The following is a 60948-nucleotide window of genomic DNA, read 5'->3' on the forward strand; positions in this document are numbered from 1 at the left end:
AGATGACAACTATCAAAATGAGTCAAAAAGACATAAACTACTATATCACAAACTCAAAAGAAATCACCATTTTCAGGGTGTGCAGTTTCAAAATCACAGAATGACAGAATGGTTGAAGCTGGCAGGGACCTCTGGATGCCATCTGTGGTCCAACCTCCCTGCTCCAGCATGGCCATCTAAAGTCCATTGCCCAGGACTGTGTCCAGATGCCTTTTGAGTATCTTCAGGTATCTGCTGCCTCCCTGGGGCCCAGGTTAAACATGTGATGAGAAAACTTCCTACCGTGGTGTGGCCCTCAGATTATTATCCATTATTCATTTTTCATGAAGTCAGCACTGAAGTTGCTAGGCAATATGAGTCCAAGGGCAATCAAGAGAGACTTCAGGGCCTTGGGACTACTGGTTAAGGGATCAGGAGCAAAAGAAGTGTTCTCTTCTATCCTTCCAGTTGCAGGGAATGATGAGAGAAGAAACAAGAAGACCCAGCAGACCAATACGTTGCTCCATGACTGGTATCGCCAGTAGAATTTTAGGTTTTTTAATCATGGGCCAGACTACACACCACCAGGCCTGCCAGCAACAGACAGGGCACCTGTCTCAAAGAGGGAAAAGGATTTTTGCAGTTAGCAGGGCTCATTGCAAGAGCTTTAAACTAGATTTGAAGGTGGAAAGGGATAAAACAAGGCTTCCTAGACATAAGTCCCCATGTGCTGAAAGATGAGCTGGTGTGGAAGAAGACCAGCCTGGCTGAACAGAAAGCTTTGGCTGAAACTCAGGGGAAAAAAAAGAGATTTTTGAGCTTTGGAAGAAGGGGCAGGCAATTCAGGAGGACAACAAGGATGTTGTGAGGTTATGCAGGGAGAAAATTAGAAGGCACAAAGCCCAACTAAACTTAATTTGGCTACTGTGTTGAAAGACAATAAATAATGTTTCTGTAAATACATTACCAACAAAAGAAAGGCTAAGGAGAATCTCCATCTTTTATTGGATGCAGGGCTAGACATAGTGACAAAGGATGAGGAATTGGCTGAGGTACTTAGTGCCTTCTTTTTCTTAGTCTTTAATAGTAAGAACAATTATTCTCGGGGTACCCAGCCCACTGCGCTGCAAGACAGGGACAGGGAGCAGAATGAAGCTCCCATAATCCAAGGGGAAATGGTTAGTGACCTGCTACACCACTTAGGCACACACAAGTCTATGGGGCCAGGTGGGATCCACCCCAGCGTACTGCGGGAGCTGGCATAAGTGCTCACCAAGCCAATTTCAAATATTTATCAGCAGTCCTGGGTAGCCACGGAGGTCCCAGTTGATTGGAGGTTAGCAAATGTGACACCCACCTACAAGAAGGGCCAGAAGGAGGATCTGGGGAACTACAGGGCTGTCAGCCTGACCTCAGTGCCAGGGAAAGTTATGGAGCAGATCATCTTCAGTGCCATCACATGGTATGCACAGGTGATCAGCCCCAGTCAGCATGCGTTTATGAAAGGCAGGTCCTGCTTGACTAGCCTGATCTTCTACGACAAGTTGACCCACCTAGTGAATGAGGGAAAGGCTGTAGGTATTGTTTACCTGGATTTTAGTAAAGCCTTTGACAGCACTTCCCACAGCATTCTCCTGGAGAAACTGTCTGTTCATGGCTTGGACGGGCATACTCTTCACTGGGTAAAAAACTGGCTGGATGGCCAAGCCCAAAGAGTGGTGGTGAATGGACTTAAATCCAGTTGGCGGCCAGTCACAAGTGGCATTCCCCAGGGCTCAGTATTGGGGCCAGTTCTGTTTAATACCTTTATCAATGACCTGGATGAGGCGATTGAGTGCACCCTCAGTAAGTTTGCAGATGACACCAAGGTTGGCAGGAGTGGTGATCTGCTTGTGGGTAGGAAGGCTCTACAGAGAGATCTGGACAGGCTGGATTGATGAGCTGAGGCCAATTTTATGAGGTTCAAAGAGGCTAAGTTCTGTGTCCTGCACTTCAGTCACAACAACCCCATGCAACGCTACAGGCTTGGGGAAGAGTGGCTGGAAAGCTGACCAGCAGACAAAGACCTGGGTGTGCTGGTCAACAGCCGGCTGAATATGAGCCAGCAGTGTGCCCAGGTGGCCAAGAAGGCCAACAGCATCCTGGCTTGTATCAGAAATAGTGTGGCCAGCAGGAGCAGGGAAATGGTTGTTCCCCTGTACTCGGTACTGGTGAGGCCGCACCTTGAACACTGTCTTCTGTTGTGGGCCCCTCACTACAGGAAAGACCTTGAAATGCTGAAGCATGTCCAAAGAAGAGCAACGAAGCTGGTGAAGAATCTAGAGAACAAGTCTTATGAGGAGCAGCTGAGGAAACTGGGGTTGTTTAGCCTGGAGAAAAGGAGGCTGAAGGGGAGACCTTATTGCTCTCTACAACTACCTGAAAGGAGGTTGTAGCGAGATTGGTGTCAGTCTCTTTTACCAAGTAACAAGCAAAAGGACAAGAGGAAAGAGCCTCAAGTTGCACCATGGGAAGTTTAGGTTTGATATTAGGAAAAATTTCTTCACCAAAAGTGTTATCAAGCACTGGAACAGGCTGTTCAGGGAAGTGGTTGAGTCACCATCCCTGGAGATTGTGTAGACGTGATGCTTAGCGACATCATTTAGTGGTGGACTTGGCAGTGCTAGGTTAACGGTTGGACTTGATGATCTTAAGGGTCTTTTCCAACCTAAATTATTCTATGATTCTAAGTATAGAGACTCCACAACCTGTCTGGGCAACCTGTGCCAGTGTTCAATCACCCTCATAGTGAAAATGTTTCCAGATGTCCAGACGGAACCTCCTGTGTTTCAGTCTGTGCCTGTTGCCTCTGATCCTTTCACTGGGCACCAATGGAAAGAACCTGGCTTCATCCTCTTTGTATGCTTCCTTCAGGTATTTATATACATAGATGAGTTCCCCCTGGGCCTTCCCTTCTCCAGGCTGAACAGTCCCAGCTCACTCAGCCTCTCTTCCTAGGACAGATGCTCCAGTCCCTTCATCACCTTTGTGGCACTTCACTGAACTCTCTACAGTATGTCCATGTCTGTCTTGTACTGGGGAGGCCAGTACTGGACACAGCACTCCAGGTGTGGCCTCACCAGTGCTGAGAAGAGGGGAAGGATTACCTCCCCATGACCCGCTGGCAACACTCATTCTAAGGCAGCCCAGGATACCATTGTCCACCTTTGCCACAAAGGCACATTTGTGGTAAAGGGTGTTTGATGTACCTCACTAACACGCTAATGTCTTTATTTAGTTTGTGTCCTACAAGCAGACCAGGCAGGTATTCCATACTTCCTTAAGAACTTTAAGAAAGCCCACATGAAGGGGTTATTAAAACACTGGAGATGTCCAGACAATAAATCTACATGCTGATGAACGGGCACAATTTTAACAAGACTAACCCTGATATTTGCTTTAAGAACATGAGAAAGGTCTTGGGACATTTGAGAAGCCATCTGACTTCTCCAAGCTCTATTTGGAGGAAGGAAGACGATAAATCTAATTACATATCACTGCTGAGGGTATGAGGTTAACCTGTGTTTCTGTTTTTTCCAGATTTCAGCAAGTATTTCAACAAAAATTGTTACTTGCAAAGTATGATGCTGGGATCCTGAGAAAGATCAGTGACAAAATCCTTTTGCAGGGCTATGCAACCCGTCATGGAACATAAAGCTTTTCCTCCTGTCAGCCAGGAAGAGAAAGAAGTACTTTGCAGTGGATGTGATGGAAGATAACTACTCTCAAACCTGAAAATCCAGGTTTGTGTTGAAAACATGGCTAGAAGGGGTTGTTTTGTTCTGTCCATGGCCTTGTTGGAGCTTTAGAAACATTAAACGTGGTTTGGAAGCCTGAGAACCATGCAGACATAGGAAGGGTAGTTTAGAGAAATGCAATGCTGGCCAGAAAAGGTCACAAGAAAAGATGAACAAACTTGAGAAGACAGAACAAAGCACTCTAAACCAGGAACAGCAAACCAAATCATCAAAGTTTGAGGGTAAAACAGTTGGCCCTCTTTATTTGCCTCAGGGTTTATTAGTTAAATATATGCCAATTACTGAAAGAGTAGTTAGATTTGTAAATTTCACAAGAATTTGTAAAATTCACAAGACTATCAGGTACACAGAATTAGGCCAGATATGCCAAAATAGTTTGGAAAAGATTTGAAATGGTTTCAGAATCAGGTTTTTGTAACTGACCTCCCAATAGCTCTTATGCAGACATTCCCCATGAGTGGGCATTGTGTCTGTTCATTATGGCAGAGTTGTGTGCAAAACTTGGCCCTCTGGAATTTGTACAAAATGTCAGAGCTTATGCTACTTGAGCTAATAACTGTCTGGACTTAAATACATTTAATAGATATTGTATTAAATATCAGGAAAGGTGTTTTATAAATGAAGTCTATAGCTATTTTCTCCACAACCATAAGTGAATGAAATAGTTTAGAAGCAGCTGATTCACACTGGGAAAATTGCTCTAACACTGAAGACAAAGTATGACATCATCAGCACTCAGGAAGGGAGAGGGGTGAAGTATTTAAAACCCATTTTACAACTTCTGTTCTAGGGAGCTTTAGCTATCAATATTCTTGTGTGCCTGAACCAGACTGTAATTAATTCCCTGAGTGTTTCTGACAATTGGAAAATATTGAGTAGAAAAAAAGATCATAAAATATTCTATAAGGGAGAGAAGGACTAAAGAGATTTCAAAGTCTACAGGATTGGCTCCAAAATAAAATCTGCTATGCAAATACCCAGGAGAGAATGTGTGTCTATTAATAAAAAGAAGGTTGAAGCTGTGCATGACTTGCCAGCTTTCCAGGCACTCCTGAAATAGGGTTTTTATAGGGGCCCATTCATAATGCCTGCTCCTGCAGCAAAACCTTTGCAGAGGGTCTCAAAGCAGAGCTTTAATGGCTCAAACTATTATTGATTTTACTATTTCAAAAACTGAAAATAGTCTTGGCAATTACTCTTAGCTTAACACTTGCATTTCTAAAGGAAATTGAGCAGGATGAGATGATTTTCAGTTTCAAATTGGTAGAAATAGCCTACCAGGACATGAAATCTAAATCTGCATATAGTTATGTTTCAAAAAAAATTCAGATCTGCAAACCACTAGGAATGTCAACTTTACAGTTTAACAGAAAAAGATGGATAGAGTTGGGATAAGTTATGATACTACAATGACCATATAGTAATTTTTGCCAAAGAGCTGCTGCTTAGTGCAAAACCAGAGGGCAACCTGCTTCAGCATCTTTCTCTGAGGTTCAAGAAAAAAAAAGGAAGTTCTGAGACAGTTGGAAAACTAACGGGTTCAGACTTCTGTTCTGACCCTCATCATGAGATAAAGCAGAGGCACAGGCATGTCTGTCTGTCTTTCTTTCCACACCTTCTTTCCACAGCCTCCAGGAAAATGAGGTTGCGCATACATTCCTTGGAACTAAATAAAACTGCAACTAAATAAAACTGCACAAAAGGAGTAATTCATTCATGCCATCTATGTTTCTTCTCCTAAGAGAAAAAAATCTTACCATTCAGGCAGTGTTTATTATATAAATGAGAAATACTGCATTTCAATATGCAAAGTATGTGTTTAAGCATTTCTTGGCAATTAACATCTAAATGTTTTCCTCTAAATAGGACTTACATACTGCTCATCTCCAGCACAATGATAGTAACTTGAAAACTGAGAAACTAGAAAATATTTAGAGGTAATGATGACTCATCCTTCAGATAACATAACTTTTTAAAAAGTGTGTTTATCTGAAAAGGTTACCACACCTAAATTCCCTAATGTCTCCTAGATTTTTATTCATGAAGTTATATATATCACCGTATTTTACTGGAAACAATGTACTTAAATTTATACTCTGCAGTCTGTTTTTCCCAGTAAAACATGTTACTTTCTGGACATTTGTTAGCATTTCTACTATCTCTTGCTTTGATGTTACGTTATTAAACCTGTATGCTGTACTTGTATTTATTAAAGTTTCTTTTGCACTATTTCACCCTGTACAACACGTTAAACTTTGCATTAATCTTTCTAAAGACTATTGTCATGAGTATTTCTGCCTGTTTTTCAGTAGCCCTCTATTTTAAGACCATGTGTGCATAGAGAATATAACAGGATCAGGATGAATTTCAGTTTCTATTATCTTTGTTTTCTTTTGTCTTTTTATTCACTTTTTTTTTTTTTAATAGGAAAAGAGTATTTTGAACTGACAAAGCAAAAGACCTGTTGTCAGTCAATCTCTGACCAAGCTATTCTTGTGTGAATGCTTGTATGGCACACACTGAAGGCTGGCACACAGCATGTGAAGTACCTGCTTGATGTGGAGTCTCAGGCAGCAGGGTCCCTTTCAGTTCCGTGAACCACGGCTTTGCTTCTTCTCCATCTTCTTCCCACAATTGGAAAATCAGAGTGCGGCTCTCTTAAAGCAACGCTGGAGCTGAAAGCAGCAGCTTTGATTTATTTCATGCTGCATAACACACAGTGACTCAAGATACACAAGACCAGGGAAAAGTTTGGCTCAATCTTTTAACTCATGAGCCACCAAAATGGTTGGTTTTACATAAATGTCAAAGCCAGAGGGCTTTACATTCTTTTTGGAAGAGCCCTTAAAAATGTGACTAAGACATTGGTTGCCAACTTACAAATAGTTATAACTTTAAAATGCCAAAGTGAGTTGGCTCCAGTTGCTCATAATTTTTGTCAAGAGACATTAAAGAGTGAACAGGCATTTCCCAGTAGCAACCTTTTTGAACCTGCTCACCTAGGCTGTAAGAACAGTGTTCCCCAGTTTATTTTGACATACCAGACCCCACTTCCATCTGCAGCAGGGACTGGCTCCCAGTTTCCTCCTAGTTCCCGCTGGCTATAAACTGGCACAGAGCAGCTGCAGTCAAACAAATATTTGGCTTTTAATTTCCTGTGGGTCAGGGCCCTACCATCCTTACCCAGTAAGGCTTCACACATCTCCTGTGGGGAAGGAGACAGAAAAAATTCCCATCATTTCCCTTTCCTCTACCTCTAACCTCCCTGTTTCCCAATTCATTTTGAGTGAAACAGCCCCCTCGATCTGACAGCAGATGATGCAAGTTTACTCAGCGGTACGTCACATGGGTGTTTCTGTTACGTGGCCACCCATCAGGCTGCGTGCAGGCAGTCGGCACCACGCTGCCGCATGGGTCCCGCCACACTTCCCACGGGTCCGCAGGGATGAGGTTTCTGTCTCTCTGCAGGGAAGAACCTTCTCCCTAGCACTGTTTAAACACAGACCTAAAGTCAAAGTCTCATTTTCCTGTCCATCCCACTTACTTCACAGCCTGCTTCGAATGCTGGGCACCTCCACCCTGCAGCTGTCAAGACTATGCACAGACCTGAGCTCTTCTTTGCCTGAGCTACCCCCTCCGCTAAATTAAACTTGTCTTGGGTTCAAGCTCTGTTTCGATGCTTCTACCACACGCTGTTTCCGAATCACACAGAACTCAGGTGGGAAATGTTTTGCTCCAGTCAAGCCAGGTCTGCAACCGACCCACACCAGCAGCAGGTCTGAACTGGTGCTTCCCACTTGAGAAGGGGTGTGAAAGCCACAGTGTCCCCTACCCTCTGCCCTTCACCCAGCCTGGCTTGTGTTAACAGATGGCATTGAGCAGAAAAGTGAGAAGAAGGTTAAAGACAGAGAGATGGGAGATGCTTGGGTTATCTGAAAGCAGACTTGCGGGCAGAGCAAGCAGAGGCGGCAGCAGGGCTGAGAGAGCGCATGGCTGCCTGCAGCTGGGCTGGGACACAGGGAGCAGCTCGGGGCCGGCAGGCAGGGACTGCACGGAGACGTGGTGCATGCCCAGGGATTGGCAGGGACATCCAACTTCAAACAGGAGGTAATATGTGGATAAGGTGAAATGGGTACGCACATTTTACCGGACTCCAGCTTTGTTAGCTTCACACAAGGTACAGGTTACCTTATTCAATGTAATACTCTGGTGGCTTTTGAGATAGATGTACCTTGGAGCAAACTACCAGGCCAGCCAGCAAAGAAAGTACCAGCAGGAGGGGGTTGGTTCTGGCGGGAGGCAAAAGCTCCATTTCCAGGCTCCCGGCCCCCCAAGAGCGATGCCGAAGAAGCCACCACTTCTGGAGGGGAGGTACCAGCTCCTCACATCGCTGCTCTGGGCTCCAGGGTGGGCGGGAAGCATTGCTGCCCTCCCCAGGCGAAGGACAGGCAGCCTGCCTCCCTCTGCTGTTCGGCTGGCAAGGGAGGGAAGGAGCCATTAACACAGGAACAAATAAATGAACTGTTGTGCTTTCAGCGCAGATATTCCTCCAAGTCTCTTAAGCTGACAAGTAGGGCAGTCCCAGACTGTGTCCTGTAAGGTGCTGCTATGTGCTGTAGCTTCCCTGGGCTGTCTTGAGACATGGGTCATCTGCAGCACCAGATGCAAATCCAAGGCCATGAGATGCAAGGAGTCCCCGACATTATTTGGGATGTTATTAAGGAAGACTTCTGGGTAGAGAGCTTACTACAGGGACTGAGTATTCCTGGGATATGCAACAGCTGAGCAGCAGCATTGAGGATTGTAGTCCTGAGTGAAGGTACTTCAAAGCCAGGAGGAAAGTGAGAGTTAGACATCCTCTTGGTTCTAGTTAGCAGGAATTTCCATTTGCTTTCCCTGAGGCTGTACTACATCTATCTGTTACTCTAGTCAGAGATCTTTCCTGGCAAAATACAATTCAGCATTATTTACATAGAGCAGATTTCTGGCACATCGCTCTTTTTGAGTGCAGAGGAGGGAAAATTCAGCTAAATGCCAGGTTCCTTTAGTAAAAAGTAAAGCATATTGTAGTTGGGTACGAAACTGATAAGGTGATTATGAAGAAGCTTAATTCTGATCATTTCTGCAGCCCTAGAAATACAACAGCTTAATCCCATTTTGATCTGAACCTTCCCGTACTGGCTAGACCTACTCCAGATTTTTATCGAATCAGCACAAAGGCACAAGCTTGTCAACACTGCACTTCAGTCAGGAATGGCAAGATAAGAAACTGGTCTGTACCAAACTGTTTGTAATATTAAGCTTATGTTGCTGCCCATAGTGAATGTGATATCTGCTTAATTTACAGCTCATCTTCTCATTCAGTCACATGTGATTTAAATAATTTATTTTACTAATACCTGTGAGAAAAAAATCTTACAAGTTTATCTTTTTCTTTACAGAACCCTTTAAGTACACTGATAATGTCAAATTCATAGCAGTGTTTGTCTGATTATATTCCTGTTAAACAGTGTGCAACTGAAATGTTCAGAAATGTTTTATAAAATCATCATTGCATAAAGCTAAAGTAAGAAACAAAGTGCACAGAAGAGCAAATATAAGAGAAGGAACAGGTTACTCTTGTCTTTTTAAAGATTATCAGTTGTGTATCAGAAAAATGAAATGTTATTTAGCATCAATTTCTAGTTGGATATATATATATCATTCTTCAGCTTCTCCAGGAGTTGTGGATCCAGTGACTGATCAAGGACAAGGATGTCCTTTCAGTTTCACTGCTTTCAACAGCAGTGAGACTGACTTTCTCAAGAATTCAGGGATTTTGATTCACCTTGCTGCATAAGGGCCCCAGGGTTTCTCCTTTGACAAACCATGTCAGTAATCCAACTGGGTTTCTGCTGAAGGAATTCTTGGATGAGACAAACCCCAGATATTTGGTGAAATATTCCAAACATAGGGAACTGATGTTTCCTGATCTTTGCTAGCTGGAAAATCTTTGACTAAATGTGGTGGCTTCAAAGCTAAAGTTTGAAGGTGTCGTGGTTTAAGCCCAGCCGGCAACAAAGCACCACACAGCTGCTCACTTGCTCCTCTCCCCCTGGCCCTGGTGGGATGAGGAGAAAATATAAAGAAAAGCTCATGGGTCAAGACACAGACAGGGAGGGATTGCTCACCAATTGTGGTCATGGGGAAAAAACACTCTACTTGGGGAAAAAAAACAAAATCAATTTGTTACTAATCAAATCAAAACAGGATAATGAGAAGTAAAAACAAATCTTAAAAGACTTTCCCCCACCCCTCCCTCCTTCCTGTTTCAACTCCACTCTGAATTTTCTCCACCTCCTCCCTTCAGCAGCGCAGGGGGACGGGAATGGGGGTTGGGGTCAGTTGATCACACATTGTCTCTGCCACTCCTTCCTCCTCAGGGGCAGGACTCCTCACTCGTCCCCTGCTCCAGCGTGGGGTCCCTCCCACGGGAGACAGTCTTTCATGAACTTCTGCGGCATGGGTCCTTTCCACAGGCTGCAGTTCTTCACAAACTGCTCCAAAGTGGGTCCTTGCCACAGGCTGCAGTCCTTCAGGCACCGACTGCTCCAGCGCAGGCTTCCCACAGAGTTGTGGCCTTCTTCAGGCACAGCCACCTGCTCCGGCGTGGGGCCCTCCCCAGGCTGCAGGTGGGCATCTGCTCCCCCACTCCCCTCCACAGGCTGGGGGGGACAGCCTGCCGTCACCACGGGCTGCAGGGGCATCACCTCCACCCCCCCTCCTTCTTCACTGACCTCGCTGTCTGCACAGGGGTTTCTCACACATTCCAATATCCTCCCCCACTGCAGGTTTTTTCACCCTTTTTCCACTGTCACTGATGGGCTCGGCCTGGGCCAGAGGTGGGTCCAACTTGGAGGCAGGGAAGATTCTAGCAGCTTCTCACAGGAGCCATCCCTGTAGCCCTCTCCACCACTACCAAAACCCTGCCACACAAACCCAAAACAGAAGGAGAAGTCATTGAGGAGTAAAAGGTCAGCTGAGTTTTCTAACCCTGCTCTGGTGATTTAAAAAGTGTTTCTCATATGGTCAGCCATATACAGTTGTAATGACAACCAGTTGGTATCCAATTCTGATACAAGGCAGGTTCATTATACTCTAGCAGCATGCTGAGAGTTGTTTTGTTACTGGTTTGAAGTGATGTCTTCCATTTGTTCAGATTTTGCATGTACACTGGACTTGATCAAAGTACTTCCGTATGTTTCTTTTCAAATTCTCCTTAAACACTACATTTCAAAGGATAGGGACAGTAAGTTACAGTGTGAGTATATTAAATTTGAGAGATAAGAATAGAGGAGTTAAACTGGAGTACTACTGAAAGAAAGATGGCAGCACTGTTGTAGTGACCATTCATTAACTCAGGAAACGCAGGCTACACCTCAGAGAATGTTAAACACATTAATAAGATATGAACATGCAAAGCTAAAGTACCTGAACAGCCTTAACCCAGGTGAGCTGGGAATCCCTAAAACCATGACATGATTACAATTCTGGTATTTTAGCATTTGTGAAACAGTAGATGCAACTGATGTCTTAAGACATTTATTTATAACTTTTCATGGGATCACAAAAGATGAGGAGTAGGAGAAAGCAAGGGAGGAGTTTGACAGCAGGTAGACTCTTTCTACCTAGCAAAGGTAAAAGCTTAAAAATAAGTATTTAAGGGTAGACTTGGAAAATGGTCAGGACTGGATAAGAATTGAAGGGTAAAAGACTTAGAGGCTGACAATGGAGATGCGGAGGCAGAAGTTGCTTGGACAGATGAAACAGAGATGACAAGAGAACAGGGGATGGCCATGGGTAGGACAGCAGGGGCAAATGTGTTTACCCCACAGATGGCAATCCCTTAAGGACCTTAATATTAACCACAAGCGTGCTGAGTCTTTGCAGTCTTCTTCTGGCAACGAATCTGTGCGACTTCTACTGGGAATGTGTATTTTCTTCCTTCTAGCAACTGACCTGCACAGAGAATAACAGATCCCTGCTGCTATGATTAGTCAGCCTGGGGTGAAAGGACCTCAGTTGGGAGTCTGGATCCTGTTAAAGCAAGGTGGCCATCAGTCTGGGTCCTGGTGGTGAAGCTTCTCTTCCTGATGGGTGTTTGCTTTCCTAAAGAGCCAGGAAGTTAATTTTGGAAACAAATCATCCTGAGAATAATGTTAACATCTGTATGAACTTCTTAAAAGAAAGGATGTGCCAGCTGTCGATGTTGTGGGACATAGATGCCTTAGTGTACAAATCTGGGGGTTTCTATGTACCATGTAGAAGCCACCAGCATTGAGAGGTTTGGGAGAAAGGTATTCTGTATTCATCTCGGGACCCACGTGCCTGAGTCTTGCTGATGTGCTGATGCTCTAGTCAGCAGCTTCCCAAATAAATACCATCAACATGGCCTATTAGATCAAAAGGGTTAGATTTTTTTCCAATAACAGAGACATACTCCGGTGTTTTGCTGACATGTCTTTTGATGTCTGGGAGAAGCTGAGGAGTACCAAAGGCAACAGGTGCTACACTGTCTCAGAGCTGTTTTGTTCATTGCTAGCCACCAGTCTGCCTCAGGTGCTCCTGACAGGGATACACACACCTCTTCCAAGTGGCATGTGGAGGTCATCACCAGCATTCAGCTGCTGCTTGTGTTCAAGAAGGTAAGCTCCTAAACCTGTGTAGGGACGACCAGCCAGGCTTGTGTGTCTGGGACCGGGAAGAGCAGGGTCCAGGCATCAGACTGGAATGCGGAAGAAACCATGGCCAACACTTCGAATTTCTATTATGTTGGAAATTACAATACTTCAAAAAAAAATATTGACATCATTTTCTGAAATAAAACTGTTTTAACAAAAACATATGAAAAAATGTAAGGCTGTTGAGCTTTCACCCCCACACCCTGTGCATGAAGGTTATCTCTAACATCGTCTTCAGCTTTGCTCAAGTATAGGTTTCTTGTCGGTGACATTCACACACCCAATCTGCTACAAGTAGGGCACTTTTGGTTAGCTGGCTGGATGCTGTCACCAGCGATTAGACAGTGCTGGGCACCACAGAACTGTGCAGTGCCTTCTGCACCTGCAGAGGGGCCAGCAGGGAACTCTTCAGCCACATCCTGATCCATGAAAATAGAAAGCTGAGTGGTGTGTACGCAGGCAGATGGAGGATCTCCTGCGTGTGTGGCTGCGGGGAAGGGTGGGCAGGTCACAGACAGGCTGTGTGCATTTGTCTTGCCCTGGGGCAGCCTGTACTGGGCACTGGGGCTGTGACATACACTGCGCATGTCCTCAACCACCGACTCACTTCCTTCCCATCTCCCCAGCTTCCCCCAGGTAATCACCATCTGCACCCAACTCTCCTTTCCAAGTACATAATTTCATAATTTAAGAAATTCCCAAATCCTACATATCTAAAATATGATTATGTTAAACATCCTGGATGTGACAGCATTTCCATATCAGTGAGGTATTTTAGGAAGGAATATATTGCTCATGTGTTAAAAAAAGCCTTAAGGTTTGACTTTCAGCTACATGTACCAAGATGTAACAATCAAAAATTGTCTCAGCAAATACAAGTTGAACTGATAAATTATAAAGTCAGTAATATAATAATATTGACCAGAAATGTCTACCAAAGTTAGTGACTTCTTGTTGGCTCCAGACTCTTCCTCTTTTGGTGAGGGCTGGCAGCAGTCCCACCCACACAGATACCATCTCGACCTGCAGCGAAATAGCAACAGCTATTTCTCAATCCCATCTTTCTGCTGCTCAAGCGCTGTCACAGATGTGAGGTCTTCAAGGCAACCAGGCAGCAGGGATTAGGGAAGAAAGTAGATGTGCTACAAGTATAAAGCTCCATCAGAAAAATGCCTCTTGTCACGAGTTATTTCTCATAAAGGAAACCACTTCCAAACCCCTCAAATTCAGCCAGCTGCTGTCAGAAGTGAGGCCTCAGCATTCTTACAGCTGGAGCAAGTAAAAGTTAAAAGTTTTGAATTGCTGCAGTTATAAAAATGGAGAGATTTTTCTAAATTTCTCTTCCCCCCCGACCCTACCCCAGTACATACATTAGTAATTGAACCTGTATCTCTGAAGAAGTTAAAATAGAAAACAAACTTTAAAAAATATTCATCATAATTTGCCATTTCTGAGGTTACTGCTGGGTGGAAAGGAGAGACTAGCAAGTTGTTGACAGGTATTGTTTATTCAGAGAACTTCCCCCATACAAAAAAGTGATTAAAGAAAAAGTCAGTTAATTCCTTTTTTCTTAATAATCTTTTATTTAACCTTACTTACAAGCCTGGTTTGAATGTCAATTTGTCTTTTATAGCCATATACATTTCTGCTTCCTTTAAAAAACACGTTTTGTTTGCTGACCTGATTATATCGCCAGTGTCTGCTGCAACTTTGTTCTACTGCTGTCTTCAGAGACACAACTTCAGAAATAAAAACGTGCATATTAACAGTGATGGAAAATAATTTCAACCCAGTGTTATTTGCATTAAAACAATCCTGTGTACCCTTTACCTATACACAGGATTATTATGTCGTGTTTAGTAATAAACATCTTTGTTTAACTATTCACAGGGTTGTTGTGTCCTGTTCAGTAAAGACAAATGAATAGTGGAAGGTAAAAAATAACATGTTCATGGTCCTGAATTCCTTCCGTAGGTCAGTATTACACTGAATTCATGGCAGGGACAGGCTTTTTGTCAGTTATGCTGCTGGTTTTCAGGAGTACAATAAAACTCACCTAAAGTGACTTCCTTTATGCTAGGGTGCACCTTTGTTTATGCAGCTGTAAAACGAGAAACACAAAACTATTTAGAAGAATTGTATTTTTATTAACTTACTAACTTTTATGAAGCCCTTCAACAACTTCAGACAAAAAGCCCCAGAGAAAGATGAAGGCACACAGCTTTGGAAGGTAAGACAACTCCAACAGCTTCTGGAATACGAGAACAAGACATCCTTTAGGAAACAGGGATTTTCTTGGTTGGTTTGGCAACGCTGGTAGAGTGATGAAGGGAAGCACCCTGACCAGGCTCCCTCAAGGGCTAAGGGCTACCCGAGCTCGGCTAAAGTGCAGCGCACCTGCTCTGCAGCTGCACCTCAAGTAGTGCAATTAAGGCATCGATTTTAAAACGTCGGGTTTGACTAGAATTAGGTTTACGTGTATCCACACACGCGAGTCACAGGACCGATGCCGCTCTTCGAGCCAGCGACCGGCAGCTCTCGGCAGCGAAGCCAGCGAACGGCCGCGCCGTGCCCCGCTCTGCGCCCCCGCGGACGGGGCCGGGCGCCCCCCCGCTCCCAGCCCCCGAGGGCTAGCCTGCGGGGTGGAGGGCGGGAAGTGAGAAAGACGGAGAGAAGGGAGAGATCCGGGGCGAGGGCGGGGGGGAACCCGCTCAAGCGGGCAGGCACGCCGCGTTGACTAATCTGCCTTGGCTCGTCCCCGCGCAGCTGGCCGAAAAAGCCCTTTCTGCTGCGGCGGTGGCAGTCCTCCTGGGGTTTCCCTAATGATGCATGCCGGAGAAGCATTCCCCGAAACCGAACGCGAACTTTCTCTGACAATGAGCTGAGGCTGGTCTTAAAGCCTCCGCAGCCGTGCCTGCGCGGGGCGGCTGGGCTGGGCTGGACTGGGCTCGGCGAACCACTTTCGCGGGACCAGGGAGTACCTGGTGGGCACCGTGGCAGAGGCGTCGGTGCCGGCCGCAGCCCCCGGAGAGGGGGCTCCGGAGGCCCCTCGGGGCGAGGGAGGCAGCGGGGCCACACCTCCTCTCGCCAGCCTTCCCCGCCACCCCGGGCATCCCCGGTTGCCAGCGCCCGGGCAACCAGGCCAGCCTGGCCCCCGACGTCCCGGGTATCTCGGTGCCCGGCGCAGTCGGCTGCCGTGTCAGCTAGGGTGTCCCCACGGCAGAGCAAGTGTCCCTCGTCTGCACTCCCCGCAGCCTGCGCAAGCGAAGGGGCTCCCTAGGGAAAGCCGTTTGTAAGGTAAAAAGTTCACCTTCGAGAGGAAGAGAGAAAGAAAAGAAAAGAAAAGAAAAGAAAAGAAAAGAAAAGAAAAGAAAAGAAAAGAAAAGAAAAGAAAAGAAAAGAAAAGAAAAGAAAAGAAAAGAAAAGCTGTAGGCAGCACAGGGAAATGACCACCACCTGCAACCCACTCCCGTGCTAGCGTGTTAAAACGATGCACGAGTGATGCCCCTGCTACCTCAGCACGGCGGGTAGGAGCGTCCACGCCGGGCAATCCATCTGCAAGCGCCCTGAGGGATTTTGCCTCGCCTTTGAGAGAAAATCGCGTGTTACTGCAATAGTCCACCCTGAAGGTGGACCCCACGCAGTTGCGGGGAGGGCTACTCACACTTGTTTCATGCAAGATCGGCTGTTGTGGAGGTTTTTGTTTTGTTTTGGGTTTGAATGCTGCGTGTGATAATTATTTATTATCCCCGTTTTCTTTTCGAATTAGTGACACAGCTTCAAGTCTGAATAAGTGTTATTTACAGTTCTGGAAAGAGGTGCATGAAACGTCCAAATGAGTCCCGGTTATGGAATTGGAAACCTTCATTTCCGTAGGCGTACAGGTACATATATGAAGCCAGCGACGATCTGAAGCCCAGCAGGAGAAAAACAACGTGTAAAGACACCATGGATAATCACAAGGGTAACCAACCAGTTTTTCTAGTGCTCCCAAAGCACCGGCATCCTTGTCTTCAGACCTGTCCTCCGTGCCTTGTCGGGTCACGTAGCGGTGCAGGAGAATTAACCTTTGGCTTTTTCTTACACAGTCTTTTGTGGCTTGGTCATCTTTCTTCAGATCGCCGATTTACCGCGGGGATACACCTACAATTTCAGCCTCTGTAACCACGACGAGATACAAGAGGATCTCCTAAACGTTTTGGATCCAGACATGACCTTTAAAAAAGAGGTTGGTGGTTTCTCTGGTGGCATCGGAGGGAAACTGTCGGGACGGCACTGCCTCCACGATTTTACCCTTGACCGCCGGCAGCTACTTTCTGAAAATCTCGATTAGCAAGCCGGGAGTTGGCTAGTGTAGTAAACCGGCGCCTGTGAAACGGGACGGGGAAATTATCTCCCACTCTCCTCCGGCGACCTTCCTAAAATGTGCTTCGCTGAAGCTGGAACTGGCAGGGACGGAGAGCAGGAGCCCGGGCGGCTGCTGCCAGAGCGCTACCCGACTCTTCCCGGCTCCTTGCAGACCCGTAGGACTGAAAGTCGCTTGTGTAATGCTTCACCGACGCTGAAGATGGTGTCACGGTTGCAAAGGTGATAAGTGGTTTAGAAGCTACGCGGATGGTTCACACGCGCAGCCGGCGCTTAGCGGAAAGATCAGGCGGCGGCTTGCCGGGACGGCACGCCGTGCCAGCGGACCTGCCGCCGGACCGGGGCGGAGCAGCCCAGCGCAGCCCAGCGCAGCCCAGCCTCGCACCGCCGCCGCCCGACTCCCGCCGCCGCCCGCAGCCTGCGCCGCCCCGGCGGGGGACGGGGGACGGGGGGCGCAGACCGGCGGCGCGCCGGGGCGGTGGAGACGGCCGTGACGGGGTGTCCGAGGCGGGCTGGCAGCCGGCGACGGCAGCGCCGGGGTCCGTGGCTTTAACGAGCACCCCCTGTTGTTGTTTCCCTCCAGGAGCTACAGCTCGATTTTCACACCTGCGAGGACGCGCCTTCCCCGCCGGCGGGCCCGCAGCAGTCCGAGGTTCGCCCGGGTGCACGCATCCTCCGGCGGCTAGGTGTCATTCCCTCTCCATGGAGGAAAAAAAAAAAAAAGGGTGTAGGAAGGAGGAGGAGGAGGGAAGGGGAAAAGGATGGAAAAAGGGGGAGAAGAGGAGGAAAGGGGGGAGAAGGGAAAAAAACGGGGGGAAAGGGAGAAAAAGGGGGAAAAGCGGGGAGAAAGGGGCGGGGATGGGGAGCGAGAGAGGAGAAGGGGTGGGCGGACGGGCAGCCTTCTTTTAAGGATGCTCGGGGAGGCGCCGAAGGGGGAGGGGGGCTGCGGGCTGACGGCTCCGCCGGGGCCGCCACCGTGACCGTGACCATCCATCTGCCTGCAGGGCTCCCGGCGGGCGGAGCGGGCGGGCCGCCTGCTGGAGTGCGTCCTGGAGAGGGCGCGGGGCTGCGGCGAGCGGCCGCCGCTGTGGCGGAGCACACTCTTCGTCCTGCAGCGGCACTGCCCCGGCTACCGGCCGCCACAGGTGGGTGCGGGTGCGGGTGCGGGGCGGCGGGGCAGCCCTGCCGCGGGGAGGCCCGGGGGCGGCGGCCGGACGCTAACGCGTGTGCGGTGGCAGGGCGCCGCGGCCGGGGAGGCGAGCCGAGGCCCGTGCGACGAGAGCAAGGCCCGGGAGCTGATGGCCGTGTGGAGAAGCTACTTCAATTTGGGATAGGTGGCTTTTGGGGGGTGGCATCTTATTCCCCCCCCCCCTCCACCGGACTTAGCTGCTGAGTATTTATTGTCCGCCGTGCAGTCATCGCAACGAAATCATCCCGCGGGTTGGTTGTTTGTGGTTTTTTTTTTTCTCCTCAATGTAATTTATTAAAAAAACCAAACAAACAAAAAAAGAGAAAAGTACGTCAAGTACAGAGGTTGTTCGCGCGGGTGGCCGGAGCGTGCCGCGGCCCCGCCGGGATGCGCCGCTGGAGGCCGGCTGACCGAGCGCTGGGCTGCGCTGCCTGGCTGCGTGCCTCCGCGGCGGGGCTGCCCCGCCGCCAGGGCCTGAGCCGGGTCTGGGGCTTTGTGAGGGGAAGGGGGGGGGGGGGGGGCGGAAAGAAGAATAAAAGGAAAAAACCGAGCAGCGGTGGCTGCGGGGAGTGTTTGTGGAGGCCCCTGGGGGCCGCCGCGGGGTCCGGGGGAGGGAGGAGGGGGTCGCCTGGCGCCGCGCCCGCCGGGTTGGCGGCGCTGACACTCCCCTCCGCCCCTCGCCGGGCAAACCCGCGTCCGGATCGGGGCGGCATCCTCGCCGGCTGGACGCCGACCCCGGCCCCGGAAGCGGGGCGCCCGGGGGGACCGCTTTCGGCGGCGCACGCCGGGGCGGTGAGGGGGAGGAGCGCCGGGCGGGCCGGCCGGAAGCGGGGGGGAGGGGGACGCTTCCTGCGAGCGGACAGCGGGCGCGTGCCGGAGCGATGGCGGGGGAGGGCGGCGGGCTGTTCGCCGGCTTCCGCGTGCTCGGCCGCTTCAGCGGCCACGTCCCGCACGTCCTGCGCTACCACGGCCGCCACCGCGAGTTCTACCTGGCCACCGCCGTCGGCCGCAGCGTCCACACCTACAACGTGAGTACGCGCCCCCCCCCCCCCCCCGCCTGGCCGCCGGGCCGCTGGTCGGCCTTGGGGAGGCCGGGGCCGCGCGGAGTGAGCCGTCCGGGCGCGGGGCAGGGCCCGGCCGCCGCGCCTCTTTCCTCGCCTCCAACCCGCCCCACCGCCCGGCCCCCCAGTCGTGAGGCGGCAGCACGCGAGGAGGGCCCCGGGAGCGGGCCTCGGCGGCAGGCGGGGCGGCTCGCCGGCGGGTGGTTGGGAGGAGGGGAGGCTGCTGGCTAAACAGGCCAGAACGGGCTCGCTGAGCCGCGTGGGCGGCCCTGGAGGGTGTCTGTGCGTGCGTGTGTGTGTGTCCTGGCGGTGCGGCACAGCCCCTCCGTCGGATGGAGGGAGGCGCGCCCAGGGGCTGAAGCTTTTCCTTCTTCGCTAGATAAACCAAAGCTCAGCCGCGGTGTGGGTAGCTGCGGCTTAGGGTTTGAGGGCTACAACTTTGGGCAACAGTCCATTAGATTGTATTAAAACGTCCTTTGCACGCAAACAGGTGAGCATAATTCAGTTCTGCAAGGTGAAAGCCCGCGTGATACTGACTCTCTTCTCGCTGTACGAAAAAAGCGGTTTCAGTGTAGAGAAACAGTAACAAAACAGAACTGAATCGAGCAAGTACAGTGAACAGCAGAGTGCAGACGGCGTAGACCTTCCTGTGCCTTTTTGGTAGTCTTTTAGCGTTCAGTCCTCTCGATCTTCTCCACCGACTTTGAACTAAAATAGTAACGATCATCACTGGGCAAAGATGACTGTAACTGAAGCAAACTGTCTGTGAACGGAGATAAGATAATAACATAGTGTGTTTGTAGTGGAAATAAAGTAGAAGCAGAGACAATGTGAAAACAAATTTGCCCAGGCTCTGCAAGGTGTCTAAACGTGTGCTTAGTTTCCCATGCTGCCTTAGGGTAAAGTACATAAAGAAGCACAACTTACTGTTGCTGAATGGTTGTCTTTCGGCAAATATATCATCCCATTCCTTTCGACTCTCCATCTGCAGACTTTCCTGTCGATACTGTTGTAAACTAAGATGAATAATTTTTCTGTCTTGTGAGGCATGCAAATTCCTTATCCAGGTTGGTTCCTAGAATTTTGAATTTCTGTTTATAGCAAATTCATTGCAATCAATCACTAAAAATGCCTTTTTAATGTTTTCATTGCAGGTGAAGAAACTTGGTATTGTTGCTGTGAGTAAGTATGCGCAGATTGTTCATGTCTGGGTGTTTGGGGTTTTTTTCGGTAACACATCTGACATCTGCACTTGATTCTCAACTCAAAAATGGAAAATTAATTGTGTGTACTGATATCTACACTGAAATATGTTGAAAGAAGTCTCAGAAATATCAGATATCAATTTGGAAATAAGACTGCTGTTGGAACTGTAACTTAGTTCTCTTAGGGATATACCTTGTGAACCTCCTGTCCTTGTCATCTTGTTCTTCCAAGAACACCCCTAGGCCTTAAGAAGTGAGCAGTGAATAAAGCTGTTAATTCCAGATCCCTTTTTTTGTTGTTTTTGTTGTTACTAGAAGGCTGTGTTACAGGAGGAAAACAATTACAGGAACAGAACAGGTGTGGATGGGACTAGAAGTCTTCAGGGAGTGTTAAAAACTGGCTGGACCACTGGATACGAAGGATGTGATTTGATGGCTTGCCATCCAGTTGGCAGTTGATAACAAAGTGTAGCACCCTAGATGTCAACAGCAGGGCCCGTGTTGTTCAGCACCTTCACCAACAGCCTGGGTGATGAGGTGGCATGCCCTCTCAATAAAAATTTGTAGACAATACTATGTAAGGAGGAGTAGATGACATCCCAGAATGGCAGAGCTTCAGTCTGGAGAGGTGTTGCAAAACACTAGGCCTGGGCCAACAGAAACCCCGCCAGGTTCAGCAAGGGCAAGTGCAGAATCCTGCACCTGGGACAGAACAAGCCGGGAACTGACTGGCTGCGTGGCATCCTGCTGAAAGGGAGCTGGGGCTGTGCTGGTGCCAAGTTGAACATGGATCAACAATGCAGTAACTGTGGATAAGGCAAGCCGCGTACTGAGCTGTGTTAGGAATATGGCCAGCAGATCAGGGAAAGCTGTTATTCTCCTGTACTTTGTGCTGGTGAGGCCATACCTGGACTGCGATACCCAGTTAGTGTAGTTCTCCACCTCCCACCACTCACTCCCCTCTCTGTTTCAGGAGGGATGCTGAGGAACGGGGGAGTGTCAGGGGGCCTACAGCACACAGTATGAGAGGAGTCATTGATGTAACGGGATTTGTTCATTCTTGCACAGGGAAAAGCATGGGGCAACCTAGAGGCAGCCTGTCGTCTGAAGGGCAGCTACAAAGATGATGGAGCTGAATTTGTGGTGGTAATGGTAGACAGAGTAACAAGGGGCAACAGCCACAGATTGCAGCTGGAGCGGGTTGCAGTGGAGATGAGGAAAAATGGCCCTAAGAGGGAACTGTAGTACGGTATAGAGCTTGAGCAATCTCCTTCCCCAGAAGTTTTCAAGACTCAAGTGGGCATAGCTGCAGTTAACCTGATCCAGTAGTGGTGATAATCCAGCTATGGGAGGAGCTGGGTGGCAGGTTGAACTAGATGATTTCCAAAGGTCCTTTCCAGCCAGCATTTAGATGATTCAGTGAGATGCACGCTGTCTTGAAAAGCAGCTTTTCTACTTCAGTAAACCACAAAGTTTTTACACAGACCTCATAAAGCAAAATATTCTTCATTAACAGAGCACATATAAACTTGAGAATAAATAACTGTCACACAACTGGGACTACATTTAGAAGATCAGTGAATAGTGACAGCTGTAAACACATTAATGTGACTTCTGTTTTCAGCTTACAAAATCGTAAAAACATTGCATGTTCTGTGAAATCCTTTTCGGTGGACTACATCTTCTTACAGACCTAGTCATTTAAGCTTTCTGAGAAATTGAGATGTTTACATACAAAATTGTGATTGAAAAAATAAATGATGTGCCCGTCAGTGCGGTGTTGTTGGTTTATTGATGTTATGTGGTTAGGGCTCTGAACTTTTTGATTGGAGTGTGCCTAAAACTGTCTTGGCCTAAGCAGACTCACATACAACTCATGTGGAGTACCAGGTATCTGTAACCTGATTATAGACCTAAACCACTTCAGAGGCTCTATGGGAAGATGTCTAACGTGTTCAAACAAATGAAACCTCTCATAAAGTGCAACCTTTTTTATCTTCTTAGTTTAGTTCTTCCCACTGAAGCTGTGCTGCAGAACAGCAAAGGGTACAGCATTCTTTCTGACAATAATTCATAATACAAAGGAACATTGTGGAGAGGGCTGTTGAGTGATCTAATTTGTACCATAGGTAGGCTTCTGCAGTCACTGATTTTTGATCTGGTGTTTCTCTGTACAATTGCTAAGCTCTGTGATTTGCATTTTTATATTTCCCTAGATGGAGAGTATTTTTCCCTAGAGTGCGTTTCTCAGTTTTCTACCTTTTGGGACCACACCAGCAGCTTCTCAGTGTGGTCTGGAGCTTTGACTCTTTTACCATTTGAGCTAGTAAAGTTGTAGATCACAATAATAGATACTGTTTCTGAACCAGTCACAAGGTGGGGAGTGAGATGTGTTCCTAGAGCAGTAAATTCCCCATGTCTTTAGCTGTAATTGGGGAACAGTTGCAGGAGTGGGTCACTAGCTTCCAGGTCTGCAGAATGGCTTAACCTAATAGGCATTGCCAATTCTGAGAGTTGTTATCTGTGTTTCCAGTCCAGTGGGCTGGGGGGATCTGACAGTCTCCAGAAGTGTTATGTTGGGATAACTTCTTCATAAGCCCTCACAAAGCTAACGCGAACCTTTACTTACAGTGATAATTCAGTAATTTATTATTCACTGTTTTTCAAAAGAACCACCTTGTGATCTGTCAATCTGATGTTACTCATGTTTTTGTTACTGATGTGATGTTATTTATGGTAATGCTTGCATTCATCTGAAATGTGTGCATGTCTCTCAGAAATTCAACAGAACATTCAACAGGAGAGTTTTCTTGGTGGGTCACCATGATAAATAAATGCACTGTCAGGCTTTCTCTCTTGTTACGAACCTGGAACTTGTTGAACTTTTCTTCTGTTTGATTAACAGGTAATGCTTTGCCACAAGACATTACGTGTTTGGCAGCAGACCGCATGTTGATATTTGCTTCGTACAACAATATTCTCCATGCTTTTGCCAGGAACAAAGAGGTTTTTTATTACTTATTACTACAAAACAGTTGTGTAGTGTTTGTGTTTTCAAGGCACTTAAATTTTCTACAAATTTCTATTTTTGTAGATGTTTATTTGTGTACTTCAAATGTAGGGAAGCAAAAACTGTAGAAGGAGCAATAAAAAGCTTAAAATATGACACTGTAAGAGCAAATTCTGCAATGGCTGATCTGTGTTTTATGTATTATAATAATTAAGTAGTTAAAGATAAAAAATAAATCATTAATTCACATAAATTAAATTACTTAAAATTAAACTAAATAATTAAAAATACTTAGTTACAATATTATTGCCAACAGTTTTAAATATCAGAGAAAATTACCTATCTTCCACTTAAAGTTGTGTGACTTTTCCATGTATTTTATTTAAACTTCTTGCTGACTTGTGTTAGCTGTCCTCAAGTACTATGTTAACATGATATGCTACATGAACAGTGTATATTGAAAACATTTGTATTTTGAAACTCTAGGTGGTTCATACCTATGAAGGTCACAAGGCAAGAATACACCTTCTGCAGCCTTTTGGTGATCATGTTATCTCTGTGGATGTTGATAATGTTCTTATTGTCTGGGATATACAGTCAGAAGGTGAGAGACACTTTTATTTTTGTTATTACTTTATAAGACAGCATTGTTAAACAGTAATTTTTAAAAAAGGGTTTTTTTAAATGTGCATGTTCAGAAGTAGTTTGTTCTTAAAAAAGGAAAAAAATCATTAAATGATAGCGCTCAAACGGTAATCTGAAGTCCTAATCCTACAATAATTTTTCATGAGTGGATCTGGCACCACCATATAGGCCTAAAAAGATATGCTTTTACAGAAATTGCATTTTAGTGTTGCATTTTCTGGTAAAGACTGTGATACAGCAGCGTTGGCACTGACTCTGAAATCCTGTAGTTCCTTGATACTTACTAGTCTGGGTAAGACTAAATTCTTACGAATGATCTTTTGATTGTGTCAGCATTTTCTCGTGCCATTGTAAAGTGCCTTATGAAATCCTGCTTCAGTGCCCTGGATGTTTTTCTTTAGAAAGCATCCTCATGGGTGTCACCGATGTCATTCCCTGGATGCTGGGTCTTGAAAGTGGCTGCAGACAGGCTTTAGAGATTTGAAGTTGCTATAACAAACAAAAAGCATGCTAATCGGGTGAGGTGTTTTGCTCAGGCAGGAGCAGGAATCCTTCAGAGAGATATAAATCACTACACTTTTGCCAGAATTGTTGTGCTAGGTAGGCTTATAGGGAAAAAATATACCTTCAAGCCAACAGATGTTATAACGTAAACAAGTTTAGTCTGTCCTGTTACGCATTAGCTAATCCTTTAATGCAAGAAACACCAGTTATGGGTTTTGTACAGAGTAAACATCAGTTCTGCCTTTACATTTGCCAAGGGATGACAAGCCTGCAGATTTGTAGGGATAGCCACACTAACAGTGTTTCTTACTTTTTTGCAGAGGAGTATCTTCAAGTGGATTTTGATAAGGCCACTTTTGCAGTTTCTGCAGTTCTGCATCCCAGCACCTATTTGAATAAAATTCTCCTTGGGAGTGAACAAGGGAGCTTGCAGCTATGGAATATAAGATCCAAGTAAGATTCTTAATAACTTGGGTATACTTCATGCTCCAAGCAGTTTCACATGCAACAAATAATACTTTTAAGTACAGTAGGTTTTGAACATGGAATCTTTTACTGAGTCCTTTGGCACAAGTTTTCAGTTGGTCTACCTCCAGGAACAAAGAATGCTGCTGCTCCCTGAATGCTGATGCCTTTCAAGTTGCGTGTTGTTTACTCTCCCTGCAAAATGTCAGGGATTGTTCCGGAATTTATTTTTTTTTAATTAAATTTTTTTTTTTAATTTCCTGGAATCACATACCTTTCCAATGAAAATAATTAAAATAATAGTAAATGCATGTTCAGGCCTTCTGCCTTCCTTCTTACAAGCTTAATTTTTTGGTGGTTGTGGGTCCAAGGAAGTGCTGGCAGGTAGCGTGGAGGTAATTACTAGCATTTGATCCTTACACTCAAGTAAGAGGTGTGTAGATATGTAGTTGTTCCTGAGCACATCCCAATAGAGGATCATCCATAATGGCAGTATTTCATGCCTACCATGATCAGCTGCTTTTCTAGCTCGTGAAAGTTACAGCTACAGTTAACTTCCCTGCATGTTAATGTGCATACTGCAAGCAGATGTTAACTCGAGTAGTTCAGTGTTTTATTCTCATGACTACTGTATATTTTCAGTGATATCGCTGCTAATTTTTTTGTTCCATATTCTAAGGTTTTGGAGGTGCCATACATGCTGTGCTATATAAATCAGGAAGTAGGAATAACCTAAAAATACAGAAAAGTAAATGTCTCTACTTACAGTAGTCTTATGTCTCTTCATCGCCTGTTGCAGCATCTGAGATCCAATACATCCTAGATGACAAAGAGTCTTCCTTAGATGGCTTAGTTTCTCTTTTAATTGTGTGAAAACTTACAGGACTGTTACTGCTCTTTTAGCAATGTTGTTGGGTTAAGCACTTTCTATTTTTTGACTGTTTGTTCCCTTCATAGGTTATTTTGTAGATAGGTATGGGCGCAATTAGACAAAAAAATAAATTGGAAGAACTGAGGGGAAAGTCTGATGGTCTCTGGCAAGAAAGGACAGTGAGAGGTGGTAACACATGGCTGCTAGCAATCTTTTAAGAATGACGGCCTCTATCTGTGGTGATGGAATAATTTTTTTAATCATGTCTGTTCTTAAATACCGTCTTCATAATTTCACCTTTAAGTACTGCATGACTGCCTTGTTGGTGAACAGTCCTGCTTCACATTTTGGCTGTTAGCATTTCTGAAAGAAACAAGATGAGGTGTGCTTGTAATACGTGTTAGTGTCTTCATTTAGGGAAGGTACTCTGCAAATGAAGGATTTGGTTTTTATTAGAAGTTGGACCAAGAGTGGCTTTTTATGTTGGTGTTAAGAATTCTGAAAAGGTGTTCAGAGCAGAAACATACGGGGAGCAACTGGTGGAGAATGGGTCTTCCTCCCTATTCATGTTATGTAATTAGGTCACCTTTTAGGTAATAATGCATGACACTAACTTGTTCAATAAAAATTAACCATAAGTTTTATTCTTAACCTCACTTACTAGTATTACAGGAGTTTTTTTCCTTTTAACTGATTTATAAGGACAGAAGGCTGATGTGCTTTCCTGTGTAAGTGCATAGAAAGCATCCATTTTGTTGTGAAAAATCCCCAGGGGTTAATTGATTTATGTTTTTTGTTTGTTTTTTTTTCCAGCAAACTCTTATACTCATTTCCAGGATGGCACTTAGCGGTCACAACTCTTGAACAAGTTAGTATTTTTGGTATCTTACTTTCTCACATAACTGGTCAAGAATAGCAGGCAAAATATCCTTGCTTAAAATTACAGCAATGAAGATGACTTGTATTCTCTCAGGTAATTTTAATAGCCCTCTCTTGAGCATTTTAGGCATTGAAGAGAGGTAGACTTGGAGGTTTATTATCTGCCCTTCCTCTAGTCCTAGTTCTGTTGCATTTAGCATCTTAGCTATCTGGTGTTCATCACATCTGTAATGTTTTTTCACTGAATGATGTAATGAATCCACAGAAACAGTTTGTTTGAAAGATGCATGTGTATTGTGTAGCTTCTGTTACACTGGTAGCTTTTTGCTAAATTTATTTTGCTTTGGAGGTAACTAAAGTGTAGGTTTTACTGATTCAAGAAAATATTTTGTAATTTTATCTGCTGTATTTTTGTAGATATAAAACTTAATTGAAACATATTGGTAGCATTGATGACAACTTTGAAAATGGTCTGCAGTTGTCCTGGATAAAACTTGTAAATATGGGGGTCTGTGGCAGGGTATGTATATAATGACCCACCAGAACTACTGAAAACTTAGTGAGGTGTTTTTCAAAGGAGTTCCAGCTTCTGGAAACAGAATTGTTTCATCCAATGGAGACTAAGCACAAAATCTTGCATCTCATTTTTTGTGCGTTAAGGTAATATAGATGTCATGTGAGATGCCTTATTTGTTTCTTTTCTATTTGTCCTGGACTTATATACATTGTCTTGTATGTATTGGTATTACTAGTGTAGCAGCAAGCTTTTCCTTTTTCATTTCAGCTGCTGTTCAATTTTTCTTGCAGGCTCCAGCAGTGGATGTTGTTGCAGTCGGTCTTGTATCTGGTCATATCATTGTACACAACATTAAGTTTGATGAAACTCTGATGAAATTTCAACAAGACTGGGGTCCCATCACAGCAATATCTTTTCGTACAGGTAAGTCGTAGTATTTTTAGTGAAAATATGTATAAAATCACTAAAACTAAGTGGAAGGTAGGAAAATATGTTTTGATAAAACGTTTCAAAATCAAAATTGGGGCTGAGATTTTTAGTTTTCAAAGGCGGCAGATAATCTAGAAAAGTTACCAATAAGTAAGGGACATCATACATCTGCATCATACTGGCTGTTTTGTCGTATTTTCTTGTGTACTGACTCAGTGCACAGGAAGTGCGACATACAGTAGGTACTCCTTTTCAAAGAAAAGTAAGAGAGTTTATATTTACAACATGCCAAGAACTAACTAACACAGTACACAGTTACCAGTTACTGCAGAGAAATCAGTACACTGTAAGTTAGCATCCAAACCTACTTGTCAGTAGTGTCTTCACCCTCCAAAACAAAGTTAGAATGTTAATAGTTGGGTGACTACTGAATGGATGTTACTGGAGAACACCGTTTATATTCACAGCTTTTTTTTGTGTGAAGAGCTTGTACTAATTACTAAAGCTAGTTACTTTAATGATGATCGTGCCTACAGAGCTGTTGATACTGAATCTGATCTCTCATTTGAAAAGACAAATTTGGAAATCTTAACAGAACATAGATTGATGCAGACCCTGTTGCGGAAGAATGCTCCTGGAGAGACTTGTGGAAAGACTTGTTAGAAGTGGAAAGAGTGCCTTTTCGTTTCAGCCATTTAACTCAAAACCTTAATAAAGTTAAATAACTTCCATTGCCTGCCTGAAGGTGTGGCTTTCAGAGGTTCTCTAATCTCTCTCTCTTCCTGTCTTTAGAGTTAGGAAATTTAGTGTAAATATAACCTGGTTGGTTTGAACTCGGGTACTCATGTTAGTCTTTGAGTAAAGTGCTCTTCATTTAAATTAAAATGAACTTGGCATTTACTTATCTGTGAAGCTTTATCAAAAAAGAAAACGCTGGGCCTGTCTGGTTTAGTTATCTATGATGTGTATAATTGCAAATTGGAAACTGGCTTTTTCCTGTTGTTAGAGCGAAAAGATTAGTTACCAATTATGCAGGATATTTGGTGAAATTTTATCTTGATATGGTAAGTTTTAAAACTGACTTGAATATTTGTAGTACGTTTTTGCGAAGTTAGTATGATGTGTTTACCTCTTTAATATTAGACAAGATAGAGCAAATAGAAGAAAATTAGAAATTCTGTGAGCTGAGGTTTTTATTATTTCTCAGAATGATGGAATAAGCATATAATCAACTTTTGGAATTTGTTTTTGCAAGCTCTGGAGCCAAAAACTTGAGAAGATTTTAAAAAAGGACTGGTAACTTCTAGAGTGCTGATAGAATAGCTCTCACATCCTGAAGTGTGCAGGCTAGTAAGTTCGGGGGAGAATCTGGGATGGAGAATAACTTTTGAAAATGGTACAGGTACAATATTTCTTGTGCTTTCAAGCAAAACCTCCAGCATCGGCTGCTGGATTTAGATATCTCTGTTATTATCTGATATAACAATCCTGTTTTTATTATCAGTGAACTTCGTTTCTTTTCTGCTTGAAGTACTAGAATATTTCAGTTAAAACATCCTATTTTTAGAATCAGCTTGAGAATTTTTTTTCTTGTGATTGTAGCCTTTTCTTGCATCAGTTTTAAGATGTGAGAAGTCAATAAGGATGACCTGAATGTCAATAAGCAAATCTTTTTTTTTTTTTTTTTTTAATTGAGTAGATGGACACCCAGTAATGGCAGCTGGTAGCCCAATTGGACACATTGCTTTGTGGGATCTAGAAGAGAAGAAACTAATGTGTCAGATGCAAGATGCCCATTCCACAGCAATAGCTGGTATGTCGTTTGTCCCTGGAGAGCCACTTCTTATTACTAATGGTGCTGATAACGCTATACGGGTAAGTTACAATAGCGCTGCTATGTGCTGTTACTTTTTTTTTTTTCTCTTGTAGTCCTCCAAAGTGTAAATGTTTAGTTTGGGTTGAAGTAGCAGTTCTCAAATGAAACAAATACGACAAAACTCAAGTTACTGTAGTTGCCAGCTCTCAGCTTATCTCTAGTGGGGCAGTTTAAGGATTTGCTACCATGATGTCATTGCTTCATTTATTGCTTCATGACAGCCTTGGAGAATAAAGCTTTGGATCCACTTTTCCAGAACCACACTTTATATCCTGGTGCACGATCTTAAGTCTTGATCTATTTTTATAATGTTCTGGGTCATGAGCAGTTGCTGTTGATAAGTTCCTTGTGCTGCGTGTTCTCTGATGCCATTAGCCTTTGGTGGAGGGGTAGAATGAATAGTGGGAAACTGTCAGCTGCTGTGGTGGAAACTTCCAGAGTTCTAGGATTAAGGATGAAAGCCGATGGGTGAAGTTTGCTGCACCAGCTCCCAGCTAATCCTGTTCCACTTATTGGCAGGGCAATGTTCATCACCTTTTTTTTTCTGCTTCTTTGGGGAGGCAGGTGTGGATTTTTGATGGACCTGGTGGTACAGGACGTGTATTGAGAAGCCGAATGGGACATAGTGCACCACCAACAAAAATCAGATACCATGGGCAAAATGGAGAGCAAATTCTTAGTGCAGGTATGAGTTCTCATTCTTCTTATTCAGTCTGATTTCCTGCTGTGGGAGGGAAAACATGCAGAGCTAAGTGTCTTTGTTTTATTAATACAATAGATTATATTTCATTTGTTGTGTATGTGTATTTATGAAACATAGTAAGTGATTAGTGTAGACAGTATCATTTATTACTGTATCAAACTGTTTCACAGTTTCCCTAGAGGAACATATATCAGCAGGTAGGCTGACAATCAGTTATGAGCAGAAAAGCTTAGGAGCTGCTTTTGTCATCCATATTTATATGTCTGATGAATAAAAATTGTTTCATTATCACCTAAGGAACTATCAGCTGGACAAAATGAAAACCTGTAGCAACTAGGGAAATTCTGTTGTGACAGGGGAAAAACCAAGCAGCATAATGCATTTAAGTAACTTAGAGGAGCCACTCCACTTTTCCCAGTAGTTTTAGCAAGTTTTGTGTGTTGCAATGTCTTTGTAATTTGTTACAGCTCAGTTGTGTCTGTAATAAATATTCCCAAGGTCACTTGTTACTAAGATGTTAATCTAAAAGTGTAAAAATGCATAAGTGACTACCCTTCCTTAGAAGCTAGCATATTTAAAAATCTGTACATAGACCGCTTAGGAAATGAAGTACTAGATCAGACTGTTTTGTGGCCCAGAACACTTCAGTAGTGGGATAATAGAGACTCTTCACCTAGTCTTTAATTACTCTGAAGTAATGAAATTGTGTATATGGGCAACATTTGAAAACATTACACCACATTTTGATGAAAGTTACACCTAATATGGCACAGCAATACTCTGTGCTAAAATCTTGGTGGTCATCCAACTAGTAACTTGGATTCAAGTAACTAGTTACTTGACAGTAATTCAGCTCACACCAGATGAACTACAGTAACAATCAGGAGTTGCTTAACAAATCCTCGCATTTGCTTTTGCTTTACTGCTTTGTTAACTGCACTGAAACATACGGAGAGGGCACAGAGGCAACTACTAAAGTGAAAAGGGCCTCAAGCTTTGAGATCTCATCTATCTGCAGTGTAAGGAGACTGACTCTCTATGTTCCTTTCTGAACCAGTGGTAAAACTTTGTGCAATAGGAATGCAGTAGTAATGCTGTGGGGTGCCTTTCAAGGACTACTGGTTTCCTTACACAGGCATCTCCACAAATCAACTGTATAAAATTTCACCAATGTCACTGGCTTTCATCCTGCTTAACATTTCTCCCAATTCCCAGTATATACATCCTGCCTTACTTCTGTATCATAGCAGCAAGGAAGGGTTGCTTGAATACTATAATTGTTCCATTGTCTTTCAGATTCTCTAAGTTCACTTTGACTAATTTTCTGTTTTCTTACTTGTTTGGCCAGTAAAAATGTTTTGTGATTCTTCTGATTTTTAAAAATCATCTCAGTGCCTTTAATTTTACATACGTTGTGTAATTTAATTTTCTGTTAGTTTCTGGTTCTGCCTTGCCCACATCTCCCTCACAAAGTGGACCTGTTTGCTAGTTTCATATTTGAACCTTCTGTCACCCTATCAAATTAAATTCCTATCAGTTTTGTGAACATTGGTCACTGGGTAGAGGAGGGAATTCCCATTAGTGTCCTGGTTTACAGGAAAGATGGACAACTCAGCTTTTGCCATTTTTGTTTGGGTTAGCTTACTGGCTAACCTAGGTGTAGTCCTTAACCAGCCACAGCATGTGTTGGTTAGACAAAGTACAAAGAAAGGAATATTGTGGTTGGTGAGGGAGTATACGGGGTCATGGGAAAGATTTGGAAGTATTATTGAGGTATTTGAAGGATGTAACAGTTTATTTAAGGTTTTAGTCATTGAAAGCTAGGAACAGCTAGATATTGTGGTGGAGAAAGGAGGGGGGATAGAGGAATTGAGCATGTAGAAGGTATCCATAAAAGAGGTGTTATTCTGATCATGTGTGGGGCAAAATTGTAGGAGTGGGATATAGGCCATAGAAAATTAGGCTCCATTAGTTCTGCTGCTTATAGTGTATCTGTATTTTTTTCTTGGATGAGAATTTTTAATAAATACTTTTATTATGGAGTTTGAGGTTTCATACCTTCTGCTTTTCTTGCTCAGATAGCTTGAGTAAACCCTTCACTGCTCTCTGCTAATATTTTGTCAGGTCAAGATGGAACGTTGCAGTCTTTTTCAACAGTGCATGAAAAGTTCAATAAAAGTTTAGGACGTGGTAAGTATTTCAGTGAAAGTACAAATATTGGTGAAAAAAGCCCTGAAAAGTATTTATGTAAACAGGAGCTAAAACATTCCTTATTTTCACTTTAACTGTTGTATGAAAACTGTTCATCTCAGTTGTTCTGCAAACTCAGTCCTTCCTCATGTATATAAAGTGTATTCTGAGATTCGTTTGTACTTAAGAAAATTAATTTCTCTAGCCTGGCAGTGTGTGTTATTTCACTGTGGGAAACATCGGGCATGATTTTTTTAATTGAAAACGTGTAAAGCAGTAGCTGACATTTCAGCATGCATAATTACAACTGTTTACCTCATTCCCCTTCTATTCAGTTGACTAAATTATTAGTTAATTCATATTTCTTGACCTTAGTTCCTTTGATTTAATGTAGAATTTAATTTAAAAAACACATCTTCCACACAATGCTGTGGTTAAGGGACACTTTCTTGTACAGTTCAGAGAGCAAGGCTCAGAAAGACTAAAATAATTCTTATTTTTAAATATCTGTATGTTGATATATATGTATTTAGATAGATTTGAATAGACAGATATAGATTAATTGATTGTATATATCCTTTGGGCATAAATCTGAAATTCCTGACTCTTTGGTTTTTGAAAGGTCTGGGTGTTATACATTGCTTTATATAGTGATGTCTGTATGACCATTGTTTTAGCTGTGATGGGGGGACCTCTGCTTCAGGTTGTAAGCACAAGATCCTGCAACAAATAGTTTGAGTAGTACATCTGTGAATGTAATAGGCTAGTGACGGGCTCAGCATCACATGAATTTTGACAGGAACTCTAATAACATTCTTAGCTCTTCAAACCATAGGCAACAGCAATGCTGTGTTAATGTAAGCCAAATTTTTCTAAGTTTTGTAGGAACTTCACACTTAGTAAACAATCCTTTTTAAAGCATTATTCTCAGATCTAGCCATGAGACTGAGACACTTCTTTTTTTTTAAGGTTCAATTAACAAAAAGAAGTCAAAAAAGAAAGGTCTTAAGCTTGATACGATGGCACTTCCACCAATTACAGTCTTTGCTTCAGGTAAGTAGTCTTTGAGATGTGTTACATAGCTCATTATGTCTTCATTTTGTTGTTTAACCCTCAAGACACTACTATTTTGAAAGCCCATGCTGCATCAAGATGAGATTATTGACATTCTGTGACCCTTCATGAGCTGTTGAGTGACAGTTTAAAATGACACTTTACTTGGTAAACTTTTCTATTATTTCAAAAAAGAGCATTTTATTTCAAATGTCTTTGTGTTTAACTGGCTCTTCACTTGAAAATCTCCAGCATGGGAGCCAGAATCTTCTGATGTAGATACTCTTCCAGGCTGGAGAACGAGCAGTAAGGGGGCTGAAGATCTTTGTCAGCTGAGGAAATCTTAGTTATAGTGGTTCATCTGGATTCTCCAGTTCCTTTATTTAAGTCACTTTTCAAAGTCAAGTTTCAATTACTCGGTCTGTTTGTAATTCAGTATGCAAATAGCAAACCTTACTTTTTGAAGCAAAATTGCAATTATCTTTGCTTCATCAAAATGTGTTTCTTTAAACTAATGACCTCCTCTTCAGACTTGAAGTCTGTTTTGTCTTAAGTCTAGCTATGCTTTGGTCTTCCAAGAATGGTTGATTTTTTCATATGTTGAACGGTTTGGATTTACAATTTTGTGTATCCCTTTGACTACTTATGGTATTTGTATTTGCAGACCTCAGTGATACAGACTGTCTGTACATACTTGTTGCAAATATGTGAGTGTGTGTGTGTGTATATATATATATATGCACTTTTTAAATTGGTATTAGACATGCCTGATTGATTTAAGGTGGTAGAACTACCTTAAATGTGTTTGGAGACATGAGAAAACAATTATTTAAGTACATTTTAGTGTGTTTCTTTTTTGCTATCTTGTCTTTGTTTGGTGAAGTGAACCAGTTTGTATCCAGTTGTTTTATTTTTTGAAGTTCTAGAAATACCCAATTTCAAGCTCTCAATTTTTTTAAACATATGAATTCCAGGAAAAAAGCAAACTTGCTCATTATTTAGATCTCCACATATCATATTTTACTACAAAGTTTGGACACTGAGCTTTTGAGGAATGGTTTTCCTGCAAATGCAGAAAAGCCTTTTGCTATGTGAAGCAGACTTAGCTCTTAAACCCTGCTTTAAGATGTTAATCTAGTGGCTTCTGCTGCTTCAGCAGCTGAGGAAACTGTTAAGAGACTCAGCTGGAAATGTGTACAGATTGAGCAGTTTAAACCATTTAAGTTTAAATATGCTTTTCAAATCACATAGACACATATATACAAAGAAATGAAATATACCAAAAGAATGCTTGTGGATTTCTTAGTGTTTGAGTACACTAGCATATGCACAGTGGTTTGCCAGGTGTTTCTTACGGTTTGCCACGTGTTTTTTATGAATGGTAGCCTTTTGACTCTCCAACAGGGACACTAAATATGAACTGTTCTGTCTAAAGGTATTTCAAAGTACTCTTTCTTATTTAGAATGATTCATTGTTACTAAAAGGAATATGTGTTACATTGCAGAAGTGGCACATCAGAGTGACTGGGATAGTATTGTTGCCTGCCATCAAGGGTATATAACCTGTACAACATGGAACTATCAGAAAACTTCCATGGGAGCTCATAAACTGAGGCCAGAAGAATTTAGCAAACACAAACCTATTGATATATATGCAACAGTAAGTTTATTTAGGATGTTTCTTCAGCATTACAGTATATGCTATTTTGGTTTATATTTGTACAGAAGCAATATTTAGAATGAAAAAACACTACCTAGACATGTTCTAGTTGCTTTGCAGAGTGCCTTCTGCCAGCTCAGTGTGGCCTACTAGCTGTTTTGTAATGCATATGGTCTTAAGAAAAATGCTGTATATGCATTTTTCCTTAAACATCCAGGTTAAGTGCAGATTTTATTTTCTGATTCAGATAGGTGGTTGGTGTTTTTAATCTGTCAATGTGATGTAGAGCTGACTGTATGCCTGTGATGATAAACTTGCTCTGTGATTGTAAATTGCCGAAGATAGTTGGGTTTTGGCAATATGGAAAACTGTATTTCCAAATTGCAGGCAGGATATTCCCTTTAAAATGCCTTACAACTTGAGCTGGACACAATGAAAGTCAAATACTCAATGAAAGAGATTACAAATGTTTACTGAGGCTTATGGGCTTGCAAGACAGGTAGTTGCTGTGGCATACTTCATGTGCTAGGTGTTCATACTACTACTGTATCTTGTGATAAATCATTTTTCTAACCTTATGCTTAGTAGTTCAGTGATAGACAAAATCAGTTCATTTGTAAATACCTGGTTTTCTTTTAACTACTAGATTCTTTGGGCTTTATCTTTCCAGAGACATCTAGACCATTGTTTCTTTGTTTCTTACTATTTAAACTCTGTGTGAACTTAACCTATTTTGGGATGCCATTGGCAATACGGGCATTGAAAGAGGCATGCAGTCAGCATGCTTGGACTATTTCTTAGGGATTGAATTTGTGGATGTCTTGATTATATAGGTTACTCATTTAGATTACAGTGTTGATATTATTAGATATGACTTCTGATGGGTGTCACTAAGTCAGTATTTCATTATCCTTCATAAGGATATGCACTGCCATATTTATTATTTGCTGACTATTTGCTTATTTTAAGAGCTCCTCTACTTTTTTGAGGTGTAATCTGTTGTTTGTTTTGTGCAGTTTTCCTTGAAGTCTAGTAAAAACATACTAGTATTTTGTATTCCTGATACGTTTCTTAACAACTTTGCTAATTACATAACACTTAAAGAATTGTTTTCATAGGTGATTGGTTTTTTTTCCCCCCCTCTTGAAAGGCAGTTGACATTACCTCATGTGGGAACTTTGCTGTAATTGGGCTGTCAACTGGACGGGTAGATGTGTATAACATGCAGTCTGGCATTCACAGAGGGCGTTACGGTAAAGAAAGAGGTAAGAATTGCTACACTTCTAAAATACTGACTCTTAACAGAACAGCAACAACTTGGTGTTCTGTCTTCTAGGAAATTTATCATAAAATCGTTTAGGTTGGAAAAGACCTTTAAGATCGAGTCCAACCATCAACCCAACACCACCATGCCTGCTAAACCATGTCCTGAAGTGCCTCGTCTACGTATTTTATAAATACCTCCAGGGATGGTGACACCACCACTTCATGGGCAGCCTTTTCCAATGCCTGACAACCCTTTCAATAAAGAAATTTTTCCTAATACCCAATCTAAACTTCCCCTGGTGTAACTTGAGGCCATTTCCTCTCGTCGTATCACTAGTTACTTGATAGAAGAGACCAGCACCCACCTCACTACAACCTCCTTTCAGGTAGTTGTAGAGAGCGATAAGGTCTCCCCTCAGCCTCCTTTTCTCCAGGCTAAACAACCCCAGTTCCCTCAGCCGCTCCTCATAAGACTTGTTCTCTAGACCCTTCACCAGCTTCGTTGCTCTTCTTTGGACACAGTCCAGCACCTAAATGTCTTTCTTGTAGTGAGGGGTCCAAAACTGAACACAGCACTCGAGGTGAGGCCTCACCAGTGCCAAGTACAGGGGGACGATCACCTCCCTGCTCCTGCTGGCCACACTATTTCTGATACAAGCCAGGATGCCGTTGGCCTTCTTGGCCACCTGGGCACACTGCTGGCTCATATTCAGCTGGCTGTCAACCAGCACCCCCAGGTCCTTTTCTGCCAGGCAGCTTTCCAGCCACTCTTCCCCAAGCCTGTAGGATTGCATGGGGTTGTTGTGACCGAAGTGCAGGACACAGCACTTAGCCTCTTTGAACCTCATAAAATTGGCCTCAGCTCATTGATCCAGCCTGTCCAGATCTCTCTGTAGAGCCTTCCTACCCACAAGCAGATCACCACTCCTGCCAACCTTGGTGTCATCTGCAAACTTACTGAGGGTGCACTCAATCCTCTCATCCAGGTCATTGATAAAGATATTAAACAGAACTGGCCCCAATACTGAGCCCTGGGGAATGCCACTTGTGACTGGCTGCCAGCTGGATTTAAGTCCATTCACCACCACTCTTTGGGCTTGGCCATCCAGCCAGTTTTTTACCCAGCGAAGAGTGATTTAGCATGGCTTCTGAGTTGAATTTGGGAATCTTTTCAGTTTCTCTAATTACCCTTACCCTACAGTGTCCTATCTTGCACTGTAATCAGAAGTAATTTGAAACCTGCTTTGAAGGACAGGATCTCTGCTAGTTTTAACATCTCTGATGTTAGCATATGTTTGGTTTTATTTAACACAAAACTGTCAGTTAGCAAAATGGTTAGCACTAAAATGAGATCCTCTGGCCTCAGCTCTTTTTGAGATAATCACATTTCCAGTACTCAGCTTCTTGTTACAGAGTTCTATATCTGAGATAGATTTTCCCTTCTGTTTTGTGCTCCCTGCTTAAAAATGAAAGAATATTTGGGAAAGTATTCCCATGAAAGACATGCATGGGAAATGGAAATCCTAAGGAAGTCCAGTTCTTTGCATGTGCTACTATTTTCAATTATGCAGCTGCAAACTTAGGGCTTAATGTAGGCGACAGTGTTCAGACTTTTCCTTTTAATGGTTGCATACATGTATTTCATGTCATGTATTCTCATGTATGTTTGCTGTTGCTTTGTAAGTCCGCAATTTATAATAGGGCCCTCGTGATCTGTATTTTTTTGTTGTAGAAACAAGGAAAGAGTCCTGATGAACCCTTAAACCTTACTGGGTTTCTAAAAGCCATCTAGTGTAGCAAACATGAAGTGATCTCCTAATAACATCATTGCTTGATTGTGGGATGCATTTTATAAGTGTGATTACTGGCCAGTAGTCCTAGGCATAGATTAAGAAATAAAATTGATCCCAAACCAGAGGAGCTATGCCTTATCCTTAAACTGCAGTGGAAAGTAGCCTAGGAAAACTCTCAGACTTTGGGCCAGAACTGAAACTGTAAATTCTGTCTGGAGTGGTCACCCCTGCTGGAGGCATTCCATAAGTGATTCAAAAAGCCCCTCAAATCTCTCATTCAAAGAAAGCCCCCCCCAACTGAAAGCAGAAATAAAAGCTAATATTCAGCTTCAGTTACTCACAACTTCTGTATTGTATTCTAGGTGCTTACTTGAAAGAAATTTGGTTTCTGTACTGATAAAGAAACTTCCAATATTCAAGCAGTCTTGTCAGGTGGCTTTAGAATTGTTTGTCACATGCTTACTGCTTAATTGGTGTAGTTAGGCAAAGACATACAGAATGGTGTTTGGCATGCTGCTGATTTCTGTGCTATGTTTAAATTCTTAAACAACTTTCTTTTCCCTTGATTTGCAGCACATGAGGGGGCCATTAGGGGGGTAGCAGTGGATGGATTAAACCAGCTGATAATCACAGCTGGTAGTGAAGGATTAATTAAATTTTGGAAATTCAAAACTAAAGATCTAGTTTACACCACTGAGCTTTCTTCTTCTCCAAATGGAATTCTGCTTCACAGAGACAGGTAAGAAACTGAAGCTATTTCATGTGCTTATTGTTTTGCTGTAAGTACATAGGTCTAGGATGGCAATCAAATACTCTTATAAAGTTTAAATTTCTGATGCTTTGAAATACAACTGACTATGAGTTGACAAAACAAAATGACTGCAAGACATTTTATTAGACTGAAGGAATGTAATGCTGTTTATCTGAGATTATCTTGGGTTAAAAGATTTTTGGAGCAATGTTAGAATGTTGGTTTTATTTTTTGTCTCTTGAGTATTTTACTATCGTGTGCTAATGATTCTTGACAGTGGTATTCTGGGAATTGCCTTTGATGACTTCAGTATTAGTGTTTTGGATATAGAAACCAGGAAGATTGTCAGGACATTCGCAGGACACCATGGACGGATTAATGACATGGTAATTGTTAACTCATTTTCTGTAACAGGTAGCATACAGATACCTAACTCATTTTAAAGATGCTGAATTTCTCTGTGTATATTAAGTCACTGAGTATTGTGTTCAGCTGTGACTAGTAAAGTTGTAGTTGAGCTCTACAGCAGTTTTGGCAGTGTTAGTTTTCAAGTTAAAATGTATAACGTTCAAATGGCCATGTATTTTTCGTGTGTTTTGGGATTTTACTATAACTTTGCAACAAGCTTACTTAGGGTGTAACAAAAAAAACATTATCAATAATGAAAACCACCTTGAGGAGCAAAATTGTGCAACAGTCTTAACTGTATATATAGAAAAGATAAGCCAGGTAAATAAAAGGTGTAAACGTGTCTGAGATTATGCAATGCACTGGTAATTCCTTATTTTACATCTTGTGTAATAGTGCTTTGTAGTGTTCATTGAAATAGTTTTTAGTTTCTGATTTAATTCTAAGTGCTCATAAGTAAGTATTTATTTGATCAGTTTTAAGCTCAGTGGTTTTCATCATTAACAAAAAAGCGAGGACCAAAGTGCTTTTACTAACAGCCAGATGTATCCTCTGTCATATATTTAAACCCGTTCTGAAGTAGTTTCCATTTTTGTCTGTTTCTCACTTTCAATAAGGTGGTGTCAGTTTTGGTTTATGGCCAGACCATTTCATCCTGGTGTTTGGGAGTAGTCTAATCTTGAACTGTGTTAAACAGGACCTCCTGTAGGGACTGACTTGTTAGTTGTGCCTTTAAATGGACTATTTTATTTCAGACTTTCAGTCCTGATGGTCGTTGGCTGATAACTTCATCAATGGACTGTACCATTAAGACTTGGGACCTTCCCTCTGGATGGTGAGTCAGTTTAAAAACATATAGGAGAAATGTATTATAATCCCCTTTCTGTCTGTTAAGTAGTAAAAAGCCTTCTGGATTGATTTTCTGTCACCCAGTTGTACTATGTGATATTCAGTTGTACATGGTGTAACAACTCGGTACCCAGTATTTTGGTTGTGTGTGATGCTAGCAATGTGTGCCTTTTTCTGGGTATACAGAATAACAATGTCCTGAAGATCTAGAGTTTTGTGATTGACCTGGAGTTTTCACGTAGTGTGAATGAGTGTGAATTTGTTCTTTGTCTGGAAGCAGCACTATGATCTAAATGGCAAGAGATTGCTTAAGGTGAATTGCTGTGTGATATGCTGAAGTATTCAGAGTCATAGAATGGTTTGAGTTAGAAGTGACCTTCAAAGATCTAGCCCAACCCCCCTGCCATGGGCAGGGGACATCTTCCACTAGATCAGGTTGCTCGAAGGCCTGTCCAGCCTGACCTTGAACACTTCCAGTGATGGGCCATCCACAACATCTCTGGGCAACCTGTTCAGGGTCTCACCACTCTCACAGTAAAAAATTTCTTCCTTATGTCCAACTTAAACCTACCCCCTTTCAGTTGTAAATCATTGCCCCTTATCCTGTCGCTACAGACCCTTTTAAAAAGTCTGTCTCAGTCTCTCTATAAGCCCCCTTTAAGTATTGAAAGGCTACAAGAAGGTCTCCTCCGAGCCTTCTCTTCTCCAGGGTGAGACTCTGACTCTAAGCCTCTGGTGAGGCTCCACCTCTCAGCCTTTCTGTGTAGGAAACATGTTTCAGCCCTCTGATCATTTTTTTGGACCTGCTCTAACTTCATGTCTGTCTTCTGCTGGGGGCCCCAGAGTTGGATGCAGTACTCCAGTTGCTTGTGTAAATAGAAGGCTGTTCTCACATTCATCTTGGCAACACAGTAGGCTTTACCTCAGTTATATTTTTCACTTGTGCATGCTTGCAACTGCCAAAACCACTCTTTTATGATCCACTGTGAGTAGTCTTCTCCCAATATGAAATTTGGCCAAGAAGTACACAAGTACACACAAGAAGTTCAGGAGCCTAGAAAAAACGGGCTGAAAAGTAACTTAGAGTTCTGTCAGTGCATTCTTTTAGCAGCACATAAGGTAGATTTTTTAGTAATTTGAAGTAGTGCTATGCAGTGTGCAGCTCTAGTCATACGTGGGACTGAATGGTTTCATTTGGATTGATTACTTTTGTTGATGTGGTTTGGTAAATAATTTTGTATACTGTAAAAGTTTTCATTTTCCTACAAAAAGTGTGTTGAATCTCAACAAATTGACCTATTCTTACATGATGAATGACACTAGTCTAAAATGGGATGGGATGGACAGTAACTGTCTTCTTTCCAGTATAAATGAGAGGGAAATTAGCATTCTGTTTGGACTTCCTCTTTCTAACCCTCTTTCCCTTCCAAAATGATGTGCCTACAAAAAATTGCAGCATTAATTACAAAACTTCAGAAATGTTACTTTTATATTCCATTTCTTTAATAACTAACACTTTACTGTAAGAATCCATCCATACTGGTTTTTAAAAAGTAATCTAACACTAGTTCTTGTTCGCATGTAACACATAAGTAAATATTTTGTGTCTTCTCTCTTAAGTAACTGCAAGAAATTCTGGTAAAGTTGAAATCTAGGCAGGTACATGACAAACCCTGTTTTTGAAAGTAGTTAGGTTAAATTGTTCTTCCAGAATTTAAAGGAAAGGTTTTCCCATAACTGTAGGGAGAGGAGTGTGTTGAAAAGGAAGAACAGCTTTTAATAAAAAGCCAGATGCTTGATTAACTTCTACTGTGGTATATTTGCTCATAAATAGAAGACATGAATTACAAACTGTGCATTCTAAAGCCTCAGCTTTGATATTGTCCTTCTAAAAGGATGGAACACATGTTTTTAGATGACCAAGTCCTACATTATGAAAAATACCAACTGACTTCAATAGATGTCATACCATTTACTTATTGAACATCTGTTTTTACTTGGGAATGCTGCTTAACTGTCCTTACATAATGTAAGTATTCCTAGTGAATGTTTTTTAGGTAGGGCTTTTTGAGAAACATGTTGATACTGTAAGCTCAGCAATTTTATACTTTCCATTGTCTCACTTTTGCAGTTAGGCAGGAAGTGTAAGGGTCAATGCATTCAGTCCCCATGCAGGATTCATTTAGCAATTACTGTACATTTTGTGTAAAAATTGCAAGCATGTCTCTCCTTGTCATATAGTGGATTGATTCCCCTCCCTGCCTCCCCCCCAGTCTGTAATTTTAATCATGATATAAATTCAGTAAGTAGAAAAATTTAATTTAGTGTTAACTTTGTTTTGCAGTTGTTCCTTACAGTTGCTTTATTGAACAGTATTTCTCAGTTACTGGTAAAGATTGTGGTAAAAGGATAGGTTTGAAACTAGAAACAGTATTTATGGTAAATTTTCTAGCCGTTACGCACTGTGTGCAAAATGTATCATGTAACTGATACACATTCTGGCATTTATGGATTTAGTGTTTGTATATTTTACATTGAAAGTGATGAATGATGTGGCTCTTAACCTGATTACTTTTGCTTGTAATGTGTGTCTAACAGCATGCAGAAGGAATAAAACATTCCGTTCAGTGAAAAAAATGGCTTTTATTTTTAACATCGTTTGTCAAACCGTTACAGGAGTGCTCAGTACCCAAGATTTTACGTTTTAAACTGCTTTGTTACATCAGTATTTTTTCTATGCTCAGTAAACACAACAGGGTTGTAGAACTAGTTGCTCTCATCACTTCTCACTTTGCTTTTGATTTTGGTCTGTAAACAAGAACAAAGTATTCTAGCTCTCCATTTGTTCTTTTTGTTCTCTCAGTGAAGTAGTTGTCAAACTTAACTGCTGCTTACAGTTTGAAGTAACTGGAATTTATACCTCAACAAGTGACAAGCAGTGCTATGAACCTGGGGTTGAGTGGAAGTCTACTAGGGTGTCCATCATCCAGGACTTGTGGCATCATCCAGAACTCAAAAGTGGCTTATTGTTAAAATAGTCACGTACTACTGAATATTTAAACTTCCTTTTTATGTGGTATTTTTTCAGTTTTATGCAATAGGGAAAGAAATTATCAAGCAATGGTATATCAGGCTGAAGATATGGTAATGTCAAAACAAACTGTTGCAGATAATCAAATTTTGCAGTGTACAGTTAATTCATTGCTTTAGGAGCATTAGGTTCTAGTGTTACCCAGGTGTATATGAAGTATCTTGAGAGAGGGAATTGACAATTAATGGTAGAGCATTAAAAGATTAGCTCAGAGCAGCATGGGGCTGATTGGAAGTATGAAATTTACGGCTCCTGAGAAGGTTAGCGTTAGGCATAAGGAGTTGAATGTGAACAGATGGTTCATCTTATTTTCTACAGAATGTGGATGTCTAAGGAGGTAGCTTTAGCTGATTTTGGAGAATTTCATAGAGGTGGGTGGTTTGTTGCACAATGCGATACATTTGCTAAGTTTATATGTCGTATTTGAATACTTCTAATATACTAGTTTGTATACATACTTCCAGTCTCCTGCTTGCATTCAGTCTCTGTTGTGTTTTTTTTTTTTTTCTCCTTAGCCTCATAGATTGTTTTCTGGTAGACTCTGCAGCTGTAAGCCTTGCTATGTCTCCTACAGGAGATTTTCTAGCTTCAACACATGTGGATGATCTTGGAATTTATTTGTGGTGAGTATGTAATACAGCTATTTCTACACAGAATTTCAGATGGAGAAGAATTCTTTTAATCACCTTTATTGCAAATAGAGAATTGTTCTGCAAGGTATCATGTCTGGGGCTTTGTCTTCTCTGGTTCTAATTAAGACAGGTGTTCTGCATTGTTGTGGTTCATAAATCTTGAAATCTCTTGCAGTTAAGATATTTATTCTGATAATTAAATGTTCTTTTTTTCTAAATGTTTCTTTCTTACTCTGAAGAATTTGTATTATGCCATTCCTAAAGTTTTTCTTTTACTCTGCTATATTTTTTTTTTTTTTTTTTACCCCTTTTGAAATGTCAATGCTCATATATTGTTACTTTCTGAAGGGCTTTTCTTCTTGCCCTGGTATACAATGTTATCTGAGATTTCTGAGTATAATTTGGAAATTGTGATTATTTCTGTTTATTAATGATAGATCAGTGCAGATGTAAAATGTGTTTTGGTTCAGTTTCCTCCTGATACAAGTTTAAAGCAGATGACTGGTCACATCCAGCACTGAAGTAACACACCTTTTAAGTGGTTCGATTTTTTTTTTTTTTTTTTCCCTTTTGATAGATAGATCTTCCAGGTTACATTTGTTGCCTGTAGTTTTGCCTGAGGGGTGTTCAGCTGTTAAACCTTTCTATGCTTAAGTAAAAGTGCTTCATTGTGAATAATGACAAATTTTTTTACCTAGCCCTGGTTTATATTGACAGAAAAGATCATTTGCCAGAATGACTTGTGTGCATGTTCCAAACCCCAAGAAAATTTGCTAAGAGTACTACTCTTAAATTCTGTGAAAGCAGGATGAATCATATATATTTGCATAATGTATTGTACATATTAAGTACAAAGCAAGCTTTTTAGATGGGCAATTTTGCAATTTCAAGTAAGTACAGTGCCTGGCAATGATTGAAGTAATCATACTTCATAATGCTGTATGTATTAAACATGCTTGGCAATAATACTTCAGCATAACTTTTATGTTTCAGGCTTTCAGATGATGTGTATTGCTACATTTCATATCTTGTTTATCTGGTAGATGAGGAAAACTAATCTCGAATAGAGCCTGTTGAATTACCATAGTGCAGTAGTATTAGACTGTAGTAAAAATTATGTCTAAAATACTTGTTCCCATTCACCTGAAGATTGTTTTTAAAATGCCTGTCTGATTTTTCAGGTCAAACCGTTCTCTGTATTCACTTGTCTCTTTACGGCCTCTGCCGGCAGATTATGAACCTTCTATGGTGACACGCCCTAGCACCTGCCCTGTGCAAGGTAGTCTTCAGGCGAAAGAGTATTTTATTTTCAGTTTGGTATTATATTTCAAATAGAAGATGGTTTGCTTCCTCAGTAAAAACTCACTGCGTCTTAGTATTCTTTCTCTGAGCTGTTCCTGTTGCTTCTGCTGGCTTTGGCATACTTACTCATATGCTGATATTATTTACTAAAACCTAGTCATGTTTCTATGTTTAGACATAAAGAATTACATTGTTATGATCTCCACATCTTCAAGGAGATTTTGTAGCTAATAAAAACATCTGTGCTATTTGTTGGCTTTTTTTAATCCCAGACTTGTGTAAATACCTTCTGTTTTGACATCTGTGAGGCAAGTTTGAAATTAATGTTACTGTTTGGCTTTGGGAAGCGGATTGTTCTTTGTTCCACTTCCCTCCAACTTTTTTGTCTGCCAGTATGCCATCGTAGTTTCACTGCTGTATATTGTCTTGTTGGCAAAAGAATTCAGTTCAGCTGACCTGCCGTGTGTCTGTGCTAGATTCCCAGTGAAAGAAAGGCCTAAATTGCATTTGTGATATTTAATAGAAATGGTTGTGCTTCTGAAGGCCTCTAGATGGAGATCTTGTCTGCCCAAGTTTAGCAGTGTCTACATTAGATCTCAATCTGGAGGAGAAACACACCTAGCTATTGACTGTGTAAAAGAGCGAGGAACATGACTGCTTTATTAAGCACACACTCATTTTAGATACTTAAATTAGGGAGACAGGATTTAATCTGAAAACTTTGAATGTTTTAATCCTATAAACTGATCCTGGCTGAACGGTTTAATTCACTGTCTGTCTTCAGCAAATATAAAGTTCCTGTTTAGATGCTCAGAGCTTTTAATAGTTTACATTTTTATGTTGTTTTAGGCTTTTCTTTCACACCTGTGGTTTTAGCCACATGTATTTTGCAAAAAGGAAGGGAAAGTAGAGGTGTTTGGTCAAGACTACATAGGAAGTCTAGAGAAAACCTAATGACAGGCTGCATATCTTCTGTTGTGTGATGCTGTGCTTTAATGTTGAGATTTTCTTCATTTTTATGTGCCACTTCAGTCATACCTATGAAGAGATTGTGAATAACGTGTGTATTTAAATGCAAAGATTTTGCAGATTTGTAACTCAGAACTAAAATTGTCATGCATATATTTTAAAACAGTTAACAAAATTTTAAAAGTAATCCATTGTTCTTCATTTAGGACTTCTATAAATTGCTTTTATATCATTTCAGCCAAAGTGGATAAATCTCGTTAGTCTTCAAAATCTTGTTTATCCAATTCTGCATTTTAGCTATAATTGTTTTCAATTTAAATTTCATATTTCATAGGGTTAATAAAGATTGCTTCTGTAGCCTTTCAGCTATACGGTATGCTAGCACCCTTTTATATAGCTGTTATGCATGTGTTTTTCAAAAATTGCAAAAGAAATAATCATGTTGTTTTGATTTTTAAACAAATAAATATGAAGTATGTATGTTCATAAAAGATATCTGTTCTTGAAAGATGTGGATGTGGCAGGAGGTGAAGAAACATGTGATGAAATGGTAGAATATGTCTCGCCTGAGCAACTGGGAGAGCAGCTGGTGACCCTTTCCTCATTACCGGAATCAAGGTGGAAAAATCTCCTCAGTCTTGATGTTATCAAGGTAATGATATTAGGTGCACCATTGCTTATCTACTGTAGTATTTGGATTGTATTTTTTAAGAAGGACATAAGGGCTATTTCCCCTGTAATGTAAAACAGACAATTGTCTTAACCATTTTCTTGGACATTCAAGAAGTCTTGAGGAGGAAATGTTTCATAACTTTCGCCATTACTATTTCTGCAACATGCAAAAGAGATGTCTGGAGGCAGATACTTTGATGTCAATGCAGCTAGTAAGTGCCTGTAAAGCTGTTCGAGGTTATGCCTCCAAATCACTGTTGGACATTCTCATAACCAGAAAAAGAGGGAATGTGCAAAAAACAGTAATATACAGCCAGATATATTTGCCCTTGTTCTATGAGCTGCATTTACCTAATCACAAAATTTGATCCCACTTTTCAGGTATTTTTCAATATTTTGCAGTAGAAGATTATATGGTGCTTTTCACAATTTCTGGGATTTGGGAGAGGGGCTGTTTTTCTTCTAGATAGTAGCTTCCTATTTAGTGGTAAAACATTTTACCTATGTATCTACTTTGCAGTTAGTCCTTGCATTTTTCATAGTATTTAAAAAATAAAACTCCTGACAAAGAAAATTCCCACATGTTCTTACTATGATGATGATTTTAATTCAAATATCTAATTAACAGACAAAAAATAAACCGAGAGAGCCACCAAAAGTTCCCAAGTCAGCCCCTTTCTTCATACCAACAGTTCCTGGTCTTATACCCCGATATATTGCTCCAGAGGAAGAAAATGATACACAGGTAAAAACAAGAATCAATATAATAGTGTTTATATAGTGTATTTTAAAAGAAAATTCTTAAATGCTTTTTAGTGCTGAGTGAAATCTTGCTGAAGACTTCAAAGTACCAGTTTTAACACATTTAAATTAATGCTTTCTTTCTGAAAGTCTTTTATTCTGTCAGTAGGAAAAGAATCTAATGGAGATGTAAAAATATGTTTGTGTATTCATGTACACTCTTTTATACTTTCATGGTCTAGTCAAAGGTCGTAAACCTTGGAGTATTGGCACAGAAATCTGATTTCTACATTTATCTTGAAGAAGCCCTGAGCACTAATGAATGTAAGTTAAGAAAACATTTCACAAAAAATGTAGATCCTAATAATATTTTGATATGTTTGATTTCTAATGCCAGAATTGTGTGTAACACTTATGAGGGAAAAAATATGCATAGTACAGTAGCAAAGGCAAAGAGAATGACCTGTTATGTATAAAGCTGGCTAATACATAGACAGCCAATCTAGATCAAAGATCCTTTGGTACTCCAGCTTGCCTGCAGCATGGAGCCCAGTTCTGGCTAAAACCCACACAGAGAAAGAAGGTAATGTTCCTAAGATTGTTAGACATTTTGGGAGATTTTGATGATGTCACGCAGAAAAGGTGCTATGTATTATTTCTGGGGTAAGAAAGGAAGGGAATGATCTGGTAAGCAATAGTCGTGATTCACCGAAACATGAAAAAAATAATTTGCCTAGCAAGTTCTATTTTCAAGGGCTACTTCACTAAACATTCAGCAAATATAGAGCTTTAATTGATTGCTTTGTAATTTAAAGTTTAAGAAGAAATAATTGACATAAAAATAAGCTGTTGGATTTCTTTTAACATTCAATTCATTTTGAAATTCAGTCACTTAAGTTGCCTGTGGAAAGTACCTGCTGTTTTCCCTGTTTACCTTGTGCTGCTACAGAATCATTGAAAATTCAGATTTTTGGAAATGATTGATAATATAGCTGCCTTGAAAATGTAAATGGACAGTCACTGATAGCCTGTCCACAAGGCAGTTCTTCTGGGAGTTTTTCTACCCCTTCTTAAACTCTTTTGAGATGATCAGCTTACGCAACTGCACTTAAAACATTTTGTGCATAGAACTTTATTACCTATCACAAACAGGGTGTGGTTTTTATGCTGTGTTTTTAGTATTGCAATTGATAGTGTCTATTAAGCTGCTTCAGAGCTGCTCAGAGAAGAGTGAAATATCAGGTGAATATTTAAAAACCTAACCAAGCACCTAGAGGCTGGCTGTACCTGGGAGCAAGTGCACTCTATGGTGCATTGCAGTAGTGGTCCCATGGGCCTCCCTCACGCCACCTCTCTGCTGTAAGGCAGGTGTGCTCCAGGATCTGTGCTGTAATCCCAATCCAGGGACCCTGTTGCTCCTGACTCAGGAAGGTGCTAGTGTGTAACATGGCTCTGTGCTTGCTAGTTTACAAGCATCTCTTCTAAAGGTGACTAGGCTATGCAAAGAAATAGTATTATACTCTAAGCCATCTTGGCTTACCATTGGGATGGAGACAGGGTTTCGTACCTCACATCAGGACTGTGAACACAGATTGAGCTGGGCACCTTTTCCATATTGTATATGTACCAACCTCATAGTATGTTCTATGCTTGTTTTTTTAACGTCACAGTACAAAAATGAGTTAATGCATCTCTTTAGTACTGTTAATATCACAATTACATTTAAAACTAGCTAATGATTTTCACAGGAATCAAATACAGGTGGAAGCAGATTTATACTACCAAAGGAGTATTAGCCAGTGCCTGATACCATTATTTACCATGGTGTAAGAGTATAAGAAGTTGTACTTCTTAGCAAAAGAAATATTTAATTAGAGGACATTTTAAAAAATGTTTTTACCAACAGCTGTCTTTGCAACCATACATATTTTTATTTCTGCATTTTTAAAGCAAGTGGATGGAATTCTCAAAGATCAGGTAGGATTGTAGAAATCCTCAGGAAGAACATTTACGAAGAGGAGGAAAGAATTTGTAAATTGCATGTATTTCTATCAGGGAAAAGATTTCGACCACCCACCCCCACCCAGGTCACAGGAAAAGCAGGAGGAATTCACTTTACAAAAGTAATAACTACCTTAGAGTGCACCAGATGATCCTCGATTTAGCTTAATGTCAGTAAGAGTAAACACTGTAAAGATTCCTAGTAAAAGTAGAACCTTGTCTCTTCTAGGATGTATTTGCAGTAATAGCTTGAAGTCCTGAGTATATAAGTGATTCTTGCCGAGATGTAAAATGACAGTGTTACATGGTTAATAAGAAATTTTGTTATGCTTAAGAGACAGAAATGGGAAAAAAAGTGATACAAAGATGTTACTTGTATTTTTCAAGGTGAACTTAAAAATAAAATGCAACTGTCTTATTAGAGATACACTTCTCTGTAGTATGTGATGGTACAGTAAATTAAAGGCAGGATGGCATTTTGTGGAAAGTGAAAAAATAAGGAAACAGTAGAAGCTTCAAACATATAGTCACTGCTTAAGAATTTTGGAATAAACCTGTCCACATGAAGGATTTGTAAGATTCTTTTCTGCAAATATTACTGATAATGTATCCCTCAATGCTTTAACACAGATACAGCTCCACTTAACTTACTGAAAAGCTTGGGACCATCTAACATTGAGATAGAACTAAGGGGTTTGGCCCCTGAAGGTGGTGGCTCAATGGAGGTAATGCTAAGCTTTTTGAGAATGATTGGGATGATGCTGAGTAAGAAGTACAACTTTGAACTTGCGCAGGCATACCTTGCACTATTTTTAAAGGTAACAATTTTCTTATAAAATTCTATATTAGTCCTGTTTAAAATGGTGGTTGTCCAGTAAAAGGATGTAAATTGTCTCCTTGAAAGAATTATCTTAAGTGGTTTTTGTTGAGGATGGTTTTAAAATGACTGACTGAATGTATTGGATAATTTGGCAACTCATCAGGTCACAGTCAAGAAAAACTTGCTAAAACCAGATACTGTGAAGAGGACCATGCCAGACAGCTTTTATTCTAGTATTCAATACTTAGAATTGTTTTTATTTTTGTAACATACCTAACTTTTTTTAATGGTTGTTAATTGCTAAGCTAAGATATGCTGTCTTCAGTAAGACAAGAATTCAATGCACAATATTTGGGGAAGTACAACAGGCATTTTGTTAGACTTATCACTAGACACAGCAAGCCTGACTTTCATCTTCCATGTCAGTGGGCTGCCTTTCTTCTGTCAACTGTTAAGCATCACAGAGCTAATGAAATTATTCCCAGGTTGTGGAAGTTAGAAAGTTATTGTGATAGAATACAGTAGCAATTACTCTTAGAGAGAAGGTGGTTCTGCAGAAGGTTGAAACCCTTCTGATACACAAATGCTTACCAAGATACTGTGATTTATGAAACTGTGGGAAAGCAAATAATCACAGTTTACTAGTAAAAAAGTTGTTGTAAACATTCAGACATGTGCAATACTGTCTATTTAGCTGACTATTTCTTGATAGCAATATTGCAGGGATTGGTTTTCAAGGTAGAGTGTAATGCTGGACAAATACGACTTGCTTGTTTCCTTTTGTTGGGGTTAAATAGAATGCGTGGGACAGCTTCCACAAGAATAAGTAGTGCAGATGAATAGAAGTAGATCTGTAAAGTGAAACACTTAGGGTTGAGGTCTTGATATTCATTCACCAGTGGCTTTTTATCATGTCTATTATTAGTCTGGTCCTATGGACTGGATATGATTAGTAGTTGCAATATTAGAAGTTAGAATTCATCTTTCTGTTTAGTTTCATACAAAAGAAACTTAGCTGTTGTAAAGTAGATTAGGGACAGTTAGGTAATTTTCTTCAGAAATGTACTCCAGATTTGAACTGCAGTAGAATAATATAAACTCACCCTGTGACACATGCACACCAATATCTTTTGTTGTAGGTTCCAAGTAAAACAGCTCTGAGCTTAGCAAGACTCCTAGGTTTAAGTGTAGCCAGGAGAATAACTATTCCATCTGTTAAATGGTAATGATGTATTGCCTCTCTACGAGATTGAGAGGTTTCTTTTCTTTATGCTTTACCAAGGTTACTGTTTATTACATAGAAAGATATCATCTCTATCAGTATAGAGTGTGCTGGCATCATTCTTCTTGCTTTATGCAACACAGATAATTAAAATAATAATCCTGATTGACCTCAGGGCATCTGTTTACCCTTTCTAGCCTAAAGAGGAATTTGTGATGCAGGTTGGAAAGAGGAGAAGGTTACCTTCTAGAGAAGTGTGTGATATAGATTCAGCAGCAGCATCAGAAGAAGATCTAGTAAAGCAATAACACATTTAAGACATTTTGCTGCCTTATCCCATCTAATACATATGTTGGAGTAAAATGGCTTGTAAAAGACTGGCAAAAGGGAGGCAGCGTTAAATGGAGGGAATTAATTGAAGGAAGTGTGTCCTTCCCTTACTTGGGAAATTCCTGAAAGCAAACTATTGAAATTGAATGAGGAAACTGATCTTTTAATTTTTTTATTATCTGTATTTGTCTCACTATCTACTTGTTTTAATTTTCAGTTACATCTTAAGATTCTGTCATCAGAGCCAAACCTATTGGAAGAAGTATCCAGATTGTCAACACAACTTGAGGAAACTTGGATTTATTTGCAGACTCTCTTCAATCAGAGCCTCTGTGTGTTAACATATATGAAAAGTGCTTTGCTGTAAAATACTTAAGGATTTTATCTGCATGAAGTTCCCCTTGGAATAATAGTACAATTTATTACCAAAAATACTGGATTCCAATAATTATACCAGGAGTTCTGATGCTGTATTTTATACATCTGTTTATGGTAAAGTGTTTTAGAATGTGCATAACTGAGTATTTTTGTTCCCTTCAGTTGGAGCAAAAATTAATATGTGCAGCTTAAATATTCATGTTGTATTAGTTTGTGCTATCAATGAACAAACAGTTGGACGGCTACAGGTAACGTAGCTAGTTACCTTATGTTTTCATGACCAAAAATGTTAATCAGCATGAAGAAATTACTTGGAAAAAAAAAAAAGCGGGAATGTAATTTCTGTGCAGGAAACCAAAACCTATATTTTGCTTAATAAACAATTATTGTTGATGCAAAAATAAAACAAAAAGTCTGAATTCTTATCAATTTATTAACATTAATTTAAAGCAAATGAATATAAAAACTTCATTCCTCTGCAATCAGAGTGTTTCTATAAAGCTTATAAAAATTAATTTTCTTCTCCCTTTGGCAAGCACTGTTTTGCCTCAGACACCTATTTCTGAAAGCAAAGGTTTCTAGCTGCACTAAAAATGACGGAACTTGAAAAAAAAACACCTAAACCCAAAAAACCCACCCATTTTTTATAACCAGGTTTCTTGCTCTAATTTTGGAGGCTCAATTTCTTAGACAAATTAGTATTTTCTTAAGGAGATAAAGATTACTGAAATAAAAGGTTTGAGTTGTGGGAAATTTTTGAGTCAGGTGTTACTTTTATGAATTGATATTTAGGTTTCACATAATAAGGTTTGGGCAGATTTTGGGAACTCAAAAGTGGGATTATCTTTAAACTTAAACTTTGCTGTTTGAGAGTACTGCCTTGGAGCGGAAGAATCTCCTGAACAAGGCCTTTGCTGTAGTTCACATGCTTCAGCTACAGACGCAGACTAACAGAGTAACTAATACAAATGTATGCAATTTTCATGAGAAAACTTGAAAGATGGTGTTATGTTTTCCTCTGTACTCGGCACTGGTGAGGCCACACCTCGAGTGCTGTGTTCAATTTTGGGCCCCTCACTACAGGAAAGACATGGAGGTGCTGGAGCATGTCCAGAGAAGGGCAACGAAGTTGGTGAGGGGCCTGGAGCACAAGTCTTATGAGGAGCAGCTGAGGGAGCTGGGGCTGTTTAGTTTGGAGAAAAGGAGGCTGAGGGGAGACCTTATTGCTCTCTACAACTACCTGAAAGGGGGCTTGTAGTGAGGCGAGTGCTGGTCTCTTCTGTCAGGCAGCTAGAGATAGGATGAGAGGAAACAGCCTCAAGTTGCGGCAGGGGAAGTTTAGATTGGATATTAGGAAAAATTTCTTTACTGAGAGGGTTGTCAGACACTGGAATAGGCTGCCCAGGGATGTGTTTGAGTCGTCATCCCTGGAGCTATTCAAAAAGTGTGTAGACGGGGTACTCCATAACATGGTTTAGTGGGAATGGATGATGGTTGGACTCAATGATCTTGAAGGTCTTTTCCAACCTAAATAATTCTATGGTTTAAACCCAGCTGGCAAGTAAGCACCACACAGCTGCTCACTCCCTCCTCCTGCCCCCACTGGGATGGGGGAGAGAGGCGGGGAAGGGTGGAGTAAAACTCATGTGTTGCAATAAAGACAGTTTACTAGGACAGAAAAGGAAGGGAAAATAATAATAATAGAATATACAAAATAAGCAATGCACAGTACAATTGCTCACCACCCACTGACCGATGCCCAGCCACTTCCCAAGCCATGGTGCCCCTTGGTGAAATCTTCCCAGTTTATATACTGGGCATGACATCATGTGGTATGGAATACCCCTTTGGCTCGTTTGGGTCGGCTGTCCTGGCTGTGTCCTCTCACCACGTTTTGTGCACTCCCGGCGTCTGCCGGCAGGGCAGTATGAGAAGCTGTGAAGTCATTGACTTAGTATAAACACTGCTTAGAAACAACTGAAAATGATCAGTGTGTTACCAACATTCTTGTCATCCTAAATCCAAAACACAGCACTGTAACAGCTACTAAGAAGAAAGTTAACTTTATTCCAGCCAAGACCAGGACAATGAATTCATTGCATTTGGCACAAGACTGAAACAATAGTGTGGTTTTGTTGTTCTATATATGTGATTTTTTTTTAATGCCACCACATTTTAGTTATATATCCTGGAAGAAATTATCTGCAGACATGTACATGAAATGTAGAGTATGGAATACTGCCTGAAACAAGCAATAATTCCATATGTATCATGAGATCAGCATCCTTTTGGCTGCTCAAATTTGCAAGAAAAGTCATCAGGTTTATCAGAGGAGTGCAAAGGTGATGGGAAGTCAGCTTTTACAGCTTCTCTGTTTTCTGGGTGTTCTTTATCCGTAACTTTGACTCATGTTAAAGCTTGAAGAGAACAGAGAAATGCTACAGAAGTTTACAGACTGTGGCATTCTAGCCAATTAGGACTGAGAATGTGGAGTCCATGGGAAATGATGTACACTTGAGGGTTTTTAATAAGTTTAATACTGAGATTTAAGAAAATCCTTTGTACCATAGAATGATTAACTTCTGGTGATACCTGTTACTCCTAACTTCTTGAATGGATCTGAAGCAGTCCCAAATCTCTCAATCTCCAAATGTTAATACATAATAAACATCTGAGCTTATAGGTGTTACTGTAACTAATGTAGAAGATTTTAAAGAATCATTTTTTGAACCAAGACATTAGAATATTAAAAGATTAGTAAGTCCATAGTTGTGAACCTGCCTCAGTAGAAGAAGGAATAGTGGATAAAGAACTTTCCTCTTGGATCAGAGCAAAGATCTGTCAAGCCTAGTGTCCTTTCTCCAGCTGGAGCAAGGAATAGATGCAAAGGGTCTAGCAAACAGGTCACGTGTAAAGTGATCCTTTCTCAAGCACATCACACCAGCTTTCAGCAGACAGCTATTTAGGTACTTCATGACCCAGCTGTATTCTTAACAGTTGTGTTTAATATTCTGTGACAGACCTGTTCGTTCTCTGTGAGTTCATCTAATCTCTTTTGGAACCCATTATCCTTCACGACATCCTGTAGTAATGGGACCTACTATTTAATTAAATACTAAGGGAAATAATGTATTTCTATTAGTATACTCCAGACCTGCTATGTTCTAATGTATGCCCCTGCTACTTCTTGAATGTGAGAAATAATAATTGTGCTCTAGTCTTCATGCTTCACAGAGCAGTTGTGAAATGGTTTCTACTTGTGAAGGAGATACTTTGTTTTACTGAGTGCACACATGTTTTTTCACTGACATACAAGAACCTTTTTTGGGCACAGATGTTTAAATCTGTATGTACAAGATTTGTCTACAAAACTTGGAAGATTTGTAGAGGGTGGAGGTTTTTTACTTACTTCCTTTTTTTCTGGACTACTTGATGTAATCCGGAGAAAAAAGACATACTTTTTGCCAAACAGGCCATTCTTCTGAAAGCAGAACCAGCAAGCTAATTTTCACGAACAATTGATGTATAATCCTGTTGACATAATATTTGCAGTCTGGGTGATCTCATTAAATGTGTTAATGCAGTTTCTTATATCGTACACAAATGTGTTTGAAGTCTACCTGGAAGACTTCAATTGTTTCCTTCAGAAAATAGTCTTTAGATGTTAGTGATATCCCACCTCCTTTATTCTTTTGTCTTTTCCTCAAAATTCGTAGTCATCACTGCTATTTCGGGCTATTTGACTATTCTTAAAGCTGGTTCCAGTCTTACACCAATAGCTCTGATTGCTTCTTGTTCTTAGCCTTTTATTTTGTCGTTTTTCTCCGTGCATCAAAATGGTGAGCAACTGTTTGCCATTAATCACTTCTTCAGAAATAAAAAATAATCTCTACTTGCTAGTGGATATAAGTGGATATTTCACCTGCTACTTCCTGTATTATTACTTCATCCAAGGCATCAAGGACAATATCTTGTGATACTAGTCAAAAGTTGTTGATTACAAGTGGTAAGCCACATTACAGTGGCATTTGATACGTTGGGCTTCATGTTGTCTATAAGAACTCATTTTAGCCTATTGGCATTGTAATGGCATATGCAATAGGGTGTGAGAAAAATCATTAGCTGTATTAAGGGTTATACTTGTTAACCCTAGGCTTTCTTCTAAGCAGGACAAGTAAAGATTTTACCATTCTTAAACAATGCCAAGCTCATTTTAGGCTAGCTTTTACTAGCAACTTGTTACGATTCTCCACAGTACTGTGTGTCACAGCACTCCTCCCAGCTTCTTCTCAAGTCTGTTATTTGCCTGTGCCTGCCTGTGTTCCTGTGCTCCATTTTCACCATGATTTTCTCTGCTCTTTGGCTTCTGAGCATACCTGCTCCTCTGTCCTGTACACAGCAGTCCTGTCAAGGTAGGTCTCAGTACTTCCACTATTTTACTTTGACTGTGTTGTACTTTCCAAACTGATTTGGTACTCAGGTGAGTACCAAACCAATTAGTTGGACCTTGTTCCCTGAATTTGTTGCTGGCTGGATTCAAACTCTGAACAGTGAAGGCTGCTCCTCTCTGAGCTACAATAAGTTTCACTGCAATCATTACTTTCCTTTTTATTTCAAGTAAAAATAGAGGTATTATGAGGAAAAATAGGCAAATGTGAAGTGAGAGTAAACAGATGCAAATGTTTACACATTGTTCAGTAGCCAGCATAGACCCCTAACTTGAAGCACTTGAACACTTTGTAAGTTTCAAATTTAACTCTTGCTTCTTCAAAAGAAATGTTAGGAAAGGTCTCAAGTCTGTGCAAATTGTCATAATGCAAGCATCATTGTCCCAGAGTAAGGAAACTGGAAGGTACTCATTTGCATTCTGTGAAGTAGAAAAGCCAAAGCATTTCTTGGCATATTTGAACTCTGTTGATGAGCTGTGTTGAAGGAGTTTAGCATTGTTTAAAGATCACCAATATATATGTAGTTTCTCCTTTTGGCCATTGACATCAGCAGATGTTTCCTGAGCATGGCATCTTAGCATATCAGTATTTTCAGCACATCACATCACCAGTTGTAAAACTTGTGCTTCTTAAGAATTACTTGATGAAAAATTATCTTTAAAATATAATTCTCCTTTTTAGAGATGAGGAATCCAATCAGCGCCTTACTTGATGTCAGCGTAAGGAGTCTGCTTTACTTTTTTGATGGATTTGCAGTATGTGTTAGAAGAGAATAAAATGCTGTCGTTAAATGTCCTTAGCACTTGTGCTTTTCATTTTGTGAAGCAGTGATACATTGAGGAAAGAAAAACGAAGGACAAAATAACTAAGATCTTTCTGCCCTAGCTATTCCTTTTTCCCCCGAAGGATTGAGTGAGCTCTCTGATGCTCTGTAGCACATCATGGAACTTTGCTGGTTAGTGGCAGTCTCTGGAAGATACCTTTTCTCCACTGATGAGTGTACTGCTCGTTCGCAAACCAGTCCATGTGGCTAAGTGGAGGTACATCCTGTTGCCCTGACTCTCCAGTGTGTTAAAAGGTCTGGTGTACTGGCTGTGTGGGTGTTAGAGTATGCCAGTGTTAAGGGTCATCCCCCTGAAGGATGTGACCGCCTTGGTGATTGGCAGTTACCTGAAATCACCCATAAAATAAATCAGAAAAAGGTAGAATAAAATAATGTATTTGTAGAATCCTCACTCAGTTGCTATGTTTGTGAAGGCTGTGGAAATAAACTTACTTACTTAAATTAGGTCCAGAGGATTCCTTCATCCTGTGTTAGCCTGTAGCCAAGCTGCTAGTTGCCTTACAGCTACATAGCTGAAGATTAGCACTTACTGTCTCTTGAGTTGCCCAATGTTGGTCTCAGAATAAGACGTGAATTTAGCAACTCATCCCATCTGTTAGCACCCCAAACTCTCCTTGAGAGTTATTCAGATTCACATGTCTCAAAAGGATTTTGTAAACTTAGCTCACTAAAAAAGTGGTTATGACATTCCTCTCTTACAACCAGTGATGTTCCCCACTGCTTTGGAAATATTAACATCTCTTTGGCATGGCTGGAACTGAAAAGCCAAGGTTTGATCACACAGGGTTGGGCAGCTGGTTGTTGTTCACAGTTTGAGATTAACCTTTATATTTGCCCATTGCTTTGGGTTGATGAAAGGGTAAGGGATGACTGCCCAATTCTCTTTGACTAATTCAATTTCAGCAAAACCAAGATAAACATAAGCTATTTCAGCAGTGCTTACATCACTGCTTAATTGAGATGGTTTATTGATGGTGCTAGAATAAACAGCATCTTCTCTACAGAAATCCCTGCAGCTCCCTTCATGTTGATGGCTGAGGATGACATCCTAGGGGTGCATACGGAAAGGGCAGAAACACTTGACACCTTTTTTTTCTTCAGTCTTCACAGGCAAATCCTGCTCCCATTTTCTGTGTGTACCAGCATCCTTTCTGAAGGAGAGGAGCTGCCAACAATGGGGTAGCAATGTGTTAGACTTTAGAGCACAGTGCTCTGCAGTCACCTTATAACCATGGGACTGCACAGGACTTACGCACAAATGCTGTCCAATACAATGGCATTGCCTATCAGCTATAAAAAAGCATTGCGATCGAGGAGGTCCCCAACAACTGGATTGAGGCTGTTGTGCCCATTTTTAAAAAAGGTGAAGTGGAGGATCCAGGGAACTATTGGTTGATCAAACTTACCTCAGTTTCCAAAACAATCATGGAGCATGTGCTGCATGTGATTTTGGAATCCATGTCCAGTACACAAAGGGGAAGACGATGAAGAACAACCAGCAGAGTGATGAGGGCAAATCGTGCTTGACCAGGCTGGTTACCTTCTAGGATGAAATGGCTGCTTAGGTGGACAAAGGAAGAGCTATGACTTTAATGATAAAATTCAGTGCAAGTATAACAGTATGTAATTACTTAATAGTCTATTATTAAACATTGCAAATTGCTACTGTTAAAGTCAACAGGCATGCTGTCTGTTAAGATTTTGCACATTTTAGTGCTTGTTCATTGTGTTCTGTGTGCCATGTACCTTTTACTCTGTGAGCTGGCTCATGGGTGATACTGGGTCTACAGCATAGAGGTGTGAATTACTTTTGCAGTAATCCAGTTTAATCGGCATTACAGAAATTAATTTAGTCATGTTCTAATTATGCCTAATGCATTATTATTTTGTTAAATATCCCATAGCAAAGCAGCTCAATAAATTAGATGCAGCAATGTTGAATAATGCTACTGGCATTCGAGAGATTTGAAATGAGGCATAGAAGAATTATACTGCCAAATGAGTTGAAAGTATTTCAAGTGAAAGTCTGATAAGAAAAATTATTCTAAAATTGGTGGGTGCTACAACACATTTGACCATTTTACTAGTTCTTGCCTTTTATCCCTGGAGGTTTCATTCTTGTGTATCGCCACTGTATTATGTCCCCTGCTGTAGTTAGAGATCTTTCTTCTTTTTATAATAGTTTCTACAGCCTGACTATTTTATAACCAATTGGTAACACAATTTGTGCTTGAGCAAAGACCCTGTTCCTAAGGTACAAGGCACTTAATCTGGGAATGGTGAGAGGTCCAAGAAATGCTTAAGAGAGACTGTAAAAACATGTAGCTAGCTGAGAAAGAGACACAAAGTGCAGTTGTCTTAGGGAAAAGAAAGAATCTAGAAATATATTTCTAGAGCAAGACTCTGCCGCTTAGGCTTGGAGACAGTAGTAATCTCAAAATTGTAAAAGAAACAGACTGGGATATATCTTTTCAGGAGCTAGGGACTTACTGCAAATAAATCTCACTCCTTAGCAAGAAAAATGCCTGAGGTGTTGTAAAGAACCTGTGCAGTCAGAAGAAAGACTGTCAGCCCTCAGGAAGAGGATGGACCCCACTACAGTGGTACTTGGCCCAGGAGAAGGTGTCCTCTCTAGTGATGCTGTCCCCTTTGCAGCATCTCCCACAATAATTAATGAAAACATCAGAGCAGATACCTGAACACCAGAGCAGGAGTTACGACAAAGAAACCTGCTTGGAAGACAGCAACACAGAGCCTCTTTCTGCACAGGAGGAATGGGAGACTGTGAAGTACATAGCAGTGAACCTTCAGGGAAGCAACAATCTGATTGCAGAAAGCCTATAGCGGGTAGAGACGGGCATCCATATGTTCCTCCTTGTCCCTGCCTAGCAGTGGGACCATTGTGGCCATGCTGTAGAAGCCCTCTTTTCCTTTACAGCAAGGTGACTGCAAGATCTTGACTTTATGTGTTACATAGTTCCTGTGGGCAAATCTGCTTAGACAGGGTCACAGAGTCCAAAAGTGGCCCCGGTTGGCTAATGTTAAACATTGAGGATATCATATGCATGATAACATGCAAGTTGCAAGATGTGTCCTGGCCTTCCTTAGGGGACTAGACAGGAATGATTTCCTCATAAACAGAAGAGAGAAAGCTGGAATTCAGCCTGTCAGAGAACTGTAGCTAGTTTTCTATATAAATTGGGATTCGTGTCTGTGTATTGTGATTGCCAATGTCAAGATCTTAAAGGGCAACAGAAAGAAATGAGGTAGTGGGCAAATACAAAGATACTTACAGAGCATTTACTTGATAAAA

General features: G+C 41.3%; 1 protein-coding gene and 1 long non-coding RNA gene across 2 annotated transcripts; both read left to right on the forward strand.

The window, feature by feature from the left end:
• Window positions 1-17100: 17100 nt before the first annotated feature.
• On the forward strand, window positions 17101-18536 carry LOC142027457 (uncharacterized). The gene is made up of 3 exons (XR_012649142.1): window positions 17101-17513; window positions 17866-18006; window positions 18100-18536. It is a non-coding gene; the product is annotated as an uncharacterized LOC142027457 (long non-coding RNA).
• Window positions 18537-18896: 360 nt separating this feature from the next.
• Window positions 18897-52768, forward strand: WDR36 (WD repeat domain 36). Its single transcript, XM_075021683.1, has 23 exons — window positions 18897-19078; window positions 20266-20293; window positions 23222-23322; window positions 23813-23930; window positions 24796-24928; window positions 26625-26679; window positions 27498-27630; window positions 29336-29511; window positions 30077-30197; window positions 32340-32405; window positions 33375-33458; window positions 34964-35118; window positions 36269-36383; window positions 38751-38916; window positions 39206-39314; window positions 40092-40171; window positions 43792-43899; window positions 45090-45187; window positions 46689-46831; window positions 47480-47596; window positions 47835-47916; window positions 50224-50411; window positions 52183-52768. The coding sequence occupies exons 1-23, from the start codon at window positions 18932-18934 to the stop codon at window positions 52330-52332; spliced, it is 2673 nt and encodes an 890-aa protein (XP_074877784.1). The 5' UTR covers window positions 18897-18931; the 3' UTR covers window positions 52333-52768.
• The last annotated feature ends 8180 nt before the right edge of the window (window positions 52769-60948 follow it).

Source organism: Buteo buteo, chromosome Z, assembly GCF_964188355.1.
Source record: "Buteo buteo chromosome Z, bButBut1.hap1.1, whole genome shotgun sequence".
Classification (NCBI taxonomy): Eukaryota; Metazoa; Chordata; class Aves; order Accipitriformes; family Accipitridae; genus Buteo; species Buteo buteo.

Bases quoted from the DNA above. Each gene is read 5' to 3' on its own strand.
- WDR36 (XM_075021683.1), top strand. From the start codon at position 18,932: ATGGCGGGGGAGGGCGGCGGGCTGTTCGCCGGCTTCCGCGTGCTCGGC. The intron at 36,384-38,750 runs GTAAGAATTGCT...CTTGATTTGCAG, and splicing joins GCGTTACGGTAAAGAAAGAG to CACATGAGGGGGCCATTAGG. The intron at 39,315-40,091 runs GTAATTGTTAAC...ATTTTATTTCAG, and splicing joins ATGGACGGATTAATGACATG to ACTTTCAGTCCTGATGGTCG.